This window comes from Marmota flaviventris, chromosome 10 (assembly GCF_047511675.1).
Source record: "Marmota flaviventris isolate mMarFla1 chromosome 10, mMarFla1.hap1, whole genome shotgun sequence".
NCBI lineage: Eukaryota > Metazoa > Chordata > Mammalia > Rodentia > Sciuridae > Marmota > Marmota flaviventris.
Genome location: NC_092507.1, coordinates 114,590,500 through 114,661,066, shown reverse-complemented (window position 1 = coordinate 114,661,066; position 70,567 = coordinate 114,590,500). Strand labels below are relative to the sequence as shown.

At 48.0% G+C, this 70,567-nt stretch overlaps 3 protein-coding genes across 4 annotated transcripts in view; 1 reads left to right on the top strand and 2 right to left on the bottom strand.

Moving 5' to 3' along the window:
- The window catches only part of Slamf8 (SLAM family member 8), a 9,603-nt gene extending 7,580 nt beyond the window's left edge, over positions 1–2,023 (top strand). For both annotated transcript variants that reach the window (XM_027950785.2, XM_071618789.1), the window contains exon 5: positions 1,309–2,023. In XM_027950785.2, the coding sequence (XP_027806586.1) occupies positions 1,309–1,373 (65 nt within the window). In that variant the 3' untranslated portion in view covers positions 1,374–2,023. The remainder of the gene's footprint in view (positions 1–1,308) is intronic.
- Positions 2,024–21,836: 19,813 nt separating this feature from the next.
- Vsig8 (V-set and immunoglobulin domain containing 8) lies at positions 21,837–29,187 on the bottom strand. The gene is made up of 7 exons (XM_027950835.2): positions 29,139–29,187; positions 25,473–25,648; positions 24,832–25,033; positions 24,489–24,710; positions 23,615–23,734; positions 22,990–23,185; positions 21,837–22,110 (listed from the first exon to the last, which is right to left on the bottom strand). The coding sequence occupies exons 1-7, from the start codon at positions 29,185–29,187 to the stop codon at positions 21,837–21,839; spliced, it is 1,239 nt and encodes a 412-aa protein (XP_027806636.2).
- A 10,446-nt stretch (positions 29,188–39,633) lies between these two features.
- On the bottom strand, positions 39,634–67,932 carry Cfap45 (cilia and flagella associated protein 45). The gene is made up of 12 exons (XM_071618266.1): positions 67,918–67,932; positions 61,605–61,730; positions 59,161–59,303; positions 57,183–57,327; positions 56,309–56,479; positions 55,094–55,272; positions 52,893–53,022; positions 48,031–48,177; positions 43,883–43,996; positions 43,121–43,314; positions 40,166–40,390; positions 39,634–39,837 (listed from the first exon to the last, which is right to left on the bottom strand). Exons 1-12 carry the CDS (start codon positions 67,918–67,920, stop codon positions 39,759–39,761), a joined length of 1,656 nt encoding a protein of 551 aa, XP_071474367.1. The 5' UTR covers positions 67,921–67,932; the 3' UTR covers positions 39,634–39,758.
- Positions 67,933–70,567: the final 2,635 nt, after the last annotated feature.

The following is a 70,567-nucleotide window of genomic DNA, read 5'->3' as shown; positions in this document are numbered from 1 at the left end:
AGAAATAGAAAACTCTGAGATCAGAACAGTTTCTGGGCTCTATATCCAACTTAGCCTCTGCCTCTGGCCAGGATGCCCTATCCTTGAAAGAACTAGCAATTCTGACCTGGCTTCCTGGCCATTTCTATGCCAGGTGGCCTGAGCTTCCTGGTCACAGGGTCAGCAAAGAAGGAGCACAGAGACCTCATTATGGTGGGTGTGTTCTGGAGCGCCAGAGTATTGGCCCAAGCACTGAGAGCAGGAGCAGGTTATGTGACTGATTCCTGCTTGTCCTTCCCCTGGGGACAGGAAAGGCAGGGGGAGCAGCTGTGGCTGCACTCTGCCTGCAGGCCCTGTCTACTAGGGGGAGGGTCTAGCCCTGGCCCTTTGCCCCCCAAGAGGCCTAAGGATTTATGGAAAGATGGTTGAAACCAAGAGAAGAGCAACTCCCTCTCCCCCCATACTGAGTATTGAACTGGGGAGCACTCTACCACTCTGCTACATCTCCGGCCATTTGAAATTCTACTTTGAAATAGGGTCTCACTAAGTTGCTGAGACAGGCCTTGAATTTGCAATCGTCCTGCCTCAGCTTCCTGAGCTGCTGGGATTACAGGCATATACCACCACACCTAGCAAGAGCAGTTTTTTTTTTTAAAAAACAGCTTTATTGAGATATAATTCACACAGTGCACAGCTCACTGGCTTTTAGTCTATCCACAGAGTTGTACATTTATCACTACACCAATTTTAAAACATTTCCACTGCCCCAAAAAGAAACCCATAACCCCAATTCCTCCATTCCTCCCACTTTCCCAAGCAACCACTAATTTACTTTCTGTTTCTCTGTATTTTTCTATTCTGAACATTTCATATAAATGGAATCACATTGTGTGGTCCTCTGTGACTGGTTTCTTCACTTAGCCTAATCTTTCAAGGTTCAGAAAAGAGCAACTTTGACTATTGAGAAGGGATAAAGAGGACCCAACCACCTGGGATAGTGGAGAGACTCCACACAGGGAGTTCCGAGGCTGGTCCTAAGTCTACCATGTGGCCTCTGGTCATTTAACCAGGTCCATCCATCACAGCCCTAACTTCCCACGGCTTCTACAGCTAAATACATGGCACAGGTGCACATCAAGATCAGACATTAAGAAGAACGTCCTGTACCTTAAGAGTTTCCTTTTCCATGATTATGGAAGCTAAGGAGAGATGTCCCTTTGCCCAAGGTGACCTTATGACAGAAAACATAATTCGGAGCCCTGGGGCCAGACCAAGTATGCCAGAGTCTAAACATGAGAGGGGTAACTTTCTTTCTGATCTCCTCACCAGGGAAAAAGAAGAGGGACGCCTGTACTGACCGAGTGGCTGCAGAGACAGAGAACCCCCTTGTGTAGAAAGTGCCACGAGAGACAATAAAATCTGACCACTGGGTCATGAGGAAACCCCCTGTCTAAGCACATGATGCTCCCGGGACACAGCTGGTACCTGGAAACCTTCAGGGACCTTCTACCTCCTATGACATTTCTGGAACAGCCTGGGCAGCTGTCACACTGGCAGGACAGAAAGTATTGGCATAAACTTCGACACCTCTCCCTTCTTTCTCCTCACTGTTCATGTCCTGGCTCTCACTGCTGGACAAGATGGGGCTAACAGGATGTTCCCTCAAGAACACCAGGAGGCCGGGAATGGTGGCACACGCCTGTAATCCAACCACTCTGGAGGCTCAGGAGGATTGCCAGTGTGAAGCCAGCCTGGGCAGCTTAGCAAGACCCCGACTCAAGAAGAACGACAATGAAAAAGGCTGAGGATGTGGCTCCGTGGTAGAGCACCCCTGGGTTTAAACCCAATACTACCAGAAAACAACAACGACTCGAGACGTTCTCCAAGATCACAAGATCACTATTCAAGGCACTCACCATTCCCCAAAGAACTGCCTCCAGCTCTGGTCCTAGGCTCTAAAAGACGTTCAACAGGGGCTGGGGTTGTGGCTCAGCGGTAGAGCGCTCGCCTCGCACGTGCAAGGCCCTGGGATCGATCTTCAGCACCACACACAAATAAATAAATGTATAAAATATATATATATATAAATGTTTTTTTTAAAAAAAAGACATTCAGCATTTGAACAGAGAAAATTAATCACACATTACCAGTTCCAGTCTAGCCTCCAGCCCCCATGGTTTGAGGTTCCAATACTTATTATTATTAAAAGAACGGGTTCTCAAATAAGTGAAGGTGAGAGGTAGGGAACAGGGATTTCTCTTTCTGGCCTGAAGAACTTTTAGGTCATCTGAGTTCATGGCCCCTCAAAAATATTTTGCAGTTAAGGTTGACCAAGAGTGGTTGGCATGCCATATGGTTGGAATGAAAGCCATTTGACTGGTAACATCTTATTAAGAGACATCCTCACCATCTCCATTGACCCTCATCCCTCTTTCAGGATCTAGGGGAGGAGGGGCAGAGTGTATCATTAAGGTTCTCTCCTCACTCTCTAGCACAGTGACTGAAAATATATACTGAAATACTGAAAAGATATACTGAATTTGCCTCAACCAATAGGAAGTTCTTGCTCAACTTCCACAAAAGCAGCTGAGCTCAGGGTAAGTCTTTCTGCCTGAGACTTGGAGTGAAGATCCAGGAAAAGCTACAGAGAAGGAAAATTATGGAGCGGAGGGGTGCTGAGGCATTTTAGACTCTACCATTTTTCTTTTCAGATGCAAGTGTAGAAAAGCTACCCAAGTTCAAGGAGAGAGACAAAGATCCCACCATTCAATGGGAGGCTGTCAAGGTCACATTGACATATGGGATAGAAGATGTTATTGTGGCCATTGGATTTTATTCTGAGTCTCACTCAAGTCTTGCTAATAGAAAGGAAGGAGGTGTTGAAAGAATAGACATAGATTTTTGAATATTTACCCAGAGTGGCTTTGATCTCTCCACTAAGATGTCAGTCCTGTCCTAGGACCATCTCTCTTCTCCCTGATGCCTGGGAAGCACTTGACTTTGCACAAATGATCAGTAAAACGGGCTCCCTCCTCCACTCAGCTGTTCCTGGATTTCCTCTTCGTGGATCTTTTTAGAGTCCCCCCTGATTTTCACCTGGATTTACCTAATTCCCATCCATTTCCTGCACCTACTTCTCTCCTATTACCTTCCACCTAAGCCCACTGCACAGTGTACATGCCCCCGGGTTCTGCCCTGGCTTGCCACTCAGAGGCATCCCTCATGCCTGATCACTGAATTACGCAAAACTGGCCTGCCCCTAAAAATGATGTAAGAAAAAAAAAAAAGCCTAAGATCTAGCAATGATGGACATTTTGGTCCATGGACAAAAAAACACACACCACTCCCCACCTTTCCTCCCTTCATCCGCAGAGTCTCAACTCAGACCAGAGCACTTGTAAATGGGGTGGGGCCCACGGTTCTTCCTCACAGAATGACTCTTAGCAGCCTTGCCTACACAGTGATTTTCCAGTGAACTGCACCGGGGCCTCTTTGAACAGATCCACGCTGCTCGAATAAACTAGTGTTCCCATCCCCAGTGTGACTCACTTGTCAACTAGTAGACTCATTAACCTTCTATTGAAAAAAAAAAAAAACACACAAAGGGTTTCCATGAGACCAATTTTTGTGCTCATAAGCATTGAGATTGATGCTTTAAAAGTGACAGCATCACAAATAGGAATTGAGGGTTCCACACATGATGGGTGCACTTTGAGCACCCGGGGGGGAGTCACACTTGGGAACAAAGAAAAGCCTTTGCCTACAAGGAGTTTATTTTCTATACCATATAAATAAACGAGCAAGTCTGTGTTAGATGTTGGCTTGTTCTGTGAAGAAGAATAAGGCAGAGTAAAAGGCGAGGGAATGATACGCTGGGGACAAAGGGTCCATCTTAGATAAGGTGTCACTTTCTGAAAAGGTGACACCGGAACAGAGAGGCCAGGGAAGTGAAGGAGAGGGCAGAAAGTGCTCCAGACACAACAGAAAATGCAAAGGCCCTAAGTAAGAAAGGTCAGAGTGGCTAGGTTCAAACAAAGCAAAGAGAAGGGACGGGCAAAGGGTCCAGAGAGAGTCTGAGGTCACATCCCATGGGGCCTTGCGGTCTTCAGAACACCCCTTCCTTCGGGTTTGGGTGGCAGAGAGTCCCACTCCCGTCAGTTCAGATGTCAGGCTGCTCCCAGAATGACCTCTTACATCCTTATTTCCATGAGCTGTGTTCAGGGGCACAGGCCTGTAATCCCAGCCACTCAGAAGGAGGCTGAGGCAGGAGGACCACAAATTCAAGGCCAGCATGGGCCCCTGAGTGAGAAACTGTCTCAAAATAAATAAATAAACAAACCAACCACAAACAATAAAACTGGCTGAGGGAATAGCTCAGTGGTAAGGCACTCCTGGGTTTTATCCCCATTACAAAAAAAAAAAAAAAATCCTTGTTTCAGCTAGGCTCATGATCAGACCAGAGCCCTCTCCAAACCTGCTTTTCCACTGTGTGGGGGGGGTGGGGGGCGTGTATTACTGGAGATTGGACCTTGGGGCTCTAAGCTATATTCCCAGCCTCTTTCACTTTTTATTTTCAAACAGATTCTTGGTAAATTGTTCAGTCTGGCCTCAAACTTGCAATCCTCCTAGCTCAGCCTCGAAAATCTCTGGGATTACAGGCCAGTGAACTGCGCCTGGCTTCTTATATTTATTTCACTTTATGTTGTCCGCCTTTGCACCTGTTCTTCTGTGCCAAGGACAAACACAAGCGCTGATAGGGCAAAGGGGTCATGTGACTTGGTAGTGGCGAGAAGGGGGAAGGCCACGGTAAAGGCGTTGCCGAGAACATTTTTTTCATTAATGAAGATATGAACACCCAGTGCTTTTTTAAAAAAGGAGAGTGGGGAGAGAGAAGGACAACAGCTGCAAACATTAATGCCGTCTCTGGGGAATCTTCCGTCCGTGTTTATGAAGAAGTAGAAATACCTGTTCTGTCAATTGGTTCTTGGTTACTTTCTGATCTCTCAGAGAAGCACCACCTACTTCCAGATTTGTCTCCATGGCTCCCCGCACCTGCTCTGCTTGCAGCCTGAAGGAACAGCCTATAAAACTACCAAATATGACTATCCCTAGATCCAGGAAGCACAGCGAACCTGGGTCCTGCTCTGGGGATCACCCTTTCAGGGAACACTGGAAAACTTAAGTGTGCATTACAGGGTGATCGTAATGGCGACACATTCAGAAGTTTTATCATATGAGAAATTATTGAAGAAACTGGTCATGTTTAACCTGGAGCAAAAAATTCAGAGGGGCATGCGTGCTCAAATATTTGAAGAGCTATCACATAAGCCCAGACTGTGTAACTGAGTCCAATGGAGCATATCACTAAGAGGCAGATATTGACTCATATAAATAATAGGATATTAAAACTGAAAACTGGAAAGAATCTGTGGTTGTTCAATTCAAGTGGGGGTTTTTTGTTGTTTTTGGTTTGGGGTTTGGCTTTTTTTTTTTTTTAGTATTTGGCACTGAGGGTGCTACACCACTAAGCCACTTCTCCAGCCCTTTTTATTTTGAGACAGGGTCTTGCTAACTTTCCCAATATAATGGTCTTGAACTTGTGATCTTCCTGCCTCAACCTCCCAAATCTCTGGAATTATAGGTATGTGCCACCAAAAAAAAAAAAAAAGCTAAGTTGTTTGTTTGTTTGCTTTCATTTCTTAGGTAGAAAACTGAGGCCCAAAGAGATTGCCACACCCCTAAAATTACATAATTAGTCAGTGGGAAAAGTCAGAATTAGCTTTAGTTTATCTCAATCAATCCAGCCTCTCACACTGTACCATACTACCAGAGAAGAACTTTCTAGCAAATGAAGTCAACCAAATATACAATTTCAATGAATGTTATACAATTTCAATAAATGTACCTAATTCATTCAGCTGTTTCATAAACATGCTTAAGGAAAAACCATCTCAGAGCAAGATCCTAGACTGGAGACTTTTCAAACTAGGTAGGAAGTTGCATTAGGAATGACAAATACACAGCACATATATCCAGACTTTGGCTTTTCCAGGGCTATGTCAGATGCAACTAATTAATTATGACACACTTTTCCCACTGAGCCCAGATGTAACCCTCAAGTTACCCCTACCAACCAATTAAAGTTAGGAACCGAGATGAAAGCTATTAGCCATTCCTGCCCCAGATAATTCTTAAGATCCTTCCATTATTAAGAATGAATTATAAATTAAAGAATAAATGAACAGCCAGGCACTCGGGTACACACCTTTAATCCCAGCCACACAGGAGACAGAGGCAAGAGGATCACAAGTTCAAGGCCAGCCTGGGAAATTTAGGGAGATCCTCTTTCAAATTAGAATAATGAAAACGGTTGGAGATGTAGCTCAGTGGTCAAGCGCCCCTTGGTTTCAACCCCTAGTACCAGAAGAAGGAGAAGGAGAATAAGAGTGGGGAAACATTTGTATCAGTCAAGCTTCTTTAACAGAAATCAACTCTAGTCTTAACTAAAGTAAATAAAAAATTCACTAGAAAGTTGTGGGTAGCTCAGAGGCCCAAAGAAAATGCTGACCAATCAGGTCACAGAAAGGACAAAGCCAGAGACCTTGGGGATGCAGACCCTGGGGCCTGAGTGGAAGTATTCTTTTCAGTTTTCTGTTCCCTGGTTACTCAGAGAAGATTCCGTTGCCAACAGTGAAGCTCGACTGGACTAGCTGGGACCACGGACTCTTTTTTTTTGCGGGGGGAGGGTGGTAGGAATAGGGTAGAATTATAGGACATGTTGTCAGAGGCAGCCGTTGGTTCAATAAAATAAAATACCAAGCCTAGCAGGTGGTGTGTGCCTGTGATCCCAGCTACTTGGGAGGCTGAAGCAGAGGACTGTAAGTTCAAGGCCAGCCTGGGCAACTTAGGGGGACCCTGTCTCCAAATAAAATTTAAAATGGTTGGGGGATTGTAGCATAGTGGTAGAGGCCCTCTGGATTTAATTCCAGTACCCTCCAAAAATAAAATAATGAAATATCTAAAAAAGAGAAGTTTGAACAGAAATGTGTAGAACAGGAAAGGCATCCGTCTGTTCATTCAGTAAGCATTTGCTTACTAGGTAAGCACCTGCTAATTATCAGCATCAATACAGTTTCAGAGATGACTAAATAGTAGCATCACTGTCCCTGTCCTCAAAGGACTCACAGTCACATCAGCAAATGATGCCAATGAGCAATCAGCCCCCAGCAGGAGCTCTTAGGCATATACTGTCCTGGGAGACGTCTGCCCCAGGGAGGGCCAACTGGGTCCCCAGGGAAAATAGTGAAAGGGCAGAAACTTTGGATTAGGAACAAAAGTTTCATTGACAGAAATTGAAAACGTAGGTGTGTCCTGGTAGTTTCCCGGGGCAGGTCTTGCCAGAGCAGCAGAGATTTCTTTAATCGGAGGTTGTCTTCAGCATCCCCGATAGAAAGATGCGGTCTGCTCACAAGGGCTGGGGCTGGACCCTGGTCCCAGGGTGAAGTCTGGCCTGCCTGCCTGCATGCACGTTAGTGTGCTCAGTCCTGCCTGCCAGACCCTCCTGTTGGCCTTCAATCTGCACCGCCTGGCTGGGAAGGGTCCTCAGGAGTCTTCCAAGGTTGGATAAGTCGCTGAAACTCTGCCTAGCTGGACAGAAAATGAGGAGGTTTTCTGAGCTCCACCGGCTGCTCCCCACCTGCCCACTGGTCAGTCCACTCACCAGGTGCCCACCTTTGGTCAGCTTCACTGCAGGAGCTCAGAGCTCCAGGGTTCTCACCATGGTTCTCCTGACCAGGTCCGAGAACCAACACCCCCGCCCCAGTCCTTCCAGCCACAATCCCTGGTAATCTGGCCTTCTTCCTTCCTTGCTCAGAAATACCATGGGATTCCCTTGCCCCTCATCAATAACAATAACCCTACAGCATAACCTTTCCAGAAAATTCCTAACAATCCCTACACATACTCAGAGCCTTGATTTCTGCCAGCCCTGAACACCCATGTGCAGCATGTCTCTGAATGAGAACATGAGAGATGCAGATGGTGGAAGGACTGACCACAGGTCTGGCCACTCCAGGAAAAAAGACAAGAAAGACAGGGGAGGACTGAGGCTCTCAGCTCACCTGCTGACCTGAAGCTTGGACAGTCAGGAGACAATGGAGCTACCCATTACTCGCCTGAGAGGGAATTCAAAACTGAAGGCCAAAATTAGCAGCCAGAGCCTCGGCCAATCCAAACAACAGTTAATGCAGAGCCTCTTCTCCGGGAGGCTGTGCCCCAAAGGACAAGCACCGCAGGATGCCTGTCAGTCCTCGCCCTGTGCATCTGTCTCTGAAGGCCATAAGACAGAGAGCATCACCCTCACACCAAAGCAAGAAGGCGGCTGCTCTGGCTAGGGCTACAGAGGCCTGCTCTGGCTTTGCTCCACAGGCAGCACACCAAGGGGACACCCACCCAGTGCTCCCTCCCGACCTGATCACACTCCAGGAATCCAGGATCCTAGGATTTTCTCTCCAAATGGTAATTTGGGGACTCCTTGCCTGGATTCATCCTGCCAAAGACGGGCCAAACCACCTATTACCCTAAAGTCTGAGGATAGCTTTGAAGAGGGACCTGGATGAAGTCCAGAGCAGCCACATGAGTGGGCCCAAGGCCCTTCATGGTGCGGGATGGAGATGTGGCTGGAAAGAGAAGAGGTCTCTCCTAGGGCCTGGAGCAAGGGACTCGTTTTTCCTACACCATCAAGTTTTGGTATGAAACCCTGAAGAGTCCAAGATTTCTGAATCTAAACTTGACCTTGCAGTTTATTTAAAATAATAATAATAATTTTATGTAACAATTTGTTAGCTTGATTTATAATTATAAATGTTAAGGGCAGGCCTGAATATAAGAACTCCTCCCCTGACTTTTTTTTTTTTTTTTTTATACTGAGGATTGAACCCAGGGACACTCTACCACCAAGCTACACTCCCAGCCCTTTTTAGTGTTTGTTTATTTGTTTGTTTGTTTGTTTGTTTTGGATGCCAGGGATTGAACCCAGGAGTGTTTAACCACTGAGACACAACCCTAGCCCTTTTTATCTTTTATTTAGAGACAGAGTCTCACTAAGTTCCCCAGACTGGCCTTGAACTGACTATCCCTCCTGCCCCAGCCCTCAGAGTAGCTGGGATTACAGGTGTGCATCACTATATCCAGCTTAATCATGAACTTTTTTTCTATCATAATTCCCATCTATCTCCTAAACCTGAGAACCCTCCAACCCCACCAATGACTAACAGCAACCCCCCAGTTCTCACTGCAGCTCAGGAGTAGCAGCACAGCACAAGAGGGCTGAAGTCAAACTTGGGACAGTAGACCCTGATTTCCCGAAAGACTGAACTGTCTGTCCCTCAGAGTTCATTCTCTCAGCCCACCTTTAATGAGCACCTACTAGGTGCCAGAGACATTGGGAATGCTTCTGTCAATTAGACAAACATCTCTGCACGCAGGAAGCTTGCAATCAAGTAGGGAGAGACAGACACTGAGTGAATAAGCACAAATGTTTGATTTAAATTGTGCTAAGCTCTGTAGAAGAAAATAACTGAAATCCTTGAGCAAGAATAGCAAGGGGCGCTGCAGGTGGTGATGCACACCTGTACCCCCAGCTGCTCGGGAGGCTGAGGCAAGAGGTTTGAAAGTTCAAGGCCAAGCTGGGCAACTTAGCAAGGTCTTGTCACAAAATAAAAAATCGAAAGGGCTGAGACTATAGCTCAGTGTAGAAAGGACATTCAAGCTGCATCCAGCAGGGAGAGTAAGAATTAATAAAACAAAGAGTCTGAAGTGCCTGCACTCTGAGGAGCCAGCAGTGTGGAGCCCTTCTGGAAAGACCTTGGCATCTGTGAATGCACGAGGGGAGTCCCCATGGCCAGAGGGTAATAAGCAGGAGGGACCCCGGGAGGAGACAACAGCAGAGGTCAAGGAGGGCCTCGTTGGACATGGTAAGATTTAAATTTTAATTATAAATGTAAAAGGAGGCCACTAAAGAGCTTTAAGAAGGGAAAAAACGTGATCAGACTTCTGGAAAAAAAAAATCACTCTGGTGCTGTGTGGAGAATAGATTAAAGTAGGGAGACGGGAAGCAGGAAGATGAAGTAATTGCAGCCAACCTAGCAGAAAATGACAGTAGCTTGAAATCAAGATGGACACAGGGTGAAGAAAGAAGTGGATGGGTGCAGGAAAAATATATGGGAGCTAGAATAGGCAGGGCTCGGTAGCCTCTGTTCAAGGAGGGTCAAGAATGACACAGGGTGTCTGACCTGAGCATCCAGGCAGATGGTGGTGCCATGCACATAAACCGGATATACCCACAGAAGAGTACATTGTAGAGTGAAGTTGAGAGTTCATTCATTGTTTTATTTATATTTATATTACTTATGTATTTGTTTTTATGGTCCTGGGGATAGAACTCAGGGGTGCTCTACCACTGAGCCACATCCCCATATCCTCTTTTTGAATTTTATGTTGAAACAGGGTCTCACTAAGTTGTCAAGGCTCCTCCTGCCTCTGGCTCCCAGGTTGCCGGAATTACAGTCGTGCGCCACCAAGCCCAGCTCATTCATCCCTAATTATCATGGAACAGGGGCTTGAAAAAGAGCAAACATTTGGAGGCTTAACAATATGTTGGGATGAATCATGAAAATTGTCATTCTTGCAAGTTTAAAAATGAGTCACATATAGGTAATTTTATATGCGTCAACCTAATCATTTCAATGGACATTTACTTGTAGGGGGAAAAAAAAGAATCCTCCTGTGCCCTGACTCCACTCCCAGCTAGGACAATGAATGGGGACGTGCTTATAATCAGGTAGGTTTTCACACTGCAGATCTGCCAGGTTCCTTCAACATGAACCTGAGGACAGAGGGACTGCAAGATATCTTTGGGTAAACAGAACCTCCCACAGCACCTTCAACCCCAACTGGTCCAGGGTCATGGTGTCCTGGTCAACTCCTTTGTCATCTGGCCAGAATTCTGCATACCAATTTTTAGAAAGTTCTGGAACATTCAGAACCCAAGATTCATAGTGGTGGGGAGTGCTTGAGCTGCCTCAGTAGCCATGTGGAACTGTCCCTGATCCCAACCCTCCCCCGGAACCCATGCCACCTCAAGCCTACCCCTACAGCATTCAGGGTCCCACATGGAGTGTCCAAGTGGAGCCCCTGATGCTATTTAAGGGGGGTTTTCCCAAGCAATGACAGTGACTTGGTCAGGTGGGTACGGCCAGATGAAGCCACAGTGTATTACTCATTGCAAAAGGAGCTGCTTTTCTAGATGCCATGACTGTTCCTCAGGGGTTAGTGGAGAGGAGCTGCCCCAGAGTTAGGAGGCTGGAGAAAGTCACCATTGCTGGACAGTGAGGAGGGTGCTTCTTATTATAGACCAGTACCTGCTAGCAAGGGGCTAACAAGCACAGGGCTGGAGCAGGGCTGAAACAGGCAATGTTTCTGGCTATCCAGCCACTCTGGGCTGCAGATGTCCTGTATCCTTCCCAGGGTGAATGGGTTCCATGAAGGAGGAGAAAGCAGAGAGTCTGGGCCATGGGGCAGGAATGTTCCTAGGACTGCAGAGAAGGATTCTATGATCTGTCATGTCCTATTCCTAGAAGCTGTGTCCATCTGGCCATCATTGTCCCCAGTGATTGTACTCCCCCCTCACTGCCCAGCCCCCGAGAAGATTGTCCAACCATCAGTTTGAGGGATGCACAAACATCCATCACTACCACTTCTCTTTACCTCTGGGGCCAGCACACCCTCAATGCTACCATCAGAGTGGCCTCATTCCTGCAGGGCTAAATCAACCATGCTCTGTACACTGAAGAGAAGAGCAGTTCTCTTGCACTGTCTGCTTTGGGGAATCCTGGGGAAGATGGAGAGAAAGCTGGAGTGTTGGAGGGATGAGGCTTCGGTGGGCAGTGAGCAGCAGAAGTAAGGGCCTTTGGTCAGGAGCCAGATGGCCTGCTGGGAGCATATTGGTGGGCAGGCACACTTGACTCCTCTCCTCACTCCATCCCTAGCTCTCAGGGGCCTTAAGATGGAGGTGGCAGCTATCAGCAGTGCCCACTCACTCTCTGCTTTCCAGACTGGGCTCCTGTCTGTCCCCTGAACGTGACTTACTCATGCACTTTATCTCTTTATCCAGGATCTTCTCCCTAACTCCCAGCCCCGGCATGTACTCACTGATCTATCTTGCTTTCTAAGCAAATGATTACAGGCACAACCCCAGGCACTCCTACTTGCAGAAGCCTTCCCCCCGAATGATCTCATAGCATGTACACTTTCCAGGGAGCTGAGTCAACAATTGTATGTATCATTTTTAAATTTCTCCAAATGCATTTAAAGATATCTCTTGGGAGACTGGTTGCTTCTGGAAGGATCAGGTTTAATACCCCAGTCCTACCACTCACAGGTGTAAATACATCACCAAAACATACTTCTAACTAAGTGAATGCAGAGGGTGAGGAATGTGCAGGTGGACAATACATGGCTACTGTTCAGACATCCCCTCCATTGAGGAAGCTAGGAATCCCAGGTTAGGCAATTCCAGGGCTACACCTCCCCTTTCCAGGCAGGATAACCAATAGGCTGGACTTCAACAACCCTCTAAACATCTTAGGAAATTCTCACCATCCATGAGAGATTGGGCTGCTTCTCACTAATGTCTTACCTTCTCAGGGGCCATGGCCTGGGGATTAATTCCTGTTGCAGGTGGTCCAACTCCCCCATCCCTTTTCTTTCTTTAACACAACATTTATTCTCCTTGGGAGGCTGAGGCAGAGGATCAGAAATTCAAGCCCAGCCTGGGAAACTTAGTGAGACCCTGTCTCAAATTTTTTTTTAAAAGAGCTGGGGTTATAACTCAGTGGTAGAGTGTTCCTGGGTTCAATTCCCCAGTACCGCAGGAGAGGAAGGGGATTAAAAAAAAATATTTATTGAGTGCCTCCTACATGCCTGGCATTTTTTAGGAGCTTAAATACAATAGAGAATAAAACAGACCAAGATTCTGGCCTTGTGCTACCTCCTTGTAGAACTGGTAGGAGAGGGGAAGAAGGGATGAGTCCATTAGCAAAGATCACAACAAATGAATTATAAACCATGTTAGAAGGGAATGAGTGCTGCAAATTAAAGAAAAAAGTGGGGCATAAGGGCAGTGGGTCTCCTTGTACCATTATTTGAGGTCATCTTAAATAAGGTGGCTGTAATAGAGGAAGACAGGCAAAGCCAAGATTTGAAGAACCGAGGATTTAGTCACTGGGGAGTCTTGGCAAAGAGGACAGTCAAGGCAACGGCCCTAAGGTGCTGGAGAAACGATCCAGTAGCTGGAGTGGAGAATACTAGAGAGAGACAACTGGTAAATCAGGTCAGAGAGGTGACAGAGAAGGCCTGTGGACCAGTGTAAGTTACTTGACATTGAGAAGTCATTTGTGGGGCTTGAGCAGAAAAAAAAAATGATTTAACTATCACCCTGGCTTCTCTTTTGAGAATAAACTGCAGGAAGAAAGGAAGTATAGAGACCAGCCTGGACATCCTTGCTGAAACCCACACAAGAGATGAGGGGCAACTGGGAGCTCCAAGGTAACGGGAGAGAAGGTTGGATTCCGGCCCTGCTCTGAAGGCTGAGTCAGTAAGGCCTCCTGACTGGTTGCATGTGGTCAGAGGAGGTAAAGGACAGAGGCACCATGATCTGAGAGGGGGGGGAGACAGTGGAATAATTTACGGTTGATCCAAGGTGGTTTGGGGGAACGTGTTAAATTTCAGCTGTCTGTTAAATATGTAAGCAGAGCTGGACAATTGCCTATAATCCCAGTGACTTGGGAGGCTGAGACAAGAGGATCCCAAGTTTGAGGTCACCATAGGCAATTTAGTAAGACCCCCGTCTTTAAAATAAAATAAAAAGGCTGGGGATGTAAATCAAAAGATAGAGTATGGGGCTCGGGTTGTGGCTCAGTGGTAGAGCGCTCGCCTAGCACGTGAGAAGCCCTGGGTTCAATCCTCAGCACCACATAAAAATAAAATAAAGATATTGTGTGTATGTACAACTAAAAAAATATATTTTTTTTAAAAAAAAGATAGAGTATCATTGTGTTCCATCCCTTGGACCAATCAATCAATATATATCCAAGCAGACAAGCATGAAATGTAAGAGAGAGCCCTGGCTTGGGTGCCTAAATATGGGTGTTATCGGCACATAGATTTTAGGTGGCTAAGTAGGAAGATGGGGCAGCTGGGTGGGATATGACTCCTAGCCCCTCACTGTCTCAGGCTGAGTGCTCCATTCCTGGAAAGGCTGATGTTTACTGAGAGGAAGGAATCAGATTTCTCCCCAGGAACAATGTTCTAATAGCAGGTGAGGCTCCTGACCAAGGATCTGTTGTTCAATTTTTTAATAGCACTGCTCAGAAATATGGCATATCCTCAAGTTCTTAACAAACCATTAGTGAGAAACCTGTATTCTGTACAGGAAAGAGCTTTGACAGAGTCGACTAGTCAGAGGAACAGGGACACCATGACCCAGCCCGTAGACATAGCAGCTTGCCCTCACCTGAAGAGCCGGAGCACTAGGGACTGATTCACAGGCCTGCCTGGCTCTGACTGCCCACTGTCCTGGAAAGCAAGCTGCACACACCCCTTTGAGATGAGTTTGGGCTGGGCATGGTGGTGCACTCCCATGACCCCAGCCACTCTGGAGGCTGAGACAGGAGGATTGCAAGTCTGAGGCCAAGCCTGAACAATCTAGACTGTGTCTCAAAATAAAAAATAAAAAGTTCTGGGGATGTAGCTCAGTGGCAAAGTGCCTCTGGATTCAATCCTCAGTACAAAAAAAAAAAGAGAGAGAGAGAGAGAGATTTGGGAGGATATGTTTGGCTCGTTCCATACTATCTCAAGCAGTGATAAAATATTACATATATTTAATATTTATTTTTTATTCACCCCATAATGAAATAAGAGGCTCTAGTACATATTCTATCCATCACTCCAATTTTTATCTACCAATTCAAATAGGTGTTGGTGTTTCAGCACTGGGCATTGAACACAGGGACACTCTATACTGAACTGAATCCCCAGTATTTTCTATTTGATTTTTTTGAGACAGTATTTCACTAAATTGCCAAAGCTGGCCTCCAACTTTTGATCCTCCTGTCTTAGCCTTCTGCGTAGCTGGTATTACAGGTGTGCGCCACCACACCCCACTCAGAAAGAAATTCTGAGCTCAAAAGGGAGTCGATGTTCAGAATGGAAGAGACAGGGCCCTCCTCTCAGGGGAAGTCCAAGCTGAGGGAGATGAGAGAAGGACAGGACACTCCCAAGGAAGGGCATAGATAATAAAGGACACACCCTTTCCCTTGTCTGGAAGCAGGGAGAGACTGAGACAATGGGACTGGGCAAGGCCAAGCCGGCTTCCTGTGGAGGTGGGCCAGGAAAGCGGAGGAGAAGGGAGGTAGGGGAGCTCTCTCTGCAAGGAAAACTGACTTGGTCAGGGAGCTGAGGCTAGGTGAGGGCTGAGGCTAGAGCAGGCACTGGGAGCCCAAATCCCAGCCTTTGGAGATTAAAAGCCAAAATGCTGCAAGCAGACAGGCAGAAGACGGGGACAGGCCAGAGGATGACAGGAGGAGAGTCCCCAGTTAGGGTACAGGTTTGCAGAGGGCTGGAGGAACCCATTTTCAATGCCGAGTTGATTTCCATGAAATTAAAGAAAAGCTATGTGCACCCTGTGGGGAAGGTCTCTCCTCAGCTTTGGGAAAGTTGTGTGGATGTTACCAAAGTCCTAGACCAGAGGCCTGATTCTGGGGTCCAACAAATCAGGTTCAGCCACTCGTCCCCCCCTCCAAAAACAAAAACAAACAGAGAAAAGGAAATGATGAAAAGCAGGAAAGGAACTTTAATTAGTTATACTGGGAAAAGAAGTGGACCCACATCCTCAGCCCTTCGAGGGTCTGACAGTGAGCTTGAGGTCTTATAGAAAGGGATATGAAGGTAAGAGTTGGGGGTTACCTAGTTGGAGGATTCGCACAGCTGCCAAAGCAGTTGATCTTGATCAGCTAAGGTCTGGTCCATCATTATTTTAGGGTTGACCAGGTGGGCCCTTATCAGAATAACAAAGTTGCTATTACCTAGAGGTATGGCTTGTCACAGGATGTTTGCCAATGAGACTTATTGTCCCTGGAATCCAAAGTGACTCAGAGCAAAGGAGACAGATGCAAATAGAGGCAGAGACACCAAATCTTTTAATCCTGCTTTTAGCTACCCATTGAACATTCCTGGACAAAGCGAAGACACTAAGACTTTAGGAATGATCCACCAGGCCTCCCTGGTGTCACAACCAATGCTTTAGAGGGTACCCCAGGTGGATACTAGGCCCAGAGGGCAGCAGGTATCTCCTGAGTTCCAGGAACTGAGAGCAGGTCAAAGGGGACTGGCACAGGAGGACACACCCTGGTCCAGGGAGGTGGCCCCAAGGACTCTGGAAGCTCATCCAGGACCCTGCCAAGCTTGTGTTTCAGGCACTCCCTGTTATTATTAGTATCACTGTTACTAATGAGAATTCTTGTCAATATTAATACCTGCATGTGACTCCAGGCTTCCTCAGAAGTGTGTCCAGGAGCCAGAAGGGCGGCATACTAGTTCTCCTACTTCAACACCTGCTGTTTCCTACATCCCATGCTCCTTCATCCACATGATGCAGTCTCCATGCTCAATCCCAAGGCTTCATTCTTCCTGCTCCAACCCCCTCCTTTTGGACCTCCCACTGCTCCAACTCCCACCTCTGTGTGGCTAGCTCTGTGCCTCCAGGCCTGTCCTCTTATGGGACATGAAATTATAGATTAGGGATGTGGACCAACCATTTGCTGGGCACCCGCTATGCACCAGGCTGTGTGATATGCACATCACACAAAATAACCCCATCCTCTTCCGTTTCACAGATGAAGATGTGGAGATTCTGGGAGTTAAGTAATTATGAACTCAGGTCTGTCTGACTCCGAAACTGAGGCTCCTCTGCACATCTGGGGAGGGGAACATGGCTCACCCGCAAATCTTTCTTACAATTTTCCTTTCTTCTTCCTTCTTTTCTATCCCCCATTCAGGACCCACCATCATCTATGTCACTTAGAGGGGTTCCCCCCAATCCTCCTCGGCCTAATTTCTGGCTTTTGTCAAGGGCTCCAGTCTCCTTCCTCCTGCACGGTGTCCCATGCCATTTGTCTTTTCCAGAGCATCCATATGGTTACCAAGGACCATGGTCACAGAGGGGTGGCCGATGGCCATCTTGTTCACTCTCCTGCAACAGGCACAGTGACCACACCTAAGCTCATCAAGATTTCCCAAAGCAGCCTCTCCTCCCCCTCCCCACTTCCCTTCAGCATACCCTTCCTGGCCCAAGCAGCAGCAACGGAATGCAATCAGGTTTGTTTCCATGCTCCAGGAATAAATGAAATGATTATTCCAGATGGGCTGGACAGATGAAGAATGTGAACTCCAGAGCAGGGTTTCCCAGGCTCTCACCAAATCAGAGTGACAATCCAGGAGAAGGCTCCTCGAGGAAGCTTGGAACCAGGGTTAAAGTTTTGATCCAGTCCCCTGCCTACTGCAGCCCACAGCCTGTGCACATCGACGTTAGTAGTTTTCTAACTCTGGAAGGATAATAGGTAATTACCCCAAATCTCTTGTTCCAGTGAGTCTGAAGATAAAATTAAGTTCCCTCCCCTAGTCACCCCAGTTTGGGGCTGTGGAATAACTGAAATGAAATGGACATCATTACATTTATTATCTCTATGTAGCTATGTCTATGTAAGCACTACTCGAAAAGGACTGCCTAGATAATTCACTGGAATTCCAACGGCTTTGAGAATTTGGAGATTAAGAAAAGATGGCTAGAAGATGACTTCCTAAATCTGGAGTGGAGAATCAGAGAATGAACTGAGGCAGCAAGGACTCAGAAGTGTCTCCAGGAGCCAGAGTGATGGCACACACTTGTAATCCCAGGAACTTGGCAGGCTGAGGCAAGAGGATCTCAAGTTCAAAGCAAGCCTGGGCAACTTAGCGAGACCCTGTCAAAATAAAAACTAAAAAGGGCTGTGGATGTAGTTCAATAGTGGAACACCCCTGGGTTCAATTCCCAGTATGGGGGGAAAAAAAAGAGTCTCTAGAATGAAATTCCCAAAGATGGATACCCTGGGAGGAAATTCATAGAAATTCTACGGATGATAAATTAGGTTTCTGATGACTATCCAAGAGTGGCCTTGGTTCCCAAGGAGATGTAAATTACCTCCATAATTTGTCAGTGGCCAAAGGAATTATAATTAGCCCTGGCAATTCTGAGGAGAGATGCAAAAGGCAGAACTAGGAAGAGGAATGGAGACAAGACACTTCAGGCTATTTGTGTCTCTCCGGAAATACTGACAAAAATCAGAACTATCTTGAGATCCCCACACTTGAGGCAGCACTTGTATACCTAGTCTTCCACTTGACTGTTGCTAGGGTCTGGATAAGTGTCTCTCAAAGGCTAAGTGGTGAATAGCCTACGGTGCTATTGGGAGAGGGTGAAAACTTTCCTTCTTTCCTTCCTTTCTTCCTTCTTTCTTCCCCCTCCCCCACCCGCCCCTTCCTTTCCTTTCCTTTCTATGGTACTAGGAATTGAACCCAAGGGTGCTCTACCACGGAGCTACATTCCACAGCCCTTTATATTTTTTTTTATTTTGAGACAAGTTCTCACTAAAGTTGCTGAGGATGGCTTCAAACTTGAGGTCCTCCTGCCTCGGACTGCAAAGGCCCTGGGATTATAAGTGGGTGCCACTGTACTCAGCACGTGAAAACTTTAGAAAGTAGAGCTACAGGGAGGAAGTTAGATCACGAGAGGTGCCCTAGAAGGGGACGTTGGGACCTTGGCTCCTTATCTTCCTTTTTTCCTCTCTGCTTCCTACCTGCCATGAGGTGAGCATCTTCACAGCCATGATGTGCTGCTCTGCCACAGGCCCAAAGGCAACTGGACCAGACAACCATGGACCGAAACCTCTGAAACCATGAGCCAACAAAACTCTTTCCTCTTCTGAAGTTAATTATCTCAGGGATTTTGTTGCAGTGACGCAAAGCTGACTAACACCTGGTGATGTGGTCCTAAATTTTGCAAGTCAATTGTTAAGTGCAGTCACTGATTAAAAGTAAAGTATTTAAGCTTACAATTAAATAAGTTATATTAAAACAAAGGTGGAAAGTACTGAAAACTCATCCTGATTTGATTATCTTACTACAGTTCTCTATTATTTAAGCTCTTGAGGCTATTCACTTTTATTCTATCTGAATTGTGGAAATACTACAACGGTCTGCTACTGAACCTTTCTCCTACTTCCATGCCACTAATATCAGGTTAACAGTTGAAAAGAGCCACAGTAGGAGTATTTACATCGTAGAGCTTCAGCGATGCTACCAACCAGAGCATCCCTGCTCACCTCCCCACCCCAAGCCCAAAGCCACTGGTGAATATTTATCACAAGTGCCCTACTCCAGCATTAAACAAGGTTTCAGACAAGAGAAATGAACAAAAAAAGAACAAAGTGTCCCTGCAGCAAAATCCTTGGAACAGAAAGCTCCCTTCCTCTCACCCTGGGACTTTGAGCAGGGTACCGGCTACAATTTTGGCTTTGGATTTAAGTACTCCCCTGGCTTCCTGCCTGAGCCACCCTAATCAGAAGTTGTTTCCAGATTCTCTCTGAAATCTCAGCTGCTTTTGAATGGGCTGAGCCATTGCCAGAGCCTCACTGTTTCCACCTCTCTGGTGAAGGCTAAGTCTAAGCATGGCTTCCTGGCTCCCAGAATAGGGCAGATAATATCACTCAACACAGTCCATATGGCCAAATGGTTGCCTCCGTCCCTCTGCATCTTGCAAGAAGCTGAGCTAAAGGAGCCCCGGGCTGGGAGCACCCTTTCCGGGTCAACCTCATCAGCCCCCTGTCTTAGGGCAGAAGTGTGCCAGGTTCAGTGCCCTGCTGAAGATCTAAATCTATCTGTAAACAAGACATCTGATACGTGCTCAGAAGTATGACCAAGTATGTGAAAGGATAAACGGTTCCCGAATTTTTCTGCTCCCTATCTGTGCAGTTCCCCTTCCTGTAAACCCCTGACCATTCCCTAATCACCCCATCTCCAAGCTTCCAGGCCAGTTGTCTCTGGTTCTCTTTGTCTCCCCACTGTCTCATCTCTCCTCCCAAGTTCTGTCAAGGCAGATCCAGCAATGCATTGCCCCTTTGCAAATACCCAAGCCATCTCCAGCAATTCCTGCTTATGTATTACCAGGCAGGGTTTAGGGATCCCTAAACCCAGTTACTCTAGAACCCACGCATACCCCATTTCAAGTTGCCCTAGGGTAGAATCAGAAAGAATTCAAAAGACTGCCTTCTTTCCAAAAAAAAAAAAAAAAGAGAGAGAGAGACAGAAAAGTATCAAGGCTCTCAGCAAGCAGGTGGCTGGGGAAAGACTAAATGTCCCTGAAGTACTATTCACTTCTGAAAATCCCCTACCTCTAGACCAGACAGGTGTCCAGTTCTATGTCTCTTGAACTTGGCTGTATGGAGGACAACCGCTTAGTTCACAAGAGGCAGCTGAATCGGAAATATGATGCTCTGGACTCCCTGAGAGTAGAACTTGGACCAAGAGATAAAGGCTATATGGTTCAATAGAAGAAATGTTCTATTAAATAGCCTGCTGTGGGAGATAGTAAGCTGCCACAGGAGGGACATAAGAAGTTGGAATATCCTTTGTCAGGGATGCCACTGAAGGAATTCAGATTCAGAGGAACAGCCTGATGTTCTGGAGTTAAATATTTCTAGACCAAATTCTGAATTACTACATTTATTGCCTTGGTTGAGATAGCTAATACTCCTGAGCCTCAGTTTCTTCAAAGTAAAAGATGAATAAAGATAAAATATTTAAAAGCACCTGGCACTTAGTGGGTGCTCAATAAATTTAATTTCCTTCCTATAAATTGAAGGTTGGGCTAGCAGGCCTTGAGGTCTTCCTACCTTCACAGACTCTGAACCTGTTCCTGGCTGCTGAGAAGGAAAGCATACCTCTGGGAGAGAAAGAAGTCAGGGTTAAGTAAATGAGGGGAGAAGACAGGAGGATGCTGAGAATGACCGGGGAAAATCTGGAGGTCATCTCTGACAGTCCTGTCTCCTGACTTCTGATCTAGTTTTAAAGTCCACCACTCTGAGGGACCTCACTTCCCCCACAGTATTGTGAAGGCGTAGGTTTAGATGACCCCTTCCAGAAATGACTCCCCCTATAAGAAGGGGAAGAGAAGACGGTACAGGTATGGGGCAGGGCAGCAGAGCACATCCCCCTGGTCCCTCCACCCCATGCCCGCCCCTCCGTGTGACACCGACAGCCACCGCAGTCTTAAAGCTTCTTTATTGTGCTAACACTGTTGCCTCAGAGCTAGGATTTCACACAAAAACAATTCAGTCCAGACTCCCACCCACCCGGGCCGGGGCCCTCTGCTTTGGCTGGGAACACCCAGGTAACCTGCGCCTCTTCGGCTCTCGGATACTGACTCCGCCAGCTCTTTCACCCCTCAACCCACGAACCCCGGCTCTGGAGCCTCCGGGGTGCAGGAGGGCTCTGGACTGCGTTCCTCTGACCTTCCCGCCCCCTCCCACTTTGGGGGAGGAGGCTCTGTCGTCCTACTCTTTTCCGGAGGGAAATTCCTCAGCACCCCAGCGCCAGGCGGTCTGGGAGGAGCGAGGTCTGCGCCGGCCCGAACGTGTCCCCAGCAGCAGGCAGAGAGCCCCACACCCGCCTCCCGGCCGGGGAGCCACCCGGCGCGGGGCGCGCGCTCACACTAAAAGTCCGTCCTTGCCCAGCTGCGGCCCCTCGGAGCACTCGGCCTGCTCGGCGCTCTTGACCTTGACGTAGACCGGGGAAGGGCCTGCTTCGCAGGCAGCTGCGACGGTGCGGGGGGCTAGGGCCACGTCCTCGGGGCCGCCGCTGGGTGGAGGCGCGTACTTGCGGCGCAGGGAGCGGCTGACGTTCTGCGTCGGGTACCCCAGGAGGTGGGTGACGCGGTTGCCGCGCCCGCTGGCCTTGCACCCTGGCGCTACGGCGTCCTCTCTGTGGAAAACAACAGGCGGGCGGGTGAGCAGGCTCCTCCGCGGCACGGCGTGGGCACGGCCTGGGCAGAGCTGGGGGCTCTTGGCAACCTCTCGTCTCCCGCACCTCCCTCCACCTGCCCCTCGCCTCTTTCCCTTGGCCTCAACCTACTCTCCTTTCTGCACCTTCCTGGGCCGGCGACCCTGCAAGCGATCCCAGGTGCCACCGTCCCATCTTCCAGACAGGACTTGTCCACACGTGTTCGAACAACCCATCCAGGCGCCCTCCGTCTCTTTGTGAAGTTTCGCAGAACTATCACGTCTAATAGGGAGGGAGCCTTACAGTTCTGGGAGCTGCACTCCCCTAACCTTCTCAACTAACCCTGACCTTGCGCACTTTCTTCTCACCTCCTTTACCCATCAGTCTTCTCCATCTTTCCCTCCATCCCCAAGGCATTGCAATCATTAGCACTGCTAGTCTGGTTCTAGTTTTATTTCTAGTTTGCTTCTAATATAAGTTATTAGCACTATTCTTAACTCTTCTTCCATAAGCAGGTCAGAGTTCTCACCGGCGCCACACAAGGGAAACGGGGAAAACCGTAGGCCCTGCCCTCCAGGAGCTTACAGTCTAGACAAGACAGACAGAAGGGTGCATAGGCTGGAGAGAAATGGAGGGCAGGGGAGCAGAGGTGGAGACTGGGAGGGGAAAGGGGGGGAGACAGAAAGCCATGCGACGAGGTGCAGGTCGACATGCTGCAGTCCCAGCACTCCGTGGTGATGGGTGGTGATGGCGGGCAGGTTTGGGGTGGGGTTCCCAGCCGGCCGGTGGCAGGCAGGGGTGAAGAGGGCAGGGCGCCGGTCCCCTGCGGCACAGCAGCATGCAGCATGCATCAGGTTTTACCTGATCTCACTAGCCAAGTCGCCGCCGCAGGCCCCTCCGCCGACCCCGCCGCCGTAGCCGAAGGCACCCCGGGCGCCACCAGACCCGGAGCCTCCGCAGCAGCAGCAGACGAGCCCCCAGATGCCCAACGCCAGGCAGGCCAGCATGAGCAAAGTGCCCAGTATGGCCCCGATGATCATTCCCACACGCCGCGTGTCTGTGGAGAGAAACGGAGGGGCGGGGTGGGGGGGATCAGGTTTCTGGCAGCCTGACCGATGCCTAACTAACCAGGAGTTGCCAGGGCAGGGATCTGTGGGAAAGACGACTGGAGCCCCTGGAATTTCCAGGCCCTGGGACACCCAGTGAGGAAGGTATGGGGAGGTACAAGTTAACCCCTTATGTCTGCATGTTTATCCCAGAATTTCCAGTTACTCTAGCAGTAGAAAGACAGCTAAGACTCCAAAATAGAGCCAAGAGTCTAGGGATGTAGCTCAGTGGTAGAGTATTTGCCTAGCATGTGCCAGGCCCTGGGTTCCATCCCCTGTGCCTAGGGTGGTGGTGGGACACACACCCAGAAAATAAAGCCTAGTTCCCTCCCTCCAGTTCTACTCTCCCAGCCAAGAACCCTTAGAGCCAATGCACCTACCTGAGACCTTCACCTCCACCACACAAACACTGTAGCCCACATGGTTGGCCACTGTGCACTGATACAGTCCATCATCCTCTTTGGAAACACTTTTCAACACCAGCTCTCCATTGTTCAGGCCTGAAATTGGGGAGCATCAGAGGGAGATAGTAAGGCAGAGAATCTGGCATCTTACTAAAGTTCCCACAGCATCCTCAGCCCCTGTGGGGTAGGGGATGAGATGCCTCTTTGAAAAGGATGCCGGAGTACCCACACACAGAGATCCACTCCACTCTCCAGGTGAGCCACCTTCCCCCCCCCACCCCCAGACAGAGGTAAGGAAGGACCACTCTCCCAGCAACACCATTAATTCACTCTGTGACATTGGGGGAAATCCCCTCCCTCTCCTCATTTGTACATTCAGACAGGATTAGGCCAAAGGAACACTAAGGTCCTTTCTAACTCTGTTATTCTTTAATCATTGATACTATTCACCTTTTCTATATGCAGAAATTTTATACACCTCATCCCATTTAATCCTCATAGATCTCTGAAAGGTAGATATTACTATTCCCTTTCCATGTGGCACAGAGAGGTTAAGCCATTTGTTTGAGACTATCAGCCAGTCGGTGTCCCAGCCAGGATTCAAGCCCAGCTCCTTCCATGGAAGCCCATGTTCCTTCCAAATTACCCATACTGCTTTTGACTGACTCCCCCACTTTTGCCTTCTCTTTTTCCTTCAATAGCAGCTGATGAGACAGTCCTAGAGGAGCAGTCTCCCACATAATTCCAGGTTTGACTTGGTGCCACTGATGAGCCAGTGAAAGCCCCAGCCGGTCCCAGAGTCCCTGATCATGCATGCATTCCCTCTCCGCCCTCTCCAAGGCCCGCTCACCTTGATTTATGGAGCTGTGGAATGACTCCTGATAGGACAGCTCAGAGTGGAAGCTGTGCTGGGAGTGGTAGGACCCAGCTCGGTAGGGGTGAGTGTGCCCGCTGATCTTGGCCCACCTGTAGGAAAGGGGCTGGGAGCCCCCGTTGGCAAAGCACTTCAGCACCACATCATTGCCCTTTGACATGTGGCCTTCAGCCCAACACATGGGTACTGCAGGACGAGCTGCAAGAAGGCAGGCAATTGTGAGCCAGGACCCGGGCTGGAGGCACAGCAGGCACAGAATGGCCAAGCTGCCTTAGCTCTAAAGCCTGGGGAAGGGGACCCCACGGGAATCTGGCCATACCTTGGACAGTAACAATGACCTTCCGGGTGGCCATGGTGGTCTTCTTCACCCGGCACTCGTAAGTGGCTGTGTCGGATACTTGCAGGTTCATGAGGTTGATGGAGGCATCATACTGGCTGGGGTCTGAGGCTGCAAAGCGAACCCTCTGCTGCAGATGGGGGAGGTTGCCATGGTTGATCCTTTTATCCTGGTAACTAAGGAACTGGGAAGAAGAGAGGAAAATAAAGGTGGTGAGACAGGCAGAGCCACAGACGTGCCAACTGCTCTGGGCAGTTGACTAAACTCTGAGACTCAGTTTTCCCAGCTGAAAATGGTAATGATGATGCCCGACCCACTGACCTCTTAACAGAATGGGTGAGATCCCTCAAAGAAGTATAAGGTCAGGCTGGGAATTTCTTGAGGACAGAGACCACACCTCATCTTCCCTTTGGAATAGGGTGGGAGGAGGGAGAATGCCTGGCGAGCTTGATTCCCAGCTGCACAGTTTTTATGAGCCATTCCCTGAGAAGCCTTGGGGTTCTTGGAGAAGTACAGGGTCTTGGTTTCTTAAATTATTCTCCTTCTCCCCTCAGGATATTGGCTGCCCGACAGGTAGACATCACAAAGCACAGAGTAAGAAGAGCCCTGCACCCGGCACTCACCACATTCTCCCTATGCGAGGGGTCTGAGTTGACTTGCATCCACTCAATGTCCAGCCCATTGGGACCATAGTCCTCAGGGTCCAGGATATAGGGACAGCCCAGTCTCACATTATCACCTTCCGCAAGGTACAGGACCTCCTGGCCATCCCCGTTGATCCGCACAGCAGACAGCAGTGCTAGGGTAAGGGCAGAGCAGACGGGGTGAAGGAAAGCAGAGCCAGAGTTTGAGCAGTCAGCTTCAGCCTCTCCTTCCACCGTTTCCTGTCACCTGTCACCCAGGGCTCAGTGGGGCTTCGCTAGGGTGCTCCTGCCCTAGTGAGTATGTGTGTGTGTGTGCGTGTGCGTGTGTGTGTGTGGTGTGTGTGTGTGCACACGCGCACATGCACATGCACATGCACATGAACTGGAAGAGGCATATCTGTGCATACTTATGTGACTTATTGATTCAGGCAGCAGTGTCTATGGGTGCTTGTTGGTCCATATATATTTTTTTCCCTATGATTATGTAGGTTTGTATATGAATACTATTTGTAAATACATAGCTATTATGTATGCTTGTGTGTATGCATTATTGTGTGTATATGTGTATTTATGAATAAATATATACACAAATGTACATTGTATGCTTATGAGTATTTGTAGCTGCAAAGATATTCATGCACACTACCATGCAGGATATCCACTTACATATTTACATGATAGTGTGGATGTTTGTGTATGTGTGTGTGTGTGTGTGTGTGTGTGTGTACGCATGTGGAGCACCAAGAGTGGCTATTTGCTCCAATGGAAGAATCTGACTCCTTAAAAGTCAAATGTGGTGGGTCAAATGAGGTGCTCCTGCTCAAAAGCACAAGGATGGACACAATGACTTCTGGGGTCCCTTTCTAGCCTGAGAGGCAGATTGAGTGTGTCTGTGTGTCAGTATGTGTGTACATGTATGGGTATGTCTGTGTGTGTCTGCAGCTCTATGCCTCTGTATGGTATGTGACAATGTGTGCCTGACTCTGTAAGTACTCTAAGTGATAGTGTGTACCCTTGGGTGACACTGGGCACTGTCAGACAGTGACCCGGCTACATTTATATTGATGGGAAGTAATGGCATCTGCCTAGAACTAAGGCAGCATGAGATGAGCCTTGCATGACGATGTATGGCGTTATAGCTCATGTGTCCGTACCCTTGTATGACTGATACTCCCATATTCTCACTCCCACTGGGGCCCCTCCTGCCCCTGAGTCAGAGGCAGGTGGGCAGAGTTAGGAGCCAGGACCTGGAAGCTTAGAACTGAGCTCCTCTCCCTCCCTTCTCTGAAGCCCCAAGGCAAGCACTAGCCCCAACCGGTTAGACCAATAGAGGGATAAGAGGGAGGTTGGACCCAGGGCCCCACCCTGGGCACTCAGCACCCTGCCTCCCAGCCTCCAGCATCACTCCCTCCCCAGGCCCCTCATCCAGCCTGTCCACTCTCCATCTACAGCTTTTTCTGTGTCAGCACATACTCTGGAGTTCCTGCCCCAAGTCTCAGCAATCATGTCCTTCCCTGGCTCAGGACACTTGCACTCTTAGAATCACAAACACAATTATACAGTGTCAGTGTTTACTTACATATTGACACATACCCATCCTTACAAGCCTTCAAAATGCAGCCACATACCCATGCAATCCCCTATTCCTACACACACACAGACACTGTCAGGTCTATACAAACACGGGCGCATGTTTGCAGGCAAACACAGTAATCCAGAAGACACGCCCACGGCCTGCTCATACGATTTCATCTGCGTTCATTCAAGACCAGACGTATCTGAGAAGCCATGCTTTTTCCAGGTGAGGCCAGAGAGGCCAGTGAGAGTCCTGGGAACCCCGGCTGGGCCATCAGCCATGCCCTAATGCAGTTAGATTCCAGGGTGACCCAGAGCAGGCAGGCTGGCTGCTGGGGCTCTAACGGGACAGGAGGATGCCTCTTCCAGCCCCAGGCCAAGGGAACACCAGCTCATTCCTGAGATAAGGATCCTAATGTCATCTGCCAGATCTTGGGGTGGCCCAAGGCAATTTAGGGATGAGCCAGAAGTCAGGTGCAAGAAGAGACTCCACCCTGGGAAAGAGCCACTGGAAGCAACCCTCCCAACAAGGAAGATTCTCTTCGCCCACACCATGGAGTCCAGTCATGCAGGAGGGTAAGTATTCAGGAATAGGGGCTCAGGATGGAGGGATAGGCTGGAAGAAAAGTGTCTCCACCCTGCGTTAAGCTGAGTGTCTTTCTTCAGTTGTCCCAGGCCAGGAAGCCTCACCCCAGCTTCTCAATCTCCTTAGAAGCTTTCTCAGCCTCCTCCCAAAGCTTCCAGCCTTTTCTGTACCTCCTCCCTCTTCTTTGGAAGTTGTTCCTGGAGTCTCACCATGATTCCTCTTGCTGTGACACTGAGGAAGTACTTCCAAGGAATGTGAGAGAAAAGGGAGGCTGGGGAGAGGGAAGAAAGCCAGAGGGGATGAGAAATCTGGTTGGGAAGACTTGGGGAGAGAAAGGATCCTGAAGGAGTCAGTGGTGATTGTCCCCCCACAAAATTGCCAGGGGCTGGCTACCCTCTAGGAGGTGTCACCTCATTCCTAGTGACTACTCTCAGCTGGTAAAGCCTTTCTGAATTTCCCAGCTGTTTCCAGACAGGAAAGTGAGAGAGGGGAACTGAGGGAGGAGAGAAAAGTCACCTCCACAAGAAGGCACTGGAGCATAAATACGCACGGCATCTGTGCTCACCCACCTCCAGACACACACTGCAAACATGGAGATGTCCCAGCACTCCAGAGCACAGCCGGAGCTTCCCGAGTGGGCTCTGCCAACCTCTTCAGACCCAGAGGACGTCACAGACATCCTGCCGTACATGCCAGAATCACACACGTACATACACACGCAGAGGCCGAAATGGTCCCCCCACCCCACCCTCCTTCCTACTTCGTCATAAATCCAGACCCCAGCTCAGTGGCTCTTGTTAGAACTTGCCCAACCTGGGCAGGCAGCCACCACATCCACACCTGATCCCTGCCCTCCAGCAGCACCCCAGCATGGTGAGGAGGCTCTGGAAAGAGCCATCTATCACCACTCTCATCTTGGAGAGACCACAGACCTGAAACTCTCACAACACACGACGGAAGAAACATATCCATCCAGATTTAGCCCTTTCGAGGGAAGCAACTCCCCGGCCCCATGCTCTGGCCTAGGGAGAGCAGGCCCTCCCACTACAGAATATCCGGTGAAAACTGAGCCTTCCCAGGCTCCTCCTCAACCCCCACCCAGAGCTGCTGCTCACCTGACTCCTACCCCACCTCCAGCTCCCGCAGGTTACTCCAAGCCAGCCCCATCCTCCAGTTCACAGCAGGAACGCTGCACGTGGAGCACCTGCACATGTGTGAGCCCCACAGGCCTCAGACACCATGAAGAGCCACGCAGAGACCTCTGCACACGGACACTGCCCCCAAACCTTCAGGTACAGGTTCTCCTGGGGACAGGCCCCCCTCTTGACAGTATCCAAACCAGGATGGTAGCAGGGTGAGGGTGGGTGGTCCCCTACCAGAACCTTGCAGGCCACCTTTGAGGCTCCTCTGGGAGTACTTGCTGCCCTTTTCCCGGCCCATCTGGCCTCACGCTGGGCATCCCTGCCCACTGCCCAGCCCCATACCTGGGCTCAGGCACAGGAGTAGAAGTTGGAAAGCTCCTCGAACTCCCATGTCTCTAGGCTCGATATTTTTCCTCCGCCTGAGGTGGGTTCCCGAGGCCGGTGGTGGTGGGTGGAAGGCGCAGGTGGAGGGAGGGGGAGCCGAGGGCCCAGACACTGCCCGGGGTGGCAGGAAGGTGCAGTGAGTGCCCAGCTGGGGAGCAGCCAGAGTTATTTCTATGGGAGGGAGGGGGCCTGGTCCCCGCCTTGGGGAGGAGCCCCAATAACCCTAATTAGCGGGGTGACAGGATGGCCTACCCAGGCATTACCCAGCCCTCACCCAAGCTCTTCCCTGTCTTGAGAGTGGCACAAGGCGGCCAGCGGGACTTGTAATTAGGCACCTGTTAAACCTCCATTTCCTCCGGGCCACGTCCTCGGGGTGACAACAGTCGCCCCATTTGACAGCGTCCACAGAGCTCCCCTCACCACTCATTTGCTGCCTCCTTCCCTAGGGGAAGTGGGAAAGAGGAAGGAGAAGCCAGGCTTGGGGGGGAAAGAGAGGCCAGGCCAGCCTTGAAGAGTTAACACTAACAGGGGAGGGGCGGGGTGTTCTGACACACCCTCCCAGCTGCAGCCCAACTGTCCAAGTCCCGCCCCCTCCAAGCATCCCTGACCCTCCCGGAGGGACCCCTTCTAGGAGGAGGTCTGTGAGAAGGTTCTCCAGGGAAGGAGACCCTTCCCCCAGGCTGGGACCCAGGACTGGAAGGAAGGCCTGGCAGATGAAAGGAGTCCAGCCTTCCCCTAGAGGCCTCGGATCTTTCAAAGGGAGTAGGGCCCCCTGAGCTGAAAGAGGGAGAGGAGGGGTATATGAAGGGACAAAGTCATCCCCTGCAACTGCACCCCCACCCATGCCTGACTCAAGGACTCCACGGGCATTGGGACCCCTGGGAACCAAAGGTGTCATGGAGGACCCAGCCCCTACAGCTCACACAAATCTAAAATGGTTCATGTTCAACTGAGGATTATAAAGATGGACCAGGGCATGTGGAGGGAGGGAGGTACAGGGATGGGGTAAGGGAAGGAGCGGCCCTGGTGAGGGAGGACTGGTGTGAATATGTGCACCCTCACGCGGTGTATAGGTGGGAGGGAGGCAGGGTATCAGTGTCATTGAGTGAGGCTGGCCGCTCTCTATGTGCTTCCCGTGAAGGATGCCTTGGTAGCCTGGCTCCTATGCCCAGGAAGAGCCACCAGGCCTGAAGAGTTAATGAAGACCTGGTATAAACTGAGCCCTTGAGACCAAGGACCCCCGTGACCTTGACTGGTCATCAGGATGACTAAGATGGCGTAGTCCTAGGAAGGCTGGAATAATTGGGGTGGGTAGGGTCTCAACCAGCCCGAGAAAATAGAAAGATGGCTCTTGCTTTTGGTCCCCTCATGCCTCCCCCTGGACTCCAGGACTGCTCCACAGGAGGAAGGTCACGAGGGGCCCCATGCAACTGCTTGACTTCCTTCAAGGAGCCAGGAGCCCTCCCTTAGCCCTGACAGGGGTCTCAGTAAGGACAGAGGGGGAAGAGTCTTGGGGAGAGTTATGGGGTTCTGGGATGCTGTTGGAACCCACCCCTCTGGGAAAAACAGGAAAATTAAGGAAGCAAAGGAGTCCATGCGTCTCTAAGTTCCAAACCCCTCTACCTGAACTCCCAACAAAAACAGGGTGCTCTGGGGCTTCCCAGATGTACACAGTGAATATCCTCATTTCCTTATTTATTTTTAGCTTTATGGGATTGTCTTGTGCCCTCTGGAGAACAGGGATCATTATTTCCATTTTACAGATGGGGAAACAGAGGCCTGGAGAAACATGAGGATTTGGCTTAGTTGATACCGCTGGGGCCTAAGTAGGAGACAGCCAGACATCCTGACTCCTGGCCCAGCGAAGTCCAAAATAAATGGCTGGGTGAGAAGAAAGCGTAGAAGGTCAGTGGTAGGGGAAGGGGATAAAAGGTGGGATGAGGAAATGAGAGAGTGAAAGGAAAGGAGTGAAGGGAGGGAGTTTAATTGGGTTCTGAATTTGAGCTGATGTTGGAGTTGGGGTGAAAGCTGGAAGTGGGATTAAGTGTGGGGTCAGTTGAAATTATAAATGAGGTTGAGGTCAGGTTTGAGGTTGGGATTGGAGCTTAACTTGACATTAGGGTTAAATTATAGTTGGAACTGAGGTTAGGGTTAGTGGCTGGGATTTGTGTTATGACAAGGAATAGGATTTTTAGTTTCATTTACTGATCTGCTTAGGAATACGTCTAGGGCTAACCTGAAGGCTCAGTTGAGATTGACCTAGGATTAGTTACAACTGGGTTAGAACCGGGTTTAGGATTTGAGTTAGAATAGGCTGTGGTTGGGGTTAAAACGTGCGTTAAAGATATATGAATGGAGGATTCCCAGCAATCAAAAATGATATTTTATTTATGATACAGAAAGACATCAGCTTCCATCTGCTGAATTCAGGTTTGGCTGGAATAAGTCTGGGAGAATTCCAGTGGTACATATTGACTGGGATCCCAAGATTTGGGGGAGGGATCCCAATGTTCATGAGTCCATCTGTGGGTATGAAGTAACTTAATCCCATAACAAGTGTAACCTCTGAAGACCTGTTCCACCACCCAAGCGCATGGTTTGGTCAAACTCCAATAAAGGCACTGGTAAGGGGATGCAAGAAGCTATTGGTAATGGAGAGAGCTCAGACACCAAGTTGAACCAGAAGACAAGGCCCATGGGAAGGAGTCTTACTAGAGGGGAGCTCTGGTTTTGAAGCAGGAGATGGGGGTTGGGGAAGAATAAGGACCTAGGTGCTTCCAGAAGAATAGCCACTTTTCAGGAGACTATAAAGGGGGTTCTCAAAGCCTAAAAAGGCAGAGCATCATCATTGGTCCCCTTGACCTACTGATGGCTAATTGCCTCCTCCTTGCAATTTGGAGCCTATAAAAGAAGCTACCAGCCTTCTTGCCTTGTGCCTTGAGCCCTGCAGGGTTTGGGGGGAGTGGTGATAGAGGGAGGGTACCGGGGATAGGTCCAACCCACAGTCCTCTCCCTGGGAGACCAGCCTACAGCCCATGCCTCTCTCTCTCTGGGCCATCCTCAGTAGGATGGGGCCCCAATCCTGGGAGGCACCCTACTCCAACTCCTCCTTTTCCTTTCCCCCTATCCAGACCTCACCCCAAACATTCCATTTCCCTGCCCACTTCTTTTTCAGGTCCCATGAAAGTCCAGGCAGATCTGAGAGTATTGGATTTCTCTCTCTCTGAGGTGGGTGGGGGGTGGTAGGAAGAGTAAGAAAAAGGAGGAGGAGGAGGAGAGGAACTTGGAGGAAATAATGACTAGTTAAGGGGCAGAGACTGAGACCATCAGAAATACATGTGGCATGAGAGAGAGAGAGAGTCATAGGAGGCAGAAAACTCCAGATCATAGCCTAGAACCCTGCGAAACCTCTAGCTTTTCGGGGGCAAAGGGCTCCAGTTTGAATGGCATTTGCTTCTATTCTAAGACATAAATAGAAAGTCTGAGACAGAGACCTAGAAAAGAGTGAACAGAGACACAGACGAGGAGGAAATAGGCCGGATAGGGACCTAAAGACCTGAAGCCAATCCTCTGAAATGAGGTGCAGCCCAATCCCAGAGCCTTTGGGGAAGGACGGGCAGAGGTCTCAGTCTACCTACTCTTCCTCTGAAGTTCTCTTTGCAGCAACTCATATGACCCTATAAGCCCTCCCCTCCCCTGCCTGGACTCTGCCCCAGGCCCCCTCCCTAGGCTCTGTAGGCATGGGCTCAAGCTCTCCATCTCCCCTGCCGTGGCCAGGACTCCCCATTTCTGTCAGCAGCTCCGACAGCCTCCTCTCCCTAGTCCCCATGTAGAACTAGGCTCACTCCCACAATACCTGAGGAGGAGCCACCTCCCAGAGAAAACCTTTGAGGAAAGAGCCCAGGAGCAGAAGTTACGACCATCCCATCGACCATCGTGGAGAGACAGGGTCTCATTAGCCTTGGAGGCAGGTGCTCACAGAGTCTCCAAGAAGCCACTGCAGCTATTGTCTTTCCACCAGCTTTCAGTGAAGGTTTGTGGGGGGAGAACTGCCCCACCGCCGGGTAAGGCCATGGTTGGATGAGAAGGGCAGGGGTTTCAGAGATAGGACAGGTGACATGACAGAAGCCGGATGATATCCAACAAGAAAAGGCTAGATTTAGCTGGAGAAAGAGGGATGAGATCTATGTGTGGGGTTAAGTTTGAGGATGTGGGTTCAGGTTGGAGACTGAGGCTCAAATCGGGGCTGGCAGGTAAGAGCTTCAAACACCGGTGACCACAGAGTCCTTGAGCCCCTGCTCAGATTTGCATCACAGAAGAAGAGGGACACTAAGAGGGAGCCTAGATATACCCAAATCTCTCCCATCAAGCAGCATCTTAGAACTGTCCCAGATTCATAAAAGAAAGCAGAACAATCATAGTCACCACCTCTGAAGGAGTGGCCTAACCCACCCTCCATCAGTAAAGAACAGTAACAAAGGGTTGTTGGTTGAAGGCCATCCACTGAACTGTTATCAAGCAATTAAATGAACAGAGACAAGAAGAAATCCCTTTTAAAGAGTGTGTGAAATCCTAATGACCAGAGGAATAAAAGACCCTGATGATTAAAAAGTATCTTCACCTCCGAGAGATCAACCACATGGTGCAGAACCTTCATGCACTCTACAACTGGCTGGGCTTTGCGTTAGTCCCTAGAGACACTGATGGGGGACACAGACAAGTGAAGGGGCACCTAACCCACAGTGTGATAAGCTATGCTAATGTGCTCAAAGTCCAACTCAGTGGAAATGATGTTTAACTCGAAATTTGAAAGATTGTCCATTGATGTACCAGGAGGAAGACCAAGGGGGACCAGAGAAATATTTCAGTGTTTGGGAAATAAGCCAGGCACCAGACGAAGTGAGGAAGTGAGGTGAAACAACTGGTGATGATTTTTGGACTGTGGAGGGGAGATCCTTGAGAACTGAAGTTCTTGGAACCTTCTGCCCAGCCCCCACAGAGCACCTCACTGAGATCAGCGCCAGGCCCTCGGATTGAGTTAGGTAACTAGGATCGATTGGCCTGATCCATACGTCTGTGTGTGGAGAAGGAGACTTTGTGATGTCTTAGTCCATATGTCCAGGGAAAGTTTGGCTTTTGAATTTGTAGAAATAAAATTCACCTTTGCTTTGCTACCTAGATTCAGTGGCTACATATCTGCAGAGGAGAACAGAGGTCCCCTTCAAGTGTTAGGGTGGCCCTGGGACTGCCTTGCCCAGGAAAAGGTGTGGGAGCTATCAGGCATCAGAGGGAAGTCGCTCCTGTAAGCCTGACCTGACCAGCCCTCACTCTGCCTTCCCTGTTTGTTTCCTGTTGCCTGGATACCAGAATAAGGGACTGAGAAGGGAAGGTGGCGCCAGAGGGATTGGGCCTCAGAGAGAACACCAACCACTCTGCCAGGGCTGGCCGGGGATGGAAGTATTAATCGGCAGGAAAGCAACAGGCCCAGCCCAAGGGAGAGAGAGCCAAAGTTCCCCTCCAGTTCCCTCCCCTAATTTCCTCCCTATAGAACCTCTTACCTGAATTGCTAAGAGAGCCCTATGTTTCCAGAACTACATGCACCTCCCCATATAGGGTCAAACTGCACAGCTTACGGTAGGAGACAGCTGAAGGGGTTTTAATTATGAAAAAAGAGCCTGGACTTGTTTTGTGTGATCCCAAAGAGCAGAAATAAGTCTATGCATTTGATGCACAGGAAGACATATATTGACTCGACACTGAACTTTCTGAGCTCCAGGGCTGATCTAAGATGATTGGGTTGCATTATCAGATAGTGAGTGTCATGTCTGTCAGAATGCCCAGCCGTGGGAGATTAAAACACCAGAAGGTCTTTGAGGTCCCTTTTGGCCTTGGCATTCTATAATTCGGCACTCATCCCCCCCAGCCCAGAGATAATCTTTCTCCAGGGATCATGCAGAAAAAATCACTAGCTCTAGCAATTTCTTCCAAGCCCCAGGACCTTCTGCTCTCTACTCCCACCCAATGCTTTGGCTCCACTTTCTCTGAGTCTTTTAAGAAAGCCACCAAAACCTCAATGCTATTTCTGTCCCAGCCTCCAAGTTGTCAAAGGACACTAAGAAAACTGATCATCCCTTTCCAAAGTGAGGGTGGGGATGCAAAAAGAAATGTGGAGCTTATACCTCGTGGGGCGTATCCCAAGCTAGGAGAGGCCAGTGTGTGTGAGCTAAGACAAAAGGAAGGTTTGAGCTATTAGGCTATCCAATCAAGGAAGATATGTGATGTTGGAAATGAGGATCTTCCAGGAACTCTTGGCGTGAGTTCCCTGATAAATCTCAGAGTGCAGAAGGAGAGGTGGGTCACCTCGGAAAGCAGCCTTGGATGGGAGAGGGCCTCTCGTTGACCTTTAGGGAGCCATCTCCCAGGCTCCCACTCTTTGCATAATAGAGAATGACTTCTGCACCCAGACTTTTTGTCTGAGACTCCTGCGTCTCCCCTCTGCCATCACCTGAACACCTGCCACCCTTTCTCACCCCAAAAGCCCTGCCTGGCTTTGAACTCTCACAGACCCTTTCATCCAAGTCTAATCAAAGTGCTTTTACTGAAACCAATTAATGCCCAGCTGTGACCCAAGTCACAGATGGGGATGCTGAGGCCTTCAAGGGCACTGGAGGACATCCCAGCACCCCACTGAGTCAGGGCCTGCCTGGATGGGCCACTGGGACAGGCTGCTGAATCATGCAGCCTTGAGCTGCTTCTGCTGCAGGTGCAAAGGTTCTGAGACCGCCCCCAAGCCACAGCAGAGCGTGGTGCCAGGAAGAAGCACGTGAGGGCAGATAGGACAGCGAGCCCAGCCAAAAGCTGAGGGAGACAGGCATACCTGCAGGCAGCTGCCTGCAGATCCGACTCAGTGCTCCATGGCTGGAAAATCCAACCTCTGGAGTTTTTCGGCTGAATCAGACTATCCTGACACTGTAAGGACTGCAAGAGCCCAAGGGCACGAGACAGGAAGCTAGTGCACACCTTGGTTTCTGTTTGTGTTTTTGTTGTTGTTACTTTTATTTTTACCGGAGATTGAACCCAGGGTTGCCTTACCACTGAGCTACATCCCCAACCCTTTTTTCAAAATTTTTGAGACAGGGTCTCTCTAAATTGTGCAGGCTGGCCTTGAACTTGTGATCCTCCTGACCCAGCCTCTCAAATTGCTGGGATGACAGGTGTGTGTCACTGCACCCAGCACAGTATGTACCTTTATACATGAAATACTGCAAACGCAATATATAAAGAAATCAGATACCCATACCACAAAGTCAATAATAGCTTGGGCACTTTAAAAACAAAATATTTACTTCAGCAAAGACAGTGCATCAGCGGCACTTCCTACATATCTTCAGATCTTCCTCAACATCACTCTGCTTCCTCATCTCTCTCAGTGTGGAAGGAGAGGTGGGTCACCGCAGGCAACAGCCGTGGATGGGAAAGGGCCTCTGGTTGATCTTTAGGGAACCATGATGCCCTTTTCTACAATTTTCCTCCAGGCTCCCACTCTTTGTAAGAGTAATAATAGCTGCCTCCCAGGTACCCCAAGACTGATGCAGTGGTTTAGAGGGATGCATTAGAGCGCATTTCCACCTCTGAGCATAAGCTGGGGAAAGCTGAATCGTCTTCAGCAGAAAGCAGCCCCACCAAAGGTCTGACCTCTAGCAGAAAGACTGAGACTGGTTATTCCTGATTCCTGAGCCTGGGGGGCCCATTAGAGTCCTCAACATCACACTCACTCCCTCTTTCCCTTGTCCCCAGGTCCCACCCCCACTCTGCAAGTTGGACTCACACAGCCCCCTGCTGGTTCTGCCACTCCTGTCACAATCCTGACCCACCAATCACCACTCAAGCCAGGAGACTTGCTCTGTAACTATTCCCAGGGCTGTTCCCAAGCCAGTGGGTAGAGGGTTTATTAAAAAACACCCTCACGGGGGGCTGGGGATGTGGCTCAAGCGGTAGTGTGCTCGCCTGGCATGCATGCGGCCCAGGTTCGATCCTCAGCACCACATACAAAAAACAAAGATGTTGTGTCGCCGAAAACTAAAAAAAAAAATAAATATTAAAAAAAAAAAAATTTAAAAAAAAAAAAAAACACCCTCACGGAGCTGGGTAGCCTAAGATCTCAACTAGTCCCCCACTCTCAGAATATTCCCACTTCTAGGAAGTAGGCTCCTGCTGGCAATCCAAGCCAGCCCTGGAGCCGAGGACACCTGTGTAGTGCTTCTCAAGAATCCTGAGAGAAGAAACAGAACCTCTCTTTTGTGGGCCAATTCCAAGACAGAATTTTTCCCCCCATACTGGAGATTGAACCCAAGGACATTCTACAACTGAACTACATCCCTACATCCCTAGTACCTTTTTTTTTTTTTTTTTTTGAGACAGCATCTGTCTCCCTAAATTACCCAGGCTGGCCTTGAACTTGTGATCCTCCTGACCCAGCTTCCCAAATTGCTGGGATTACAGGAATGTGCCACCACACCAAGCCAAAGATATGAAATTCTTAGACTGGAGGGGGCAACCCAGTGAGTGTCTCTCCCAAGCCATCTTCACTTGTTCAGAGGTGACCGTGTTCTCCTTTCTCCTGTAACTGCTCTGTGTCCAGGCCCTGTCCAGACAGTGTCACCCTTGGTCCTTGGGATCTGCCGTGAACCACAGCCCTGCTTTTTCACCAGCAGCAGCTCTTTGATTTCCACCTGTGAACATTTTTCTCAACATGGGTTCCCAAGTAGGCAGTGAGTACAAGAACCCCTTTCTCGGAGCCCGCATTCTACAGGGGCCCACTCTTTCCCAGCCCCGAGATGGATGACCTAGGTGTGCACCTGACAAACTCCAGGCACCCAGGAAAGGCTCTTTCTGACCTTACTGGAGAAGAGGGTTCTCCAAGATAGGTAAGGGCTTATTCTTTGGACCTTGAAGGTCTCAAGATGAGGTCAGCAGGGTGCCAGAATTCTTGGTGGCACTGCTGTGTCTTTCTCTCACACTGGGCTCAGTGCCATGTCCTCCCAAGACCCTGAGACGGGCAGGTATCAGCTGGTTGCAGTTAGGAGTGCTGAGTGGAGAAGATGAGACAGTCTTTTCCCCAAACAGCTGGGGGGGCTGCCGGCCTGGTTGGGTGAGGCGACAGTCTTCCCTAGTGGGGAAAGTAGAGACGGCAGCCACTCAGTCCTGAGGAAGGGGAAGCACAGGAAGCAGCTTGCTGACTCTCCCTGGGCCCCATGAAAAGAGGACTCTTGCCCCAGGCCCTTGTAACCTGGCGTTGCAAACACCAAGGACGCGCCCAGCAGCTGTCCTCTGCCTCCTCTAGTGTAGGATGCAGGGAGGAAGACAAGACTAGGCTTTGGATCTGAGAAAAGAAGCAAACCCCTGGGGGTGGGGAGGAGCAGAGGGGCACCAGAGTTTGGGGAGTTAGGTGGAGGCCCTTTACCCCGAGGCACACAACACCAGGAAGTGCTCCATCATTGGAATGTGGCTCTCCCACTCCAAATCACTCCCAGGGTCATTCCAAAAAGGCTGAGATTATTCTACAGGTACATAAAATTGGGGGAAGGCTGCAGAGAATCGGGAGACTGGCCCAAACAAGAGGCTTCCAGGAAGGGGCACCAGGGCTATTGTCGTCGTGGCTGAATGCTCAGAGGGTGGCTGGTTCACAGCAGGTACTCTGTTAAGTATGTGAATGTGTGAATAAGGAGGAGTTTGGAGCAAAATGAGAAAAGTCAAAACAGAAAAATGGTTTTGGGGAGCCCCACTTACGGGAGTGAGGTTGACCAGGGAAAGCCCAGCCACATGAGTGGGAGGGAAGCTGTGCTTGGGTAAGGAGCTGGGTCCTGGGTGTGCCCTGGCGGGGCGGGGCAGGTGTCTGTGTTGCAGTAGTACATGGACCAAGCTCCAACACCAGCCCGCTCCACAGATGTGGTCTGAATCATGGTTGTGAGCCCCGGAAGAGCTCTCCCTCCCCAGCTTCACCCCACCCAGCCCTCACACCAGCCCTCCCCAACCCAGCATCTGCCTCAAGCCTTGAAATGCCTCCGAAGTGGCAACTGGACACTGCAGGAGATGGCAAAAAGCTAGCAGAACCCAACTCTAAGGGACCCCCTGGTCTAGGACATCCTCCCACACTTGGGTCCCCATAACCTTTTTATTTATTTATGTATTGTGGTACTAGGGATTGAACTCAGGGTGCTCTACCACTGAGCTACATTCCCATTACTCCCTCCCCTTTTAAATTTTAAGTCAGGGTCTCAGGTACCCAGGCTGATGACCTCAAACTTGTGACCCTCCTAGCCTCAGCCCTCCCAAATCACTGGGATTACAATCACACCTGATTCCCCGGAAACTATTTTTCTCCACCTTTAATCCCCTGGAGCAACCATATCCCCACAACAACAACAATTAAAAAAAAAAAAAAAGCTGTTCCTTAGAAAAGTAGAATAGGTTTAATCCGTAACTATGAAATGTCTAGGTTAGCAGCAATTAAGGACACCCAAAGACTGGGCAGAATCTGTCCCCTGAAGGCATCCTGAGGGTCACAGAGGCTCCCCCTCAGTTCACAGAGGTGGTGGGCAGGATGTTAGCTTTGCGCTCAGCTTCAATGCAGTATTTCTCAGGAAGGCCAGTGGCTCTGTGGAGAGAATGCAGGGAGGGTGTAAGGAAGGGTTGGACCAGAGTGGACGCAGTAGAAAGCAGGCCCCGGGTGAGGTTTACAACACCTGGGGACCGGTACTCCAGCCTTCTCCCATAATCCACCCCCCAAGCCAGTATACTGCCAAGGAGCTCCCAGAGAGCCAGGAAGACCCAGTCCCAGGACCTTCTGCTGGAGCCCAGTTTAGGGGTAAGCCTAGAGCCAGGAGAGGGGTCCCTCCCTGAACATATCTACGCTTTCCGGACTGCTGTGCCAGCATCTCTTAGGGGAAGTGAAAAGAGCTAGGGAAGAAAGGGTCCCAGTGCACCTCAACTCCTCGAGTTTTTTCTTCTTGATATCATCAATGCGCTCACGGCGCTTCTGGGCGTCCTCTTTAAGGCGCCGGCCCTCTTCGAAGGTGGCGATCCGGTTCTGCACCTGCTTCTGCTGGTTCTCTCGAACCTGGCGACGGAGCTCGTTGGCATGCTGTAAGCGCCCCGAGGCCTTTTTCTCCTCCTCCATCTTCTCCTTCTCAATCTGCTCTCTCTGAGCCCTGGGGGAGGGGCACAAGGAGTGGAAGGGTCTAGGCTGAGCTGGTCCTGCCAAGGGAAGGCGGGGCTCCTCTAAGGGAGACCACAGCCCTCAGGCCCCAGCCCACTTCTTCTGCAACTCAGGGATTAGCATGAAGGCAGTGTTCTGCCTCCTCCCACCAGCCAGAACCAGCCTCAGGATCATGCAACTGTAAGTCAGGGGCATGCTTTAAAGGGCCCCAGGCCTGGTGTAATGCTCTGCTGTCACGGTGGAGAAATTCTTAATAATTTTTTAACAAGGAGCTCCAGAGTCTAATTTTTCATCGGGCTCTGCAAATTATGTAGCTGGTCCTACAACCAGGATTTCACCCCCTGGGAGCTATTTTTTCCTACTCTTCCCTCATAATAATGCATAACTCCTCTCCAGCTTGTTCTAATATATCTTCCTTCCTATCTTCTTCCCTTTCTCCCTTCCTTCCTTTCCTAACAATAATAACGTTAACAATCTGCATGCATATTAGAATCATCTGCAAGATTTCAAAAGATACTGATATCTGGGCTGCACCACACACCATTTAAATCACAATTTGTGGTAGAGCTTATCTGTATTTTTTTTAAAGGTCCCAGGCATTTCTAAGAACCACTTGGTAGGATAGATTAGGCAATATCTGCTTAATCAACAAGCTGAGAACAAAAGGCATCCCTCTGTCCAGAAACAGGTAGTCTCTAGGGAGGCCATACTTTGGGTTTGTTTTTTGTTTGGTTTTTGGTGGTACTGGGAATGGAACCGGGGGCTTCCCCCATGCTAAGCAAGTACTCTACCACTGAGCCACATCCCCAGCCTACTTTTGAAGTAGGAAAATTTGGATTGCTAGCTGTGGCAGAGGCACTCTTAAGAGAAAAGGCACCCCTCATGGAGGTCACATGGCCTGGAGACACTAGGTCTAGATGCTAATCTAGGACAGCAGGTAAAACTGAACTTCTCCAAAGGCTGGTCCAACTTTAATAACTGGCTAGTGCACATGCTTCAAGAAAACAAAGCAAAGCAGAGACAAATGGGTCAGTGGCAAATGTAGAACTTTAATTTCATTCCATTAATATGTATTAGTGCCTGCTAAAGGCACACAGATGTCCAAGGGCACAAGGCCAGAGAGGAGAGGGGAGACATCTGGAAGGCAATCTGGAGACCTAGGGCAGGATCTTTGGGAGCATTTAGGAAGCTGCCTTCTTTACCAGTGTCCAGTGACCACTGGCACAACCCCAAGGGCAGGGAAAGCTAGAGTCCCAAAGGACATCACAGTTACTGGGTAAAACTGAACTTCTCCAAAGGCTGGTCCAACTTTTCCTGCTACTGTGCAGGAAAGATGGATAAATAAAGAGAGCTTGCAATCCTGCAGAAGACCAGGAATCTGGTTCTGGCAAGGACAGAGCTTTATGGAGAGCTGCTCTGCCTCCGTTAGGAGTCTAGATGGCCTGGTCTAGGACACCACTAACTGAAACAGGATAAAGAGAAAGGTCCTATAGCATGGAGACCAAGAAAACGAGGTCCCACTGTTCAAACTCCACTTATCTAAGCATAATTTCTGATTCCCCAAATTTCAATTTTGTCTGTTTTTTTTTTTTTTTTTTTTCCCTTTTGAAAAATTCTGATCTCACAGAGGCTGAACCAGAACAAAAAGGAAGCCGTTCCCAGTTAAGCCAGATCTGGTGGTAACAGATTTAACTGGTAAGAAATAGAGAGGAAAGCCAAAGGTACCTGTGATTACTGACTGCTTTGGGGGAGGGTCAGAACAATGATGGATATGAACGCTTAGCTTCCACTTATATGTCGGAATTACCACTGAGCCAAAAGTATACAAATAAAAGGATAAAGAGCTACTGTGCAGGAAAGATGGATAAATAAAAGTGAGGTCAAAATATGAACCTCTAACATCCTTCCTACAAAATAGGAAAAAGCGGTTTTGATTAATTTCTAATGCTCTCCGTGGCATCCAGCACAGAGCCTGGCTGGATGTGCTCAATACATTTTTGTCGACTCAGTGGCAAAGATATACTTTAAAGTCCTGCTCCAGTGACACGACCCTTAATGACTGAGGTTCTTCTGTCTCCCCCCTACCTTCTCCTACCTGAAGCTTCATCACTAATCTGCAGACAGATGGGGACGGGGTGGGGGGTGGTCAGAAGGGACTAGATAGACCTTTATTTACATTTTACTTCTCCAAGATAAATTATCCCCATAACCCTCAATTCCTTAAACACTTCCCAGATGCTATTTTCAAATTCTCTAATCCTGAAATACTTGGTTTGAGTGTTTTGTCATTGTTGTTGTTGTTATTTGTTTGGGATTGTTTTTGCATTGGTTTCTGTGGGAGTTTGTTTGTTTGTTTGGGGCCATACTCCATACTGGAGATAGAACCTAGGGACACTCTATCACTGCACTACTTCCAGGACTTTTTTTTTTTTTTTTTTGCAACAGAGTCTCAGTAGATGAGAAACTTGAGTTGCTAAGGCTGGCCTCGAACTTTCCATCCTCCTGGCTCTAGCTGGGGGAGGCCTGCAACACCACCCCTGGATTACTGGGTGTCTGAAGTATGTCAACCGCCCATCTAGCTGGAGTACTGCATGGATGTGCATCTGTCTGTTAAACTGCCAGAAGGCTCCCCTTCATGCACTGTGGCCCCTCCCTGCTGCAGAACCCATGCTGGGTCCACTACAGGGCAGACACGAAGCCAAGATTCCCGAGCCCCTTCTACCGAAGAATCCTCTCGAACTCTTCCCGGTCCTGTTGCACCTGAACGGCGAGCCTGTGCTCCTTGAAAGCCACCTGTTCCATCCTTGTCTTCCGTAGTTTAGCCTCCGTTTCTATCTTCTTCTGTGCATCTTCCTTCTCCTTTCTGCGCCATTCTCTGTCCGCAGCCTCCTGGTTGCGCTTGGCCCGCAAGGCATCCTGGGAAGGTGGGGGGCCAGTGAGAGCCCCGAAAACCTCAGGTCCCGACCAGGCCCAGGTATCTTTGGGCTGTTTTCTAAAGCACCATGGGCTTCTCTGGCAGCAAATTATTTTAGGAAAGAATGAATGGAATCCTAGCCTAGAAACCTTTGGGTCAGAAGGTCCCCTGAGGGGGTTATCTTGGCCTTCCACCCTGCTCAGTCCAGTTCTTTCCCTGTTCCTCAAACTCCTCCAGGCAGTCCCCTTCAGTGCTTCTAGTTTTAGAAACTGCTAATGGTGGAGAGGCCATAGTTTCCTCTGGTGACATATTTCTTTGGTCACTTAAGGTGGAAATTTCTTTATGTTGCAGCCAAAGACTTTCTCTCGGATCTTAAGCCATGATTCTGCTCAAGCCTTACTGCCGTGGGCACTGGAGGGCAGAACCACCCCATCCTCCTCAGTCTACTATAGAAAGCCTGTGTCCTCTCTTTTATACCTCCACCCTTGAGGCTAGTTTATAGGCCGTCAAAGGTACAGCTGCTGGAGTGGCAGAGAAAGAGGGAAGTCAAGACCGAGAAGAAACGGGTACCTGTTCCGCTTGGTAATCCTGAGCCCTCTCCTGCAGGGCCCTCAGGCGGGTGAACTCCTTCTCTTTTTCCCTCCGGATTCTGTTCTGCTCAGCCTCAAACTCTGCTTCTCGAGCCTGCAAGGAAGCAAAGGCCTCATAGAACAGTTCTCATTGCCCCAGCCTTGCCCAGACAAACAGGGTCCCTGCAACACATTTTCCAACATCTCCCCTACCACTCCTTTTAAAACAGGCAAAAGAGGCCAGGCATACGGCACACATCTGTAATTTCACAACTCAGTGGCAAAAGGTGGGAGGATTCCAAGTTCAAGGCCAACCTCAGTAACTTAGTGAGACCCTCAAAATAAGAAGGAAAAAAATATTCTAGCTCAGAGGTAGAATATTCCTAGACTCAATCCCCCAGTACATTAAAAAAAAAAAAAGAATAAAAAATAAAACAACATAGAATGAATGAACATTAAAAAAAAAGAGCTAGCATCTGTAAAATGTTTCATTGTTGGAAAAAAGGCTTTCCCCTGCATTATCCTAGGCAATTCTGATCTTATGGGATGGATACTATCGATGAGAAAACTGATGTTCAGGAAGATGGAGGATCCTACCTAAGATCACCCAGTCAGTAAACTACCAAACAGGATTTGAACACAGCATCCTGAGCCCAGTTTTATACTCCTTCCATTACATCACAGTCTTCAAGTTGCAGGGCCACTGGGCCAAGTAACAAATGTGACTCCCTGCCTGTCTTGTAAAAGCACAGCGCAGGTGAAGGTTATCTCATTAGTCCCTGGGCAAATGGCCAACCATCCTTTAGGCAATCCACAGTGGTTAACAGATACCTAAAGAATGAACCATCAAAATCAGTTCCCTTTACCACCTCTGTGAAAGAAATGGCCTATCTCTAAAGCTTCCAAACCACTATTTCTGTTATTATTTCCCCTCCCCTCCTCCTCCTTCTTCTCCTCCTCCTGTACTGAGTAGTGAGTAGTGACCCAGGGGTGCTTTACCCACTGAGCTATATTCTCAGCTCTTTGTTATTTTGAGACGGGTCTTGCTAAGTTGCTGAGGGTCTTGTTAAGTTGCCGGGTTGGCCTCAAACTTGCCATCATCCTGCCTTGGCCTTCCAAGTCGCTGGGATTACAAGCGTGTACCACTGTGCCCACCTACCAACCACTGTTTCTCAAGCGACCAGTATTTCTCAAGACTAACAACAGAGGTTGAATGGAAATGTGATCTTCCTATAGAGAATCTCTGTCATCCCTCGTTCATCCTGCCCAACAAACTGTGCCAGCTGGTTCCTTTGTTCTACCTTGCCCTGTATGGCAGGGCAGGGAACTTGGGATGATTCCACAGCCAGTCTCTGCCTTTAGCTCTGAAGGGTTAGTTCTGGCTGCAACACCACTGAAAGGCACCAGTGGGAGGGGAAGGGCTAGTGACATATAGCCATGTGGGCACAGGGATGACCTGCCATGTATATGACGACGGTCCCCTAAGATAATGTCACCCATGGTGTTGGAGCCATCTTCGTTGGCATACACCTGTTATGTTCAACAATGATGAAATCACCTAATGACTCATTTCTCAGGATGTATCCCATCATTAAGTGACGTGTGATTGCACTTAGACACTTAAAGTGGATTGTAGAAGTGCCCAAGTATCTGATCCTTTTGCCAGTCTCCAGCCTCTCCCAGCATCACCTGCCCATGTCCTTTCCATGGAAGAATACAAGACATATTTCCCTCCTGCTCAGGGATGTACAGTTCCTCATCATACCACCCCTCCAGTTTCCTTCAAGGGCCAAGGCACCTGCCAACAATGGCTCTCAGCTCTCCAGCATCATTTCACCACCCTCCTGCCTCTTCATGACCACCACAGACTCTCAGCTGCAGTCAGCAACTCTGTTCACCTGCTCCTGCACATGATCAACTCATTATCACCACATCACCCATTCCGGGAAGCCACTGTTGCGTTCCATTCAGTATACACTGCATTACTCTGGGTTCTCTCAGCCGAGTCTAATATTGGACACACATTGAAGCATTCAGTATATTCTGAATCAATCAATGGCTACTTCCCATAGCTGTTATCAAGATTAAATGAGACAACAGAGCTAGGGGTGTAGCTCAGTGGTAGAGCATATGCAAGACCCAGAGTTCGATCCCCAATACCACAAAAAATAATAATAATAACACATGTAAAACCCTTAGCACAGAGCTTAAACACACAGTCTAAGTGCTCAGTAAATGGTGATTATGTAGTCATTGTTATGCGCAAAACAACTCCATAGTTGTGCATTCTTGTTCCATTGCTTGCATATATCCAAAATCCAGTAAGAAAACTGAAGCCCAAAAAAATGAGTTTTCCTAAATGTTCAACATCTCTAGCAATTAGAGAAATGCAAATCAAAACTACACTGAGAGTCCATCTCACTCTAGTCAGAATGGCAATCATCAAGAATACAGGCAACAATAAATGTTGGCGAGGATGTGGGGGAAAAGGTATACTCATACACTGCTGGTGGGACTGCAAAATGGTGCAACCACTTTTGAAAGCAGCATGGAGATTCCTAAGAAAACTTGGAATGGAACCACCATTTGACCCAGTCATCCCACTCCTAGGTTTATACCCAAAGAACTTAAAATCAGCATACTATAGTGATGCAGCCACATCAATGTTTATAGCAGCTCAATTCACAATAGCTAAACTACAGAACCAACCTAGGTGCCCTTTAACAGATGAATGGATAAAAAAAATCGGTGGTATACATTCACAATGGAATATTACAAAGCCTTAAAGAAGAATGAAATGACATTTGCAAGTAAATGGACGGAACTGGAGAATATTTCACTAAGTGAAATAAGCCAATCCCAAAGAATCAAAGGCCAAATATTTTCTCTGATATGTGGATGCTAATTCACATAGGGGTTGGGGAGATAATGGTATTTTGGACTAAACAGAGGGGAGTGAAGGAAGGGGAGAGGGGATGGGGGTAGGAATGATAGTAGAATGAATCTGACATTATTACCCTATGTGCATATATGATTACATGACCTAAGTAACATGTATGTACTATCATGTATAAATAATTAAAGCAAATAAAAAATAAATTAAAAAAATAAAATAACAGAGCTTTCTTGACTTTCATTTTCTGTGATTTTGTATTCAGCATAAATGGGCATACCAAGTATGCCTTTCCAAATTATAACCACAGGCCAGGTACAGTAAGTAGTACACGTTTATAATCCCAGTTACTTAGGAGGCTGAGATAGAAAAATCGCAGATTCAAGGTCTGTCTCAGAAACTTAGTGAGACACTGTCTCAAAAAAAAAAAGGTCTGGGGATATGGCTCAGTGGTAGAGCAGGGCTGGATTCAATCCCCCGTACCACAAGAAAAGAAAATCATAACCACACCCTCTCCCCACCCTTCATGAAGAACCCCTCTACCTGTTCTTCATGAAGGAGCATAGAAAAGTGAAATGTTTTCTGTTGTCATGAAACTTGAAAATTTGCAGAGGAGACAAAACTGACACACGAAGAAATAATTTTTCTGCCACTTTGATTCCTTCTTCCTCTTTTCCCATACACCACATTCATTCTAAATCACGCTTACAAGGCTTCCCTTGTACTTTCCACAGACACCAATCGTTTTATCACTCCGTTTTGCCCCAGAAAGAGTCCACACATGTGTGAGCTAGAGCCACCCGTAACCGTCTGCAGACAAGGCTCTTTGCTTCACTGGTTGTCTTTGCAAGGGGAGGGACAAGTCTTTGTTTTCCGAGTCTAGCACCCAATATAGGATGCTCAACATGGGAATTTTCACAAGGAATTCACGGGGTTACCAAGTCATGAGGAATCTACAAAAACTTCACTTTCACCAATCATTTTCATTTACTTCCATTCCTGCACATGACCCACAGACCAACTTCTAACGAAGGTGTTAATCAGGATAATCACGCACTAATTTGGATGTCCTTTCTAGGATATTCTGTTAATGAACAAGTCAGGCCAAGGAGAAGGGAGGGGGTGCCAGGTCCTTGAACAAAGGATGTACATTTTTAAAATGCAGACGTGGCTACCTTCTGTAGGAATCCCCTGTCCTGGTTACAGACATGCCATTCCGGCTCAGAGGCCCCAGTCATCTGAAACCAGGTCCTTACCATCTTCTTCTTGGTGAACTCCATCACCATCTGGTCGGCCAAGTTTTCCTGAGCCAGCAGCTCTGCTTTCTTTCTCTGGTTCTCATCGTTGATGCGCTTGATCTCAGCTTGCATCTGCACTTTCTCCTGATGCCTTCGTTCCAGGTCCTGCTGGTGCAAGCAAGAAAGCCTTGGAGTTCAAAGAGGCAAGAAGAAGCTCCTGTCTTCCCGACAGTAAAAAAAGCTCCTGTCTCTCTGACGGGGGTGGGGCGGGAGATGCAAATGGACACAGATGTGCTGCCTGCAGCCCAAACCTGTTCTTTCAAGGGCTGACGGCGACTGCTACCAGTGGCCTCTTCACCGTCTTCACCCACCTTGAGTTTGTCATGGCCTCTGTCACTGCTGGTCGCCAGACACTTTTAGGAATTGGAGGCTCTTAAACTTCCACTCTGTGGCCCCCACATATTCCATAAATCCTAATCGTGTGGCTTTTCTCCTGTGCCGTCCTCCTGCCTTCAATTTCCTTCTATTTTTAAACTCGATTTTTTTTTCTTTTTTTCACTTATTTTTGACTGATAAGCACAAACTTTCAATTTCCATTCAGCAGTAATAACTAAGAAAATAAATATTGCCTGGAAAAGCTGATCCCAGCCACTGGGGAGGCAGAGGCAGAAGGACCACAAGTTCAAGGCCAGCCTGGGCAAATTTAATAGGACCCTGACAGGAAAAAAAATAAAAATAAAGAGGTCTGGGGATGTAGCTTGGTGTAGATTCAATCCCCAGTACTGAAAAAAAAATAATTAAAAATAAAAATGTATCCGTGTGTGTGTGTGTGTGTGTGTGTGTGTGTGTGTGTGTGTTCTCCTAAGTCAGTACTTTCTATTCATTGGGTCACTTTATATAGGCTATCTTTTTTTTTTTGGTACCAAGGATTAAACTCAGGGGCACTTAACCACTGAGTCACATCCCCAGCCCTATATTTGGTATTTTATTTAGAGACAGGGTCTCACTGAGTTGCTTAGTGCCTCGCTTTTGCTGAGGCTGGCTTTGAATGGGCCATCCTCCTGCCTCAGCCTTCTGAGCTGCTGGGATGACAGGCGTGCACCACTGTGCCTGGCAGTATGGGCTATCTTTAATACCTAAATCTACCCAAAAATGAGGAAAGTAGGCCTTGTGTAGGTGAAGAAACCGAAACAAAGCAGTAATTGACATTCCCAAGACCACACAGCTAATATACCCTACGGCCAGAATTTTGAAACCTGCTCTGTCTGAATTACAGTTTTACCCTCCTACAGAAATCCTCCTGGATTATTCCAATCTTCCATTCTCTCTCCCTTTATGAATTCCCTCTGTACTGAGGTGATGCCACATTTCTTGAGAGTTGATCATACACAACCTTGTAGAGTCCTGTTCATTTCATAGGTGCTCACTGAGTCCCAGCTAGAGGACAGGGACCTGTGTCACATCCCCTTTCTTCACCAAAAGTATCTTGCTCAATTCAAGCAATACTTAAACTCTTGATAAATGAGAACTACAGAGAGTGGCACATGAGGGGGGGGGGGGGTCTTAGACTCAGAAATGTGTTTCTGAGCAATGGAGAGCAGAGTACCAACATGACCCTGAGGGATAAAATCCTTTCTAAGGAAAGAACCCCCGCCTTTTCCAGCCCTGAGCCTCCAAAATCTCTCAATGATCAGATGTTCTGAGCCCAGGCACAAAGCAAAAGGGCGTTGCAATCTTGTGCAGCGGCCCACAAGCCAGCACCTCTGATCAGTCTCAGACTCCTCCTTGCTTCAAACTCTTCTACTCACCAGCTCACCCCACCTCCCATACTATTTACAGCTCCCTACATTTCTTCAAAGACTAAATCCTTCCGGGCCTTCCAGCTCCTCCTCGGCTCCGCTTCTGCCCTGATACACTCAAGCCATGCAACCCTGCCTGTGTGTCCTCCTCCAGGGCTTGGCTCGCAGCCCAATTCGGGACTCCCTCCTCCATGAAACCTCTGAGCCAGGGAAGCACAGCAACCATCTCCTCCAAGCTCATGTGGTGCCTGAGTCACGACCGTGTACATTTCCCCACTCTCTCTGTCCTCCTCTGCTCATTCCACTCTTCTCCTTTTCCAGTTTCGAGCCTGTTGCCACCCCATGCCTTATTTAATCTCATTGACACTCAAGGCTAAGGAAGCTGCTGATCTCTGATCCAGAACACACATGCAATCGGGTATTTGTTGGCTTACTTCTTTACCTATTTATGCACTCTCTGGTTTGTTGGTTTGGTCGGTTCATTTCATTTCCGAGGAACAGAATGACTTTCCCTGTTTCTCATCTTTGAAGACTTTCAAAGCAGCCCAGAGAAACTCCCTGCACTCTGTCTCCATCTTGCTAGCAAGGTGGGAAAGCTGCCCTTGCACCCCCTGAGATGACAGGGCAGCTCTAAAGCTGGGCAGGCACAGGGATCTGCCCTGAAGTTGCCTAATAATACTTCCTGGAGACTCGGGGAGTGCCTATTGGAGGGACATCCAAAGGACAATGACACAACATCAATGTGATGGTGTTGACTCACTGATTCCTGGAATTTCTAGTGTGGCCACCAAGTCCCGATCCCCACCATCTAGTTGGGTTTTCCCGTTTTGTTTCTCCCTTCCCTGCATGTTTGCCCCACACCTCTCCTTCCTGACCCTCTCTCTTCACCAGGAACTGAAGTAACTTGGCCAGGTCTTTCTGTCTTCTTGACCCCCTCAGTCCCCTTCTCAAGCACCTCACCAAACCATGTGCCCTCGGCTTCTCCAGCTATCCAGGTGATCTTCCTCCCACCCTTCACCCTGGGGCCTCACTCTGCAGGACCTTCATAATTTGAAGTCTGAGGACCTTCATAATTTGAAGTCTGCCCGACTGTGGGACTCTTTACAGTCCCCAGTCACTCACCACTACGGAATGCACTGGTCGACATTTGTGGATGTTTATCAAATGTAAACGTGGGAGAGGGGCAAAAAAAAAAAAAAAGCACTCCACAAGTTAAATGGTACCATGAAGAAAAAGAATCAGACAAACCAATGCAGGACATTTTTAAGGCACACGGCCTGGGGCTAGGGCTCAGTGGTAGAACACTAGCCTAGCCTAGGCAAGACCCTGGGTCCAATCCCCAAAACTACCAGAAGAGAAAAAGAAAAAAGCTAGCCTAAGGCATATGACCTGTATGCTTCAAAATTAATGCATGGTGAGGGGGATGGGGGATAAGATGGTTAAAGGGTACAGGGACACAGTGAATAGCAGGAATCATTTCTATGTTCTGTAGCACGGAGGGATAATTACAGCTGACAACAATTAATTGAACATTTCAAAACAGCTAGTAAGGAAGATTTTCAATGTTCCCAACACAAAGAAATAATAAGTGTCTAAAATGATGGATGGGCTACTTTCTCTGATCTGACCATTATACATTGTACACATGCAATGTATACGATATGCAATGTGCTCCATAAAGATGCACAATTACTGTGTTGATTAAAACTAAAAATACGTTTTAAACAATGAATCAATCAGCAAATGAGGAAACTCTTCTAAATCAAAACGTACTAAAGAGACTTAACCAGCTGTAATGTACAAACCTTGATTGGAGCCTGTTTTGAAAAGAAGAAAAGAGTTGAAAGTACATTTTTGAACAACTGAGGACACCTGAATATGAATTTTGTATTAGGTGATAAGAGGGAATCATTGGATTAGAGTTTTTTGATGGAGGATATGATAAATGGTACTGTTGGCATGTCAGAGTGACCTGGTTCTTCAGAAATGCAGGCTGATGCAATTGGTGACTACATGTCAAGATGTCTGTAATTTAAACTAGATTAACAATTAGCAAAATATGTATATACACCTAGAAAGAAACAAGCCACGGTTGGGAGAAGTGGCCCACACCTGTAATCCCAGCTAATCAGGAGGTCGAGACAGAAGGATCTCAGGTTTGAGATCAGCCTGGGCAACTTAGAGAGACCCTGTCTCAAAATACAAAAATGAAAAAAAAAAAAAAAAAAAGCTGGGAGTGTAGCTCGGGGTATAGCTCTCTGGATTCAATGCCCAGTACTGAAAAAGAAAGAAAGAAACAAGCCACTAAAACAAATTGTTAGCAATTGTTAAATCTAAATGAAAAATTGATGGGTGTGATACAGTGTTTTCACCTTTTCTGTGTGAAATTTTTTGAATAATTAAAAAAAAAAAATTGAAAGGAAAAAAACAAATCAATGCTCCAAATCCCTGCTGTGTCCCCTCTCACTGTGCTTTTGTTTACTGAAACCGATCAGATAAGGCAAATAAAAGAGGAGTTTTAAAGTCTATTTAGTTTGGGCAGGTATTTCATCAGTTTTTTGTTTGGTTTGGTTTGGTTTTGCAATAGATATTCCTACTAATTTTATTTGGGCTAACAGGAAGAAAAGGGTTGGCTCCACAACACAATTAATGACCATGGGATGCTTTGCACTTTGAATGAGGTAACAGCGGGGAGCCTGGAACTAAGACACTGCTACTGTTCATACAAACTAGATAATAGACCTAGATAATTGAGGGAAGACTGTAAAACGTCCCTGTGTTTATTTGTGCAAAGCATGCAGCCAGTATATTTCCTTTATGTGTCTGTTCACATGGATATGTCACTGAGACCCAAAGTCCCCAGGAGACAGGGACAGTATCTATCCAAATCACTGCTCATCCCCCAGCAGGGCACCATGGCCAAATAAATGTTTAACATGGCATTAAAAGGTTGATGGTGACGATGTTGTGAAATGAGCATGTGCCTAACAGAAATCAGTCCACACCCTGAATCCCCAAATCTTGGAGTACTTTGCTGTGGTTGCTGGAGGAAACTTGGCATGACCTGTCTAGCCCTGTTACCCGAAGGTCTTCCTCCTGGAGCTGTTCCAAATATTCCAGCATCTGTTCCTTCTCCTGCTCCCGCTGCTCCGAAAGCAGAGATCGCTCTTCCCTGTTCCTTTCCATCTGCTTCACAATGTGCCGTCTTCCCCTAGGAGGGAACAGCACCACAGTGTCTCAGGAACCATGGGTCCATGTCTCTCTGCTCTAACCTCCATCCAAATAATCCCCAAGACAGGCAGTTTCAGGGACAATTTGACACATGCCCCTTAACCTGGATATGCTTGATGGGTCCAGACCAAAGTCCTTCCCCAGCAAGTCCTGGGGGATCGGTCCCTCTTTTCTCAGCTATTGGCTCTGGGGACCCATCCTTCCTGAGATTCCTCTCCAATCTGTTTGCCCAGGAGTCACCCGATGGTTTAATACAGCTTCTCTTTTTCAATATGTAACTAGTTACTAGAATCCTGTTCTTCACAAGTCTTCTCAGAGTATGGGAAGCTAGCATGGTATGCTAACCTCACAGAACTGCACAGAATTTAAAAGTCTAATTCCTCTAGTGCTTCTGCTATCACCCAGTTTATCTTGTCTTCCACGCCTGGCGTGACAACTGTCTTTTTTACATTCTCCCTCACGTTTGCAACTGTCGGCTGCTGGTAGACAGGGCTGAGTCTGACGAAGTCTCTCCACTGGGCAAAGCCCAAGCTCAACAGTAAGAAGCAGAGAGAGTAGGTCTACAATCAGCACTTCCAGGGATCCCTGTGTGTACTGGGATGTCAATGAACTGGGAAGCATGCAGACCCCACATCATAAGTCAAGCCTGGGAGAATGGGAGAAGACAAGATAAGGATAGAAATCAAGGGCAGTAGTATGAGATTCCCATTCTGATGGAGCACTTGAATGGCTTCACACTTCAGATGAAATAAGCAGGAGCAGTGAGCGAAAGATCTTCATGGAAGCAGGACTGGGCTCAACCAGGTCAAATCATTGGCTCTGCCTAATGAGGCAGAAGTTTTCCCTTTATCGGAGCTATTTATGCAGAAGGTAAACAGCCACTTAGCCACTAAAATAACTTTAACTGGGAGCCTAAGATGGTCTACTGGGTAGCGACTAGAAGCACAGAGATGAATGGTTCAAGAGCTTACAAAGCACAATTCTCTTTAGATAAAACTGCCCTCCCACGTGGCATGAAAACTGCTCATAGAAGTAATTCATGTATCATATGGTTCGTATTCTAACTCTAGGACACTCTGATTCTGTAATCTATCTACCCTAGGACTTTCCCTTTTCTGCAAAATGAAAAAAGGGAAAATGCATTTATTCATCCTAATGTGAATGAAGTACCTATTCCAGGCTGAACACCCTGCAAGGCCCAGGAGCTTCAGAAATGAATGGCAGGACCTCTGTGCTCAATAAGCTCCCAGTCTAGCGAGGACCAGGGAACCACAGCACAAGAAGTGGCACCTGAGAGTATAAATACGGAATGGCAGGGTACAGACAAGGAAGCCACTATAGCCTGCCTGGTGAAGTGAGGGAGGGTTATCAGGGGAGGTGACAGCAAAGTCACATTCTACAGAAAGAAAAAGATCCCCACGTAGATCCTTCGCTCACTGCTCCTGCTTATTTCATCTGAAGAGTGAAGCCATTCAAGTGCTCCATCAGAATGGGAATCGCATGTTGCTTCCCTTGATTTTTATCCTGATCTTGTCTTCTCCCATTTTTCCTTTTCCAGGAGGGAAAAGAAGAAGAAGGGTAGTCAGTCAAAAAAAAGAGGGAACAACAGAAGTCATGAAAATTGCAGCCACTTGTAATGGCAGACGCCTGTAATCCCAGCTACCCAGGAGGCTGAGGCAGGAGGCTCACAAGTTCAAGGTTAGCCTGGGCAACTTAATGAGACCCTGTCTCAAAATTAAAAAAAAAAAAAAAAAATTAGAAGAGCTAAGGGTGTAGCTCAGTGGTAGAGCACCCCCAGGTTCAATCCCCAGTACTGAAAAATAAAAAATTGTGAACCTGTGACAAGAAGCCTGAATTGTGGCCAGATTGAGAAGCACCTGTTATGATCTTGGAAACAGGCTGTAAAACTTCTAGGATTCTCTGCCCCGTTCCATAGGGGTAATAGATGATGATGACCACCAGGCCTCACCTCCTCCCTCTTTTCAAAGCGACATGGACCTCAAGAGGTATGGAAATGACTTAGCGTAGAAATGCCCAAGCCACATCCTTACCGTACTCTTTCTTCTCTCCTCTTCCTGTCCAGTTCCTCCTGCCTTTGAATGGACTTCTGTCGCTCCACTTCCATCATCTGATTCAACCGCTTCTCCTCTGCATCCAGTTCTTTTTGTATCTGCTGCTTCTCTAGGATTTGGGCATCCCGGATGGCATGGCACTTGGCATTGAGGATAATCTAGGGAATGGAGACCAAAGTGAGGCACTAGACCTGGGGGCAAGGACAGGAAGGGATGCCCTGTGGGTCCAAGGAAGTTTAAGGGGGAGAAATGGAAGCAGAATATCTTGAAGTGTACTGGCATTGTGCATGGCTGATCACAAATCCAGAGAAGCAAGAACATTCTGGTATTTGTTTTCCTCTTATAAATTCCTGGGTTCCTACTAGATGCTAGGGTCTGTGCAAGGACAGATCCAGAATAGCTTCTTTCAAAGTGTTATAGTGTTTGGGGGTTAATGGATTGTCCTTTGGGACCCATGAGCCCCAAGTTAAGCTCAGTGAAGTTAAAACAGTCTAATGAGATCAGGCCACTAGAAGTATAATAAGCTGGAAGAGCCCAATGTGTTACAAAAAGGGATGAAAATCCTGGGTCCATCCATAAAAACCAAGATGTAAAAGCCTTGGGAAATAAAAGGAGGGATACGTAAAAAAGATTGACCTGGAAGACAGAAATCAGAGATGAAGGTGTTGGGGAATCGGCATTTTTCATTTGGTCAGGAAATGGACCGCATGCAAAAGGAATCACAAAATAGAATTTCAAACGAGTCCCTGGTCCTTATGCTCTCCGCTAAAGGATGCGCTCTGAGTACTCAAAACAAATCCCATTGCCTCAGCCACCCTCTGTGGCCAGAATTGAACTAGCAGGATTAAAAATAAAAAGCAATATCCTCCCATTTGTTTATGAATCATGGTTCAAAAAGGATCTCCTACATCTTAGCTTATTTGATCCTGCCAATGATTCTGCCAAGTAGTGTTACCGTCCTCATTTTACAAATGAAGGAAGTGAGGCTCAGAGAGGACAAGAGGACTTGCTCAAGGTCACACAGCAAGCAGGTAGCAGAGTCGGTCCTCTCTGATCACAAGGACTATCTTGACAGGTATACCTTTCCCCAACTCCCCAGCTCACCCCCACCGCCTCGCACCCACCGCTTCCTCACCTTGCCCTGTGCGTGAATTCACGAGGAAGTAGAGGGTGGCGGTGAGGTAAGGCACCCACCTTACTCAGGTCCTTGAGCTCCTCCTCCTGCTCCATCCGCAGCTCGTCGGCCCTCTGCAGGAGGTTCTGGGCCCGCTCCTTGGCCACCTCTTCCAGCTCACTGAGCTTCCTGTTGCTCCTCCACACCATTTCCTTCTGTTTCATGATCTTCTTGCGAGTCGCCACTGCATCCTAAAGGAGGGGAGTCTGGATCGGTGGAGGGGTTGTCCCCCTGTGCTCTGTGCCTCAGCCCATCACACCATCAGAACTGGGCATTTGCACAACCTGGCTTTATTCTCTGCCCTCTCCTTGGCCCAAGTCGCCCCCATTCCCTTCCAGGCATTTCTCTGATCGCCATTCTGCAACATTTCTTTCTTTCTTTCTTTTTCTTTTTTTTTTTTTTTTTTAGTTGGAGATGGACAAAATACCTTGATTTTACTTATTCTTTACGTGGTGCTGAGGGTCGAACCCAGGGTTTCTCGGGTGTTAGGCAAGCGCTGTACCACTGAGCCGTAACCCCAGCCCGGCTGCAACATTTCTAACTAAGTACACATCCACCCCTCATTTCAGGACCCTCAAAGTAGGGTCAGTTCTCACTATCTGGAGACGCTATCCTCTCCCCAGAACTTTTTTTCTTTTCTATGTGGTATTGGAGATGGAACTCAAGAGTGGCAGGGTTCTTTACCACTAAGCCAAATCCCCAGCCCTTTCTGTTTTTCATTTTGAGACAGGGTTTCGCTAAACTGCCCAGGCTGGCCAACGAACTTTCGACTCTCCGGCCTCGGCCTCCTGAGTTTTGCTGGGATTACAGGTGTGTGCCACCTTTCCCGGATCCCCCGAACACTTCTATTCTGCCACCCATCTGCAGAGATCAAGGTTTAGGGAAGTAAGCTACCACAATGGCTTCCTTCTCCTTCTTGAAGGCCTGCTCCCTGGCCTCCATTTCTTCTGTGGTCGGGACGTGGGATGCCCCTTTGATTCGCTCAAACTCCTCAGGGCTGATGATCAGGGATTCTCCAGAGGGATCCTTTGATGGGACACTGACACAGCAATGAATGGAGTTAGTGGAGAGAGAGCCAAAGCCCCGGGCACCCTGCTCCAGACTCTCTCGCCCTCCCTGCGCCATGCCAACCCTCCAGCACGGACTCAGTCAGTCACAGGGGAGACCGCAACTGCACAGTCATTGGAGTTAAGGGCCTTAGGTAAGCAGTGTAGACTGAAAAGACACATTTTAAGTTCTTTTTCTCTAAGGTCCAGCTCATAGGCTACCTTCTCTGTTCAGCTGGCCAAGACTCTCCCGACCCACACCCACCCTGCCACCGGGCCCCATAGATCACCTCCTCCTCTGAGCCCCCACCACACCCTGTTCTTCGTGCCTACATCCTGGCCAAAGGGGTGCAGACTCTGTCCTAACAATACTGATGGCCTAGTCTCTGGCACAGTGATTGGTACCGAGTGAGCACTCCAAACCAAGCTGTTGAACTGAACCTTAAAAATAGATTATTTCTGATGACATATAAAGGGCAAGGGGACGCCAGACAAGGTTGAAATAGATGCTGGTGAGAAATGTAAATATCCCTGTCCATCCAGCTTAGAGAGAAGCTTTGAACCCTAAATATTAATTAAAATCTCTGATCAACAACTGCTGGAGACATGTCTATAGACCTCTCCTTGTAGCTGCCCAACGCATTCAACAAATCTATAGCTAATTATAATGATTACAAACAAATGACAGACATTAAAGATGGGGGAGGGAACGGCTGGGGGGTAGGAATTAAAGCTGCTTCTGGGTGAGGCAATTTAACAGGTACAAGGCCATAAGACGCAGACGGTATAAACCAGGAAGTGAAATCTCATCTAATAAAACCAGTGTGTGTGTCGGGGGAGGGAGTATTCAAGAGGTAGACCAAATGAGTGAGTGTATGTGGGACTCAGCCAGGTGACATGGCCCAGCTTGGATCTGGAGTGACAGATCTAAGTGACAGATCTGAATCTAACTATGGAAAAAGGACCAGTGCTTGATTCCCAGTGCATCTTCAGCACAAGACCACTCCAAAGAAGGAACCCTTTCTCAGGGCCCCAGGCCTGGCTGCACAGGATGCTGACCACATCTGGCTGTTGGATGCTGGGGCTGGCCAGACCAAGCTCAATAAGGGGCTGTGGTCAGGCCCAGCTCCTACACTATGTACCAGCTGTTCTTCCCCAGCTTATGCCTCAGTCAGCATTTTCTGGGAATTCAAGTTTTTAGCGGGTAGAGCCAGAGCAGGAAGAACAGTTAGAGAGAGTGAAGCACTAACTAATACGAGAGCTAAACCACTGAGCATCATGTTGGCCCGTTGCTTTTTTTCTGAGCTTGGCTTGAACCCCGGACGTAGGAGGGATCCATGCAAGGGCTGCGCCGCTCCAGTCGGGAAGCAAGGCTGAGCTAATCCCAAAGGAACCCAGGGAGCTCCTCAGATAGCCTCAGAGTCTGGGAAGGCTAATTAGGCATCTGGTCAGTTTCCCTTCGCTTCAGATTCTTAATGCAGCCAAAAGGAAGTGACTCATCTGGATCACTTCCCTTTACCGGGTTTGCTAATAGAGACTTAGAGAGGACCCACTAAGCGCCTCCCCTCTCCCAGTTCCTTAGATCCTTTAGCCAGCAGAAGAGAGAGAGGAAAAGCAGCTGGGAATGATGGGCAAGAGTAAACACAGCAAGGGACAAAGAAGAGAGGCCCGGATGAAGAAGAAAGACCCATGAAACTAAAGGGGGAAAGGAATAGGAAAGAAGCAGGGATTGGGCCTGCAGAAGGAAACCTGGTGAGTTTCCCCGTCTCCCCGCAAAATTCTTCAGAGGTAGTACAGGCTGAGTGAGGGAGACCGTGGGGGCTCACATGAGTTCTCGGACCATGTCCCGGGTGATGAGCTGGATGGTCTCTGGCTTGTGATCCAGGCCCAGGGCCGTGAGAGTTCTCCGGATGGTGTGCTCATCTCGGAGCAGCACGAGGGGGCTGTCGCTCTGGCCCTGGGCCAGGGGCTGTGAAGTCAGAAAGACAGCTTTAGAAGCTGGTCACCGCACTTCCTGCTGTTTAGTCCTGACTGCACATGAAGCCTTCCCCTGTCCTGTGCTTTCCACCCCACCCAGGGGCAGGGGAGGCTTGCTGGGCCCAGACTGCAGGACCACCATGAGTACTGGGAAAGCAGCACCGTGCTCTTTATTTGAACGTGGCTGGACGCTCGGTACTGACCGACTCTTCTGAGAGCTAGGCCTCCTGTTCTCAGCACAGCATGGCCAGGGACAGTAGCAAGAAGAGGGGAGGAGAGGAGTTGCTAGTATGTATCTAGCCCGACTTTAAGATCATCAGGAATGACAAATAGATTTTTGGTCTCTAGGTTCTCCTCTCTTCATAGAAGATTCTCCTCTATCAAAGCAGGAATTCTTATCTCTCCTGGATTACATTGCGATTTTGAAGCAATATAATTTGTTATAGACTAATACAGTTTATGATATTAGTAATTTTTCTTTCTAATAATGAATCCCTTTGAACACTTTCTAATCATTAATTTGTGTCAAACCAAAAATAAATAAATAAATAAAAGCCATACTGAAGGAGTTACACATAGCTAATTGGCCAGAGACGCGCTCTTAAAATCCAAGATGGTGAAAAAAAATCAAGGAGTTAGAATTTAGCAAAAATTAATACAGATTAGATTATGATTTTTTTTTAAACTTCTGACTGTGACAGAGTCAGATAACAAGAAAAATGCTTATTTCTGGGATTGACAAAACACAGGAGAGAATTCATTTGTCATTAGTGCATCAAGTGGGACCCTGACGGGCGGCGGGGTGTGGCCTTGCCTATCCTAAGAACTTTCCACACAGTCCGGAGCCCTGCTGCCACCTGGTGCCCATCTCGGCTTCCAGGCGAGCACCACTCGGTCAAGCCACAGGCCACTTCTGCCCCCTACTGCCCACTAAGAGACTTCCTGGACTCTCACCCTCCCTTAAGGCCAAAAAAACTGGGATGGGATCAGAATTTTTCCTTTTTATTAGCCAGCACAACTGCTCCTGGACCACTTGGCCACTTCCACACCTCTCTTTGCTATTACTAGAAAACTCCATATGGACCCGAAATAAACAAAAACCAAATGTAAGTGAAATTGCATTTCTTTGATTCTTTCCCTTAAAAATAGGAAAATTGTGGCAAAGTGGGAGTCTTCTAAATGGAAAAAAAAAATGCCCATCTTGAAGCCTCTGGAAAGTCTGCTCCTCTCCACAACCTCCTCAGCTGCCAAAGGTATTCACACCACCTACAATCTTCCCCCACCGCCCGCCCTTGGAACTGGGGATTGAACCCAGGAGCACTCTACCACTGAGCCTCATCCTCAGCCCTTTTAATTTTTGAGACATGATCTCACTAAGTTTCCCAGGCAGTCTTCAAATTTGCAATCTTCCTGCCTCAGTTTCTTGATTCACTGGGATTACGTGCATGTGCCACCACATTCAGCTCACAGCTCGTTCTTCTCTCTCTTCTCTTTCTCTGAATCTTTCACAATCCCACTCTCCGTGTCTCATTCTCTATTTCTCCTTCCTTCTCGCCTATGGAACTGTTTCAGAGGAATTCTCTACCTCTCCCTTTCTTGACTAAAGGGATGGTCAGCCTTGTAGTCTGGACGAGGCTTGCAAATAAAAACCTTCCCATTTCCCAAATCTAAGTAATTGTTTCAGTTGAGCAAGTGAGAAAGGAGGTCACTTGTGTTGTACTCTGATGCTCTTCTTTGGTGGAAAGGGAAGAAGTTCCTTTACGTCTTCAAGCTGTGCCCACCAGCCCTCAGTGCTTCATCCTGAGGCTTTCGTTGAGCGACGGCGGAGCTCTCTGTGGCTGAGCCTCCCTTTGACATCACACCAGATCTTAAATGCTGAGAGGGAAGAAGCCAGGCAGCCCCGTTTACACAGGCCATGCTAGAGGCCACACTAGAGATCAGAGATCAACAGTACTGGTCTCGGGATTCCCCTCTGTTCTTTGTCTGAGATTTATCTAACAAAGTGTGATGACTTTGACCTGTGCGGCACTGGTCTGGGTCACTGCCCAGGTGACAGATACATGGAGGGACTTGCTGAGGGCTACTTTTTTTTTTTTTTCTGGTACTGGATATTGAATTCAAGAGTGCTATACCACCGAGCTACATCCCTAGCCCTTTTTAGTTTTTATTTTGAAACAGAGTCTCACTAAGTCAGACTTCCCAGGCTGCCCTCAAACTTGCAATCCTCCTGCTCCAGCCTCCCAAATCACTGGGATGATAGGCATGCACCAATGCACCCAGTTCTGAGGGTTACCTTGACACCTCCAAAGAGGCTCTCGTCTACTTCAGAGTTCATAGCTTTGGTCCGATAGCGAGTCCTATTTCGTGACCTGTTGGAAGCTGAAGAAGAGGAGCTCAAGATGCCAGTTGTGCTTAACGGCTGGAAAAAGAAAAAAAAAAAAATTGGGGTCATCGTAACTGAGTGGCATTCAGACTCTGGGCAGAAAACCCTGTCAGCCCATGTTGGGGACAGAGGGTAGGCATGTGGGGAAAGTTAAGGAGAGCACTTGTGTGAGCCCTGAAACATGGGGGACAAATAGCAATAGGTAGAGCGCATCCTCACAGAAGCAGGGGAGTCCCTTGGCAGAGACAAGGCACACTGGCTCCATGAGAAGGAGCATGTCGGTAGCCCCTGCGGCTGAAGAAGGCCAAATTGGTCATGCAGTGTGGAAGAAAGGATAAAGGAGACAGAGGTGGCAGGAAAGGAGTGACACTTGAACTCGTTACTCATGTGCTTCCAGTGTCCCGTATGAACAACCTCTCATGAGGCAATTCAATCTACGCCCCAGAAATATCAAGGGTCTTCTTTGCCTCCAGTCTTCTCAGCTTCCGCTCCAAGCCCCCCTCACAAATGATGTATTAACTGACCTCTCCTTCATGCCTTGCAATCTCACAAGGTCATGGCAGGGATTCGAGGACAGAAAGGATGGAAAAGCACTTCCCCCACTACTGAGCATGTGGTCGACACTTTGATACACTTTAGGCTATAGATGAAAGATGGATGATCACCAGTAAGGCAAACCAGTTAACCAGTGCCTAATATCCACTATGTGGCTTTTCTCTCCCAGAACTCCTTTAGTGTACATTAGTCACTTAAGCCCCAGGATCTTCTTGTGTTTGCCAACTTTCCATTGTAATCATTGTGGGAATCAGGGCTCATCGACGACGGAAACAGAAAAACACCAGGTGTTTGTCTTCCTGCTTGGGCAAGGAAGCTAGGCTTAGCCAATTGAAATCACCCCAAGCTGACAATGCCTAGGGAAATTACTAATGCAAGAAGCAGAATCAAGAAAGTCTTTCTGATAGAGGCAGCATGGCCAGCCATACCCAGAGTCAGGGGTAACACTGGTAAGGACACAGGTAGCAGCATCCTGCAATCCATGCTGACAGTGTTAGGGGACAATGGTGTACCAAAGGGTCTTATGAGATCCTTTCTACTTTTGATTTGGGCCTTGGTTCCAGCCATCTGTTTGTTCCTATTTTCTAAGCCTAGTTTCCCGGCTTGGGTGTCAAATCAGTGAGCTCTCCAAAATCCTCTCAACACATTCCCTTCTACTTTAGAGTCTTGCTATGTTACTTATAATCGAGAATTCCAATTCAACACCCTTCATTCTACAAGGTCAATCCAACTGCAGGAGGATGGATCAATCCAATCTCTAGGAGGCAGTTTGTACAAGGAATTTTTTTTTTCCCCTATACTGGGAATTGAACCCAGGGACACTCTACCACTGAGCAACATTTCCACTAAGTTGCCAAGACTAGCCTCAAACCTGTAGTCCTCCTGCCTCAGCCTATCCCATCTCCTGCCCAAGTCCCTGGGGTTACAAGGATGTACCACCACACCCAACTCCAGGCTTAATCTAAAACTGATTCAAATCTGTCTTTGGAGAAGCCCACATGCCCACCTACCCCGAAACGCACGCACGCACACACACACACACACACACACACACACACACAACACAGCTCTATAAGCTGGGCTACCTTGAGGGAATGGGCTAGACATATTGGGTCCCTCCAAGCCTGGGAATCAGCAGCCATCAAGGGGACAGGGTAAACAGAAATAAACCATGCATTCCAGGTCACTGAACACCGGACAGTGTTTTGAAAGCTCTCTGATCTGCCATTACCAACCAGACCCCCCCCCCAAGCACCTGTTCCACCTGTATCAAGGTTTTCACACTAAATTGGGCAATTATTCTCCAGCTGGCTCTGTTCCGAACAATGAGCACTGCTGTGTGTGCCTTTCCCTTGCCGCCTGGCACAGCCAGCAAAAAGCTTAAGAGGGAACCTCCCTTTACATCCTCAGGCAGCCCCAATACAGCAGAGCAGAAAAGCTTGGATTTATTAAAAGGTAAATATAGCAGCCCTGAGGATGCCTAATAACAGCCTCTGAAGGGTTATTATATGGTGGGTGGTGAGCGACTGCTCCTCTTTCCACCAAAAATAGAATAAGAGGAAATGAACAGAAACTGCAGTAGGTGGGATTGAGACCGAACATTGGGAATAACTGGAAAAGATGGAAGAGGCTTTGGATTGTGAGGGATGGTCTAGAGTTCTGTACATAATTAAGAATGTGCCTGACACACCGTGGGAACCCAATATGCATTTGATGAAGAGCAGTGAATGAGGCTGAGCAAGATGACTCTCAAGGCATGCAGACCACACAGAGATGGGTGCTTTGGGGAAACACATCTGCCCTGCTCCAAGTCACTCCACCAATCCACGTTTTCCAGATCACGTATGTGGTCTGCATTGTGGATAATAATGTATGTGAAAGGGCTTTGGAGTACAGATGGAAAGTATTATTATTGTTTTGCATTTGTTTTCCTGTTTCTTTTCAAGGGCTCCTACAGGTTTTCTCTTTGTGTGTCGGGTCTACCGGGCTCTAGTTCCCTCGAGGGCTCAAGCTGCGTCTTCTCCTTCCTGTGTTCTTAGTGCCATGGTCCAGGGCAGTAACCACAGGAAATAATTGATTGCCCGCGTTTAAAAGTCAGAGCAGAGGAAGGAGAACAGATGACCACAGAAAAGTGGCCACTGGGCAGGACAAAGGGAAGCTCTGAGCTCTAGGATTGGGTGTCTGAGAAAACCTCATTTGAGAACTGCTGAGTTTGAAGCCACAAGCCTTACCCCAGGGTTAGAATAATCAGTTTTGCCAAGAGTAACAAGAAGGATTCAGGAGGTCACTACGTAAAAGTACTAGAAAAAAAAATGAAAAACCAAGCAGAAATGGAAAGTTGGATCCCTCTGGGCTGGAAGCAATAGCCAAGAGGTTCTTTTAGGAGGTGAAATGCTGATTTTACATCTTGCATGACAAAATAAATATCTCCAAGAAGCTGAGCAGTGGCCAGAGAGAAGCCCAACTAGTCCTGCTTGGAGTGAGGGAGGACAGTTCTTGAAGGGAACGTAGCGCTCCCCAGCTCCCAATAGCTAAGGAGGCAAGGGGGGATTGGGAAAGATGAGGACAGATAAAGATGCCACCCCTGCTTGGATATGTTCATCTTAGTGACTCAGCTAACTCTCCATACACCATATCCTCCCAGGAGCATGCGAACCCAGTTAGATAAGTGGAGGAGGATACCAAGTTCAAGGCCAGCCTCAGCAACTTATGGAGACCCTCAGCAACTTAGCAAGACCCTGTCTCAAAACAAAAACTGAAAAGGACTGGGGATAAAATTAAAAGCTCTATGATGAAGTGCCCTGGGTTCAATCTCCAGTACCAAAAATAAATAAATAAAAATGTGACCAGAGCTAGGGGCTCTTTGAGACAGATGCAGGAAGATTAGCTGTTAAATGGATATTGATTTATACTTATTGATATAGGGTGTTCTTCATAACACATATATTTGCGGGGGCAGGTACTGGGGATTGAACCCAGGTTGCTCTACTACTGAGCTACGTTCCCAGCCCTTTTTATTTTGAGACAGGGTCTCACTAAATTGCCTAGGCTGGCCTCAAACTGATGATCCTCCTGCCTCCACCTGCTGAGTAGCTGGGATTACAGGGGTGTGCCACCACACCCAGTTCAAAACATAGTTAGTTTTAAAGAAAACGCATTCTGAGAAATATATAGGTATTACTGCAAAAATGTTTGTATGGAGGATATACACACAAAATGTGTCACTAAAACATCTTCACAAAGACGCTTAACAGTTATTTCAAATAAGCTTTACTGTCATAAGACATTTCTTGTATTAAATAGTTTTTTCCCCGAAGTAGGTAACTATTTTTTATGACCAGGAAAAATAATAAAACTATTTTTAGTTGAAAATAAAGTGTAACAGTGGGCTTGGAGCCCTGACTCTGATGGCAAGAGTATGGAGCCCATATAAACCACAGTACTGCACATGCTGGGATCCAGGATGTTTAATGCAAATTTAACAAGACAAAGCTGGAGCAGGACTGGAATGAGTCAGTGTGGAGTTTCCCTGACGTCATTGCAACACCTGTCAACTGAAAAAAGACAAAGGCATGTCCTTTCCTAGATGTCCTCTGCACCCTGGGATCTTGTTCCTCTTTTGTATATAGAATTACCACAGGCTGGCAAATTCAGACTTTAGACTCTTAGCTTGGTCTCACTTCCCTTTGTGTAGATTTTGGTTACCAAGAAGATGGGTATGCTCACACCCAAGGACCCTTGCCTTTTATTCTGAATGATCCAGTCAGTTATCCTCTTTCTTCAAATGGATCAGGTTGCCTATCTGTACTGAGGTCCCTGACCCTCCTTTTGGAGGATATTATTAATCATAACCTTTGTAAGAGTCCTGTGGGTCTATCCAACCCTAAACCTCCCCACACTGCCACCTCTTTTCACTCCTCCTCACCCTCTCAAAAGCTAGTGAATAGGCTGGGCGTAATAGCACACGCCTGTCAATCTAGCAGCTCGAGAGGCTGAGGCAGGAGGATCACAAGTTCAAAGCCAGCCTCAGCAACAGTGAGGTGCTAAGCACTTCAGTGAGTCCTTGTTTATAAATTTAAAAAAAAAATACAAACTAGGGCTGGGGATGTGGCTCAGTAGTTGAATGCCCCTGAATTCAATCCCCAGTACCCCAAAATTTAAAATAAATAAATAAAACAAGCTAGTGAGAAACAAAGCATGGTGAAACATCTAAGTAAGCCCAGCAACTCAGGAGGCTAAGGCCATATGATCAAAAGTTCAAGGCCAGCCTAGCAAGACCCTGTCTCAAAATAAAAAATATAAAGGATTGGGGATGTAGCTCAGTGGTAGAGCATCCCTGGGTTTGATCCCCAGTACTGCCAAAAATTTTTAAAAAGCTAGAGAGTAGCACCACACGTGCATACACGTACACACACACACACACATACACACACTGTCTGCCAGCAATCACTTTGACTCACTGCTTCTCCAAGATGTCCATATGCCCATCTTGTCTGAGGGATTTTAGAAGAGCTCACTCAGCTGGCCAAACACCTTCCCTGAGTGGCCCTAGGGTAGGGAATCCCTGAGCCTGTGATCCACAAGTCTTGTCCAGTTGTAACTTACTAATTCATGAGGACTTGGAAATAGAAAACTTTTAAACAGGAGAAAATGAGAGTTCCATTACTGTATGCAAGAACAAACAGACATTTAAGGACATGCCAGGTGTGATGCTAGAGCCTCACATACATAATATATACCCTGTGCCAAGGGAAGGGGAGACACTGAATCAAATAAAATGCATAACTGAAAGGGGACTTCATTTCAGAGAGTCCTCAAAAGTTGGGAATTGCTCTTTATTGAAGACATTTTTATTTCACAATTAACAAAGTTCTTCTAAAATACATTAAGTCCCAGAAGAGCAACGCAGCCTCTAAGCCTGAAATGTCTTCAAAATTACACCCAAGTAGCCACCTTTAGCACTGGTATGCCAGACATTCTACAGTGAGTTTCAATAATTATTGAAATGAGTCAGTGTGCCTCCCTCAACCCTTCCAGAGCCAATACACTCAAGCACAAGTGTCCTCCTCATAGCTCCTCCCTTGTTGTCCTTTTCTATTTTCAGGACCCTATGCAAATTTCAAGCATGCCAGACCTATCCCAATCTCTCTTCAGGGCCTGGCGAAAGGGGACCATTCCTGTTCATTATAAATGAATGAATGTCTATTGATGCCCAATGAATGATCCAAAGCCCTGCTAACAGAAGAGAAAATGAGACTCAGGAACATGAGGTGACCTACCCAAAATCACCCTATTGCTTGTTAATGGCATAACAGGTACTAAAACCCATTATTTGACTTCCTCACCAGTATTTTTCTCCACAGCACATCCCACAATCCCCATCCTTGGCGACATCAGCTTGATAGGGTGGGGAAGAGGGTCAGAACCTCCCTTTCTCCCCAATTCTTCCACTTAGCCCCATTGCACGTTGACAATCCCTACCAACCCCGCCCCTAATTCCTCTTTTGAACACCTCCCTGGTCTTCCTTTGCTTTTTCCAAGGTTGCTCTACCCGCTCCCAGACCTTCCTGGCCTTCAGACCCAGATCCAACTTCTGCCCTTGCCAGGCCCCACTTTACCCCCCTAACCCAGTTCAGGACACCTGAGCTATGGTGGCCCAGAGCCTCACCATCTCTGCGGCCTCCTCCGCAGCCCGCACTGCCTCAGGGCACTTGATGTTGACGCGTTCCCATGGCAACCAGAAGCCCGCGCTCCCCGGCCTGGCCCCGCCCCAGGCCCCGCCCCTCCCAGCTCCGGAGGGAGGTCCCAGCGTGGGGCTAGTTTAGGAAGACCAGAGCTCCTCCCTCCGACCTTCCCCTCCCGGCTCCAGAGCGGGAACAGTGGCTGTAAAGGGTTGAGCCGACGGGCTGCTCCCTCCTTTAGCTGAAAGGAGTGGCATTATACAATTGTCTTAGACCGGACTCGAGCCGTAAAGACCCTGGGGCGACTCACTGCCAGCTAGGTGCCCCAAGAGCTAGACCTAGCCGGGGTCAAGTTTTTCCCCAGACCCCCTCCTCCCCCGGGGTTACCATGGTTACCGTTGCCCCAGTGCGCGGGAGGCGCCTAGCCAAACCTGATCCTCCTGAGTTTGGTCCACCTCCTGCGAAGCCAGCAGCCTTAGACCAAACAAATTTCACAATAGGAAGGGGAGTCCATTAGACCAAAGAAAAAACTTCCGGCTTTGGATCTGTGCTTGCCATCTCAGGAGCAGTTTCTTCAAAGGCGTGCCTCAGACTTCCCTCTCCAAAGTCTGGGAGAGCTTATTAAAAATAAAAGTAAAAGCTGGGCGCTCTGGCACTCGCCTGTAACCCCAGGGACTCGGGGTTGAGACAGGAGGTTCGCAAGTTCGAGGCCAGCCTGGGCAACTAAGTGAGACCCTGTCTCAAAAAGGGCTGGGAATGCAGCTCAGTGGTAGTGCACCACAGGGTTCAAGCCCCAGTACTGGAGGGATGGGGGAATAAAAAATCTATGAAACTGACTTTGGGGAGCTTCTCCCCCCCCCCTACTGAAAAGATAGCCCAGGGATGCTCTATTATTGAGCTTCATCCTCAGCCCTTTTTAATTATTTTTTCTTTTGAGACAGGGTCTCATTAAACATACCCCATACAACAGGTTGGGAACCTGCTCTTTACACTTTTTCATTTGTATGTTTTGAGGAATTTAATAATATTCTCAATTTGATTCTTCCCTTTTACCTCCCAACCTTCAGGGGCAGAGTCCAGCCTACATGCTCCAAGCCTCACAAAGCCTTCCCACCAGCCACGATGTTTTTCCTTCTTCAGGTGTTGATTAGCTGAGGAAGTAACTCTGCAATTCTGCGACCCCTGCCTCACTCCCAAACCTCTCCAAACCCTAGCAGCAGTCTTTCTGAACCTTACTCCAACTTAAGCATGGAAAGCCCCTTGGGGAATGGAGGAAGCGAGACAGGGCCACCTGCTGCAGCTTCTAAAGAACTTATTCCAGCAAGCTTCACATTCCTTCCCTAGATTTCCTAGCCCTTATCTCCTATGGGATCCTCAAGAGTATAAAATTGCACTCCTTTCTCCCGGAAGCTCCACGGAGTGTTAGATCCAAGAGGGGAGGGGAAAACTTAAAAGAATGACACAGTCCTTGAGTGGCTTGGGAGGGAAGGAAGGAACTCTTCTGTTTCTAGCCACACTCTCGCCCTGCCTTGGTATTAGAACCCCCTTTCCTGCAGCCCAGGAGAACAAGTCACCCTCACTGGGGATCAGATGCTTCCAGAAGGTTTTTTACTCAATTTTCTGCCACATTCCTCTGAGGTAGTAATTGTCTCCATAACCAAAGAGGTAGAAATTGTCCCCGTAACCACTGAGGCCAAGAGAGATAACCGTCCAAACAAAGATTGTGTTCTTTTCTCCACCCAGACTGACGTGTGTGTGTGTGTGTGTGTGTGTGTGTGTGTGTGTTACTAGGTATTTAAAACAGATGTGCTCTACCTCTGAGCTACATCTCCAGCCCAGTTTTTTACTTTCTTTCGAGACAGGGTCTGGTCTTCACTACAATCCTAAGAGTACAGGCATGTGCCACCACACCTAGCAGCCTGGCTCTTTTGAAGCAAAGGTATAAAGTTGAGGCAGGCAGGAGGAGATGGCAGAGTACACCTTAAGGAAATCACCTTCAGAGGTGATAATTTGAATTGACCTCAAAGCAAACAAACTCTAGACTTCCTGTTCATAGGAAGACTCACTAAAACTCACAGCAGGGCCCTAAGCTATGTCACTTTAGCCATGTATTTCTGTAACTTTGCGAAAGTAATCAACTTAGGGATACATGTATTTTGGATTTGGTGAAAAAACGTTTGCATGGATTCCATCACTTGCATTATAGTTAAGTTACTATCTGCTGTCCTGGTGTGGGAAAGGCTTCCTGGAAGAGCCTTTCACTGGATGTCCGGACAGCCATGTACTGGCCATATTCTTCATATGACTATGTGCTATAAAGTCTGACACAAAAAGCATCAGCAAAGTGAAAGAGAAACAGGTTTAAAATGTACAAATTCAGAAGCCAGTCTGTGAAAAAAAAAATCATTCTAACCATCAGTGGAGTAAAATTTTAAGTAAAATTTTAATTTAAAATTGTGTTCTTATCAATGCCTCCTCGGGCCAAGAAGAGACAGGGTCATACAGCATATATAATTATACATTATGTATCTCATCAGAGAAAAAGCTGATAAACTAGTTGACTATTGTTTTTCCAGCACTTGATGTTTTCTTTTTGTATTCCTCTCTTAAATAGAGTATTTTAAACACACATACCTA

Bases quoted from the DNA above. Each gene is read 5' to 3' on its own strand.
- Vsig8 (XM_027950835.2), bottom strand. From the start codon at position 29,187: ATGGGAGTTCGAGGAGCTTTCCAACTTCTACTCCTGTGCCTGAGCCCA. The intron at 25,034-25,472 runs GTGAGTGCCGGG...TCTTCTTCCCAG, and splicing joins CCTCGCATAGGGAGAATGTG to TTCCTTAGTTACCAGGATAA. The intron at 22,111-22,989 runs GTAAAACCTGAT...TGTTTTCCACAG, and splicing joins GACTTGGCTAGTGAGATCAG to AGAGGACGCCGTAGCGCCAG.
- Cfap45 (XM_071618266.1), bottom strand. The intron at 57,328-59,160 runs GTGAGCCCCCAC...TTGCTGTGTCAG, and splicing joins GACATGGTCCGAGAACTCAT to TGTCCCATCAAAGGATCCCT. The intron at 48,178-52,892 runs GTAACAGGGCTA...TTGCACCAGCAG, and splicing joins TCCAGGAGGAAGACCTTCGG to GACCTGGAACGAAGGCATCA.